Raw genomic sequence first — 72,089 nt, forward strand, 5'->3', positions numbered from 1 at the left:
GTTGGGAGGAAAGTGCATCCCTTGAGGCATCTCCGGGATTTCTTGGTAATGAGCTTCCTCATGCGTCTCTTGGGTTCCATAAGTGGGTTCTCTTGTTTGCTCCATCCTTTTCTTAGTAATGGGCTTGTCCTCCTCAATGAGGATGTCTCCTTCTATGATAACTCCAGCTGAGTAACATAGATGGCAAATAAGATGAGGAAAAGCTAGCCTTGCCAAAGTAGAGGACTTATCGGCTATTTTGTAGAATTCATGGGAGATGACTTCATGAACTTCTACTTCCTCTCTAATCATGATGCTATGAATCATGATGGCCCATCCACAGTAACTTCAGATCGGTTGCTACTGGGAATGATGGAGCGTTGAATGAACTCCAACCATCCTCTAGCCACAGGCTTGAGGTCCAGTCTTCTTAGTTGAATCGGCTTGCCTTTGGAGTCTCTTTTCCATTGAGCTCCTTCCACACATATGTCCATAAGGACTTGGTCCAACCTTTGATTAAAGTTGACACTTCTAGTGTAGGGGCGTGCATCTCCTTGCATCATGGGTAAGTTGAACGCCAACCTCACATTTTTCGGACTAAAATCTAAGTATTTCCCCCGAACCATTGTAAGATAATTCTTTGGGTTTGGGTTCTTACTTTGATCATGGTTCCTAGTGATCCATGCATTGCCATAGAACTCTTGAACCATTAAGATTCCGACTTGTTGGATAGGGTTGGTTAGAACTTCCCAACCTCTTCTTTGGATCTCATGTCGGATCTCTGGGTACTCATTTTTCTTGAGCTTGAAAGGGACCTCGGGGATCACCTTCTTCTTGGCCACAACATCATAGAAGTGGTTTTGATGGGCTTTGGAGATGAATCTTTTCATCTCCCATGACTTGGAGGTGGAAGCTTTTGTCTTCCCTTTCCCTTTTCTAGAGGATTCTCCGGCCTTAGGTGCCATCAATGGTAATGGAAAAACAAAAAGCTTATGCTTTTACCACACCAAACTTAAAATATTGCTCGTCCTCAAGCAAGAGAAGAAAGAAAAGAAGAAGAAGAAGAAGAAGAAGAAGAAGAAGAAGAAGAAAATATGGAGGAGAGGTGTATTCGGCCAAGAAGGAGAAGAGAGGGGGAGAATGGAGGGGTTTATATAGGGAGAGGAGAGGGGGTAGGTTCGGCCATTTAGGATGGGTTTGGGTGGGAAAGAAATTTGAATTTGAAGGTAGGTGGGTTTATGGGAAAGAGTGAAAGGATGTGAGTGGTGAAGGGGGTAATTGGGAAGAGATATTGAGGTGATTGGTGAAGGGTTTTTAGGAAAGTGTGTTATAGGATTGATTAGGAGGTAAGGTGAGAATATGTTAGGTGGGGATCCTGTGGGGTCCACAGATCCTGAGGTGTCAAGGATTTACATCCCTGCACCAATTAGGCATGTAAAATGCCTTAGCATACCATTCTGGCATTTAAACGCGGAAGTGATGCACGTTCTGGGCGTTCAACGCCCATGTGTAGCATGCTTTTGGCATTGAACGCCAGTTCCATGCTTGTTACTAGCGTTCAACGCCAGCTTTCCTCAGGGTATATTCCGGCGTCCAAACGCCAGGATGTTGCTTGTTTCTGGTGTTCAGCGCCAGCTCCATGCTCTGTTCTGGCGTTGAATGCCAGCCAGATGCTCCTTACTGGCGTTTAAACGCCAGTAAGTCCTTCCTCCAGGGTGTGATTTTTCTTCTGCTGTTTTTTATTCTGTTTTTAATTTTAATATTTTTTTTGTGACTCCATATGATCATGAACCTACTAAAACACAAAATAAAAAAAATTAAAAATAAAATTAGATAAATAAAAATTGGGTTGCCTCCCAACAAGCGCTCTTTTTAGTAGTAATTGGATAGAAAATAGTAGGAGGAATGCATCCATTCAAAAATACAACATTCATAATTCATAATTTTAGGTTTTAGTTGTAGTTTTTAGAGAGAGAGACTCTCTCCTCTCTCTTAGGATTTAGGATTTAGGATTTCTATTAAGTTTAGGCTATTTCTTCTTCATTTCAGGTTCAATGTTCCTTTAATTTATTTTCTACTTTATTTATTCTATTACTTTAATTGTTATTTATCTTTTCAATTTGACTTATGAACTTTCCATGTTAGAATTGATTTTCTTATTTAATTCATCTTGAGATATTTCAGATCTAAAGATTGCTTTCTTCTATGTTATTAATGCTTTTAATTTAATTTAGATTTTTCTCCCTTTGCTTTTGTTGAGTAATGGTGACACTTGAGTTGTCAAACTCAGCGGTTGATTGAAGATTGGAAATTGCTGATTGATTTGGATCCCTCTAAAGCTAGTCTTTTTATAGGAGTTGACTAGGACTTGAGGAATCAAGTTGATTAGTCCACTTGACTTTCCTTTATTTAGTAAGGGTTAACTAAGTGGGAGCAAAATCCAATTCTCATCACACCTGATAAGGATAACTAGGATAGGATTTCCAGTTCTCATACGTTGCCAAGAGATTTTCCAATTATTAATTTATTTTTCTCGCCATTTAGAAATACTTGTCCCTTATTTCAAAAACCCAAAAATATACCTTTTTTAATAACCAAAAATAAACACACCTCCCTGCAATTCCTTGAGAGATGACCCGAGGTTTCAATACTTCAGTTATAAATTTTATTGGGTTTTGTTACTTGTGACAACCAAACTTTTGTATGAAAGGATTTTTGTTGGTTTAGAAACTATACTTACAACGCGATTATATTTTTAAATTTCTTTACTGATAGAAATTCATTCGTCAAGATGCTACTTTGTTTCTTAAAATGAGCTCCTTGGAAGGTGGTATAGTTGGCGTTGGAGACACCACTTTCCATGGCATTGGGGATGCCATTTTGATGCTCAAACTTGAGCCCCTAGAACTCGCACCATTTGACTTTTTTATCCTTAGCAAAACTCCATTTTTGATTGATAAACCCCCAATTTTGTGGTTTATCTTGTGTTGCATTTGGTGCATTTTATCAACTTTTCTCATATTTATTCACTGAAATAGCATGGTTTTATAATTCTCCTTAAATTTGTGCTTAAGAGTGAAAACATGCTTTTTAGGCCTTAAAATAGCTAAATTTAATTCACTTTAATTCCATGCGATGCCTTGATATGTTTGTTGAGTGATCTCAGGCTTATAAGGCAAGGATTAGATGGAAGAAGTGAAGAGAAAAGCATGCAAAGTGGAGAATTCATGAAGAAATGAGCATTTGGAGGATTCATGGCCACACGCACGTGTCATCCACGTGTACGCGTGAGAGAGGATTTTGCTAGGCGGTGCGTACGCGTCACCCATGCGCACGCGTGATGTTGGTCACGTGACCTCATTAAAGGCAACACGCTGGGGGCGATTTCTAAGCCATCCAAACCCAAATCCAACTCGTTTCTGAAGCTATTTGATGCAAAATTCAAGAGGGAACAAGGGGAGCAATTAGATAGTATAGAAAACATGCCTTAGGTTAGTTCTAGAGAGAGAAGCTCCCTCTTCTCTCTAGAAATTAGGGTTCTTAGTTTAGCTTTCTCTTAGATTTAGGTTTAATTATTTGTTTTGATTTAGTTTCCTTTACTTTTACTTGTTGATTTACTTCAATCTTCTTAGTTTCTCTTGTGAATTTCTCTTTTGATCTATTTTTATGTTTATGAACTCTTGTTGTATCTTGATTTACTTTAATGGAATTTGATATTTTATGTTCTTTCCTTGCTTGTTTGAGTTATTGTTATTGATTTCTTGTATTGGATAGTTTTAGATTTTATATTTCTTGCAATTTTACCATGCTTTTATTTTATGCCTTCCAAGTGTTTGACAAAATGCTTGGTTGGGTTTTAGAGTAGATTTTGAGCATTCTTGGCTTGGAAAGAGAAATTGGGCAATCTTGAGTCATTAATACCCTATTTAGATTGGTGATCTAAAGTGATTAATTAGTCTTGTATCCATTAACATTACTTATAGATTGGGATTAACTAGGCTTATTTGACTTTCTCCCGTTGTTGGAGATGACGAAATAGGACTAGCTCTTGTTAATTATTGTATGATAATTAATGACTAGGATAGAAAGCCTTGATTCTCAATCTTTGCCATGAATGCCTCTTTTTATTAGTTGTTATATTTAGTTGCTTGATTTAAATTTCTTGTCCTTTAAATTTCTTATTATTTAGATTGTAGTCTTCTTATTGCAAACCACCCCCTTGGAACCTCATAACCAATAATACGCATACATCATTGTAATTTCTTTGAGAGACGACCCGAGATCTAATACTCTCAGTATTTTTTATTGGTTTGCACTTGTGACAAACAAAATTAAACTCTGATTGAGTGTTATTTGTTGGTTTAGAACTATACTTGCAACGAGATTATTTCTCTTATCGAGAAGAAATTTCTAAGTCGACGATTTCGCTCTATCAAGTTTTTGGCGCCGTTGCTGGGGAATTGCAATATGTGCTTGTTATTGGTTATTGTATATATGTTGATAGTGTGAATAAGTTTACTCTTTGTTTGTTTGCTTATTTGAGTCAGTAGTTAGGTTCTTGTTTCTTTATCTCTTAATAGTTTTGTTTTTTTTTCTTTTTTACTATGAATTCTCATCCCTTTGGCTATGAGTTTGGTTCAAACTATGTTGTAGGAAAAGAAAGCTTTAATGGAGGTTTGCATTAAGGATTTGGAAATCAAATATGGGAGGAGCCTCAAGCATATAGACAATCTTCTTGACAACAACCCTCTCCAGTTTCTTATGGGTATAATCCAACTCCTAATGCTTACCAACCTAATGGATGTGGTGACCCTCATTGTGGTTGTCAACCACAACCACCACATGCATATGAGATATGACCCCTTCCCTCAACATAGCTCTCAATAACCTTACTCACCAACCCCATACCACCATTCACCTCCATACGATCCTAACCCATATCCGCCATACCAACAACCATATGATCCATACTTAGAACCACCATTATTTCAATACCAATACTCTCAAGAACCACCAATTTCATATACAGCACCTCAAGACTTTCACCAGTATGAACCACCTTCCAACTATGACACATTTTCTCCAAACAATAAACCCTCTTTTCCACCACCACCTTCATTGAATGAAGTTTTCCAACCCTTCATACAAGAATAAAGAGATCTTTACTCTCATCTCCAAAAGTAAGAAGAGGAGCAGAAGGGGTTAAAAACCATATTGGCTACCATGACTGAAGCCGTTAACCACATGGCCTCCTACCTAAGCTCAGGCAATCAAGGCACTCCCATTGATGAATGTGGAGGATCAACCAAAGAGCATAGTGAGGGAGTGAATTTGGAGCTTCAAGGTGAAGAAGAGGAGTTGAAGCAAGAATTGCAACAAGAAAAGGAAGTTGCGATAATGGAACCAGAAAGAGCGGTTGAAGAATTAAGAGGGGACGATCAAGAATTGGATTCAATCATTGATGAGTTCTTATCCACACTTACAAATCACCTCAATGATCCTATTGAACCTTCTTCCATTGAGCCTGAAAGCGATGTTAAGGAGGGTGCGTAACCTCCAAAGTGTATGGTGAATGATGAAGAATTGGAAGAAGTGGAGCAAGCAATAAATCCGCATCTTGATGATGATTCCATACCAACACATGATCTTTTTGAGTTTGAGGAGTCTTCTCCCATTGAAATTGAGGTTGATATTGAGATAAGTTCCACATTACCTCCAAGTTGTGACATGAAGTATAGAGAAGAGTTAGAAGGGGTTAGTGAGAAATGACTGAATATGAATAATCTTTTTAAGAAGTGAACATGGAAGATGTTTGTCAAGAGTTGGAGGTAACCAAAGAAGAGCACAAGGGAGTGGAAATTACAATGCCATTGGAAGCCTCCCTCACTAAGTAACCATCCATTCTTCTATTCAAGTGGGTAAATCTCTTCTCTAAGCTTTGTAATTTCACTTGAATATGGTTTGCTTGAAACGGATGATGAACTTATAGCTCTTTGTGGAGTGAAAAGCAAGAAAAAATTGGTTAGGGGTTGGCACCACAATTCAAGGTTCACTATGGTTAAGTCATCAGAGTTTAAGTGCAATGGTTGGTGTAGTACTCAATTGAGAGGATCTAGGAGAGTGTGGTACTTCAATGAGAATTCACAAGTCTTGTCACCCAGATTGAACTATCGTAGTCAACAAGAAGACGGGTGCAAAAACAAGGTTTGGGACCTCGGAATTCCTTTCAACAATCAACACTCTTGGAGCCTTGTCACTTGCTTTAATTCGCTTGAAGGCTTTATGCGCCTAGTTTGGGATCTCAGTGGACATTGGATATGCAAGCATTGGTGGGAATTCAAGGAAGAATTCAAGTATAAGCCGCCATAGCAAGGACCCCATCAATGGTCCAACTTAAGGACAATAAATAAAAGTGCTAGGTGGGAGACACCCCACCATGTTAAACTCTTTTCATTTCTCTTGTAGATGTAATCAATGAATAAATTGAGTTGCCATTGTTAGGTAGTTTTCTTCTTTGCACATTCTTGTTTTAGTGTTTTAGTTGTTAGTTTGTTTGATTAAGTTTATGCCTTAAGTTGTCGGTTAGTTGTTTAAATTGCATTTTTGTTTGAATTGCATAGTATAGTATTTGAAAAATTTTGCAAAAAGATAAAGATTTTGTTAATTTTGTATTTTGGTTAGTTTGGAATTATATATAGTATAGGGAGAATTTTAAATTCTATTTTTGTTTTCCAAAAAATAAGGGGCCCATCATAAAGCCCATAAAGCCCCATGCGAGAATCGTGCAAGCGCTATGCTGCCGCTACAGTACTAAAAATAGAAAGTTGTGCGATAAGTGTGTTGAAACTGTGCATTTAGCACAATTTTGCCCTACGCGTACACGTCGCCTTCCTTTCTCTCCCTTCACGCGTGCGTGTCAATGACACATACACGTCACCCTCTATTTTCCCCTTCTCACGCGTACGCGTGCCTGATAGTCGCATTCCATTCTCGCAACCCACGCGTACGCGTGGGTACCCTATTTCACCTACCTTTCTTTTTTTTCTCTTCTTTCTATTTCTTTCCTTCTTCTCTCTTCTCTTCTTTTCTTTCCTTCTTTCAACCATCATCTACCACCACCATTCACCATCGACCATTATCTTCTTTAGTTAGTTTCTTAGTTAGTTAATTGATTAGTTATTTAGCTAGTTTAATTTTCTGTTTAATTTTTTGTTTTAAGTGATAAGTGTTGGATTATTGATTTGATTTACTGTTTATTGCTGCTGATTTTTTATGGGATATTACTTTAACATCGTTGTTGTTAATTTTCATTGTTGCAATCCTTTATTAAGATTATAATTTATTACTTGATTTTGAGTTTTTCATGTTGAACATTTGTGAACACCAAGTATTTGTGAATTGCCTTTCGAGCATTCTGAATATTCTGAATTGCATGTGTGGCCACTATGTGATTTGAATTCTCTACTTTGACTAGGTAATTTCTTAATGTAGGATGTTGTGCATTTACCTTAATGCATTCTGTTTCTTGATCATATGTATCCATATGTTATGCTTATGCCTTAATGACATGTTGACCATTAATTGTTTAACTATGTGCTTTACACATACTTGAAACTAGTCATTTTGGCATAATGCTTCTTTTGTGAAATTGGATTGGAACCTAGGGTTATTTCTTTGACAATCTCAAGTCATATGGACCATGCTTACTATGTGATTGATTCTTTAACTTCTATCTCTCTTTTCCTAAGATATATAGCAACCATGTGTACCACTTATGTCAATTAGGTGATGCAAAATCAAATTCAAAATGTGCCATTGATTGGTGTATAAGTTCTATATATTCTTTGTTGCATTGAATTCTCTTGCACATCAACCAATGCCCATTCAATATCTAATTTACTATTGTTTTATTATTGCTTGAGTACTTTCATACTTCTTTATTGCTTGTTTATTTGTCTTAACTTACAAGTTTTCTTTGAAGTATTTCGAGCACACTAGAATAAGTGGAGTGTATGTTTTCTTTTTTGTAATTGTGACGTAGCTCTTTATGCTAGTGTGTGTGTTCTAACCCGTGTGCAACTCAGAACTCACAAACTTGTTTTCATCCATGTCACATACTATTCACTCACTTCATTTTAGTGATCGTCACCTCATTCCAATGATATATGCTTCCTTACTTATGCATTTACTTGTCTTATTATATCATGTTTCCTATTGCTTAAGATGATTTGTCATAAGCAAAAATGGAAATGGAAGAAAGAACACGCAGCAGCTGGTTAATCCATCAGCTGAACGTGGCAATCCGGAAATTTGTCGTACCCCCTTGCTCATCTTTGAATGCACCAAGGACGGTGCAAACTTTTAAGTATGGGGAGGTCGTCCAACCAATTGGCGTTTCTGGGTGACAAATTTCTAATCACAACACTTTCGCATTTTATTTTTCTTTTATTACTAGGTCTTTTAGGATTTTTAGTTGCATTTTCTTATTTTGTAGATATACATAATAAGCTTAGTCAAAATAATGAAATCTTCTAAGAAATTTATCTATAGGTAATGAGCGGATAATTTATACAATTTTTGGCATTGTTTTTAGGTAATTTTTAGTAGGATCTAGCTACTTCTAGGGATGTTTTCATTAGTTTTTATGCTAAATTCACATTTCTGGACTTTACTATGAGTTTGTGTGTTTTTTTGTGATTTCAGGTAGTTTCTAGCTGAAATTGAGGGACCTGAGTAAAACACTGATAAAAGGCTGACAAAGAACTGCTGATGTTGTTGGATTATGACCTCCCTGCACTCGAAATAGATTTTCTGGAGCTACAGAACTCCAAATGGCGCACTCTTAACGCCGTTGGAAAGTAGACATCCAGAGCGTTCCAGCAATATATAATAGTTCATACTTTATTCGAGATTAAACGATGTAAACTGGCGCTAAACGCCAGTTCCATGCTGCATTCTAGAGTCAAATGCCAAAAACACATCACGAACTAGAGTTGAATGCCAAAAACACGTTACAACTTGGCGTTCAACTCCAAAAGAAGCCTCTGCACGTGTAAAGCTCAAGCTCAGCCCAAGCACACACCAAGTGGGCCCCGGAAGTGGATTTCTGCATCAATTACTTATTTTTGTAAACCCTAGTAGCTAGTCTAGTATAAATAGGACATTTTACTATTGTATCAGACGTCTTTTGACAGTATGTCTTTAGACCATTTGGTCTTTTGATCATTCAGGGGGGCTGGCCATTCGGTCATGCCTGGACCTTCATCACTTATGTATTTTCAACGGTGGAGTTTCTACACACCATAGATTAAGGGTGTGGAGCTCTGCTGTACCTCGAGTTTTAATGCAATTACTACTATTTTCTATTCAATTCAGTTTATTCCTATTCTAAGATATTCGTTGCACTTCACCATGATGAATGTGATGATCCATGACATTCATCATCATTCTCACCTATGAACGCATGATTGACAACCACCTCCGTTCTACCTTAGACCGAGTGCATATCTCTTGGATTCCTTAATCAGAATCTTCGTGGTATAAGCTAGAATTGATGGCGGCATTCATGAGAATTCGAAAAGTCTAAACCTTATCTGTGGTATTCCGAGTAGGATTCAGGGATTGAATGACTGTAACGAGCTTCAAACTCGCGATTGTTAGGCGTGATGACAAACGCAAAAGAATAAATGGATTCTATTCCAACATGATCGAGAACCGACAGATGATTAGCCGTGCTGTGACAGAGCATTTGGACCATTTTCACTGAGAGGATGGGATGTAGCCATTGACAACGGTGATGCCCTACATACATCTTGCCATGGAAAGGAGTAAGAAGGATTGAAGGAAGGCAGTAGGAAAGCAGAGATCCAACAGGGACAAAGCATCTCCATACACTTATCTGAAATTCTAACCAATGATTTACATAAGTATTTCTATCTTTATTTTCTATTTATTTATTATTATTATTCGAAAACTCCATAATCATTTGAATCAGCCTAACTGAGATCTACAAGATGACCATAGCTTACTTCATACCAACAATCTCCGTGGGATCGACGCTTACTCACGTAAGGTTTATTACTTGGACGACCCAGTGTACTTGCTGATTAGTTGTGCGAAGTTGTGAAGAAAGTGCTGAGTTAGTAGATGCGCACACCAAGTTGAATGCCATTGTTAGAGATCACAATTTCGTGCACCAAGATTTTGGCACCGTTGCCGGGGATTGTTCAAGTTTGGACAACTGACGGTTCATCTTGTTGCTAAGATTAGGTAATTTTCTTTTTGTTTTATTTTCAAAAATTTTTCAAAAATCTTTCAAAAAAAAATTTTCCTTTTGTTTTCGAAAATTATTCTAAATTTTTAAGAATGAATTCTAGAGTTTCATGGTAACATGTTGAAGCCTGGCTGGCTGTAGAGCCATATCCAAATTCTTTTGGACTGAGGCTTCCACTTGTCAACATAAAAGGCATGTATATAGAGTTGGATGAAGTATCAGCTATTGCATGCTTGATTTATATCCTAAAGCTGGCTGGCTATTAAGCCATGTCCAACCCTTAGATTGGAGCTTTAGGCTAACATTGAAAGATTCCTGGAATTCTTATTAAAAATTTTGAATTTCTTATTTTCTTTTTCCTATATGTTTTTAGAAAAAAATAAAAGAAAATACAAAAAAAATTAGAAAACCATAAAATCAAAAATATTTTTGTTTCTTGTTTGAGTCTTGAGTCAATTTTTATGTTTGGTGTCAATTGCATGTTTTAAAAGTGTTGCATTTTTCAAAAATATGTTCTTGATGTTCATCATGATCTTCAAAGTGTTCTTGGTGTTCATCTTGACATTCATAGTGTTCTTGCATGCATCATGTGTTTTGATTCATAATTTTCATGTTGTGAGTCATTTTTGTTGTTTTTCCCGCTCATCATTAAAAATTCAAAAATAAAAAAATATATTTTTCTTATTTCTCTCAAAATTTCGAAAATTTGAGATGAATTAGTCAAAAAATTTTAAAACTTAGCTATTTCTTATAAGTCAAGTCAAATTTTCAAATTTAAAAATCTTATATTTTCAAAATCTTTTTCGAAAATCAAAACTTTTTCATTTTCTTATTAATTTTCGAAAATATTTAAAAATATTTTTTCAAAATCTTTTTCTTATCTTTATTTCAAAATTTTGAAAACTTTACTAACAATTAATGTGATTGATTCAAAAATTTGAAGTTTGTTACTTTCTTGTTAAGAAAGGTTCAATCTTTAAATTCTAGAATCATATCTTTTAGTTTCTTGTTAGTCAAGTAATCAAATTTTAATTTTAATTTTAAAAATCAAATCTTTTTCAAAATATTTTTTTCAATCATAGCTTTTTAAAATATCTTTTTTCAAAATTGATTTCAAAATATCTTTTCTAACTTCTTATCTTTTCAAAATTGATTTTCAAAACTTCTTCAAACTACTTAGTTGACTTTTTGTTTGTATTAATTATATCTTATCCTTTTCAAAACCACCTAACTACTTTTATCTCTCTAATTTTCAAAAATTACCTCCCTCTTTTTCAAAATTCTTTTAATTAACTAATTGTTTTAAATTTTAATTTTTAATTTTAATTCTTCTTTTAATTTTCGAAAATCACTAACTCTTTTTCAAAATTTATTTTCGAATTCTCTCCCTCTCATCTTCTTCTATTTATTTATTTATTTACTAACACTTTTCTTCATCTCAAGAATCTGAACCTATCTTCACCCTTGTGTTTGGATTCTTACTTTTTCCTTCTTCTATTCCTTTCTTCTTCTACTAACATAAAGGAATCTCTCTACTGTTGTAAAGAGGATCCCTATTATTATTTTATGTTCCCTTCTTTTTCATATGAGCAGGAGCAAGGACAAGAACATTCTTGTTGAAGCAGATCCTGAACCTGAAAGGACTCTGAAGAGGAAACTAAGAGAAGCTAAATTACAACAATCCAAAGATAACCTTACAGAAATTTTTGAAAAAGAAGAGGAGATGGCAGCCAAAAATAATAATGCAAGGAGGATGCTTGGTGACTATACTACACCTACTTCCAAATTTGATGGAAGAAGCATCTCAATCCCTGCCATTAGAGCAAACAATTTTGAGTTAAAACCTCAATTAGTTGCTCTACTGCAACAGAACTGCAAGTTCCATGGACTTCCATCAGAAGATCCCTACCAGTTTTTAATTGAGTTCTTGCAGATCGGTGAGACTGTTAAGACTAATAGAGTAGATCCTGAAGTCTACAAGCTCATACTTTTCCCCTTTGCTGTAAGAGACAGAGCTAGAATATGGTTGGATTCACAACCTAAAGATAGCCTGGACTCCTGGGATAAGCTGGTCGCGACTTTCTTGGCTAAGTTCTTTCTTCCTCAAAAGCTAAGCAAGCTTAGAGTGGATGTTCAGACTTTCAAACAAAAAGATGGTGAATCCCTCTATGAAGCTTGGGAAAGATACAAGCAGATGACCAAAAGGTGTCCTTCTGAGATGCTTTTAGAGTGGACCATTCTGGATATATTCTATTATGGTCTATCTGAATTCTCCAAGATGTCATTGGACCATTCTGCAGATGGATCCATTCACCTAAAGAAAACGCCTGCAGAAGCTCAAGAACTTATTGACATGGTTGCAAATAACCAGTTCATGTACACTTTTGAAAGAAATTCCGTGAACAATGGGACGCCTCAAAAGAAGGGAGTTCTTGAAATTGATTCTCTGAATGCCATATTGGCTCAGAATAAAATGTTGACTCAGCAAGTCAACATGATTTCTCAAAGTCTGAATGGATGGCAAAATGCATCCAACAGTACTAAAGAGTATCTTCTAAAGAAGAAGCTTATGATCCTGAGAACCCTGCAATAACAGAGGTAAATTATATGGGTGAACCTTATGGAAACACCTATAATTCATCATGGAGAAATCATTCAAATTTCTCACGGAAGGATCAACAAAAGCCTCAACAAGGCTTTAATAATGGTGGAAGAAATAGGCTCAGCAATAGCAAGCCTTATCCATCATCTTCTCAGCAACAGACAGAGAATTCTGAGTAGAGCACCTCTAATTTAGCAAACTTAGTCTCTGATCTGTCTAAGGCCACTTTAAGTTTCATGAGTGAAACAAGGTCCTCCATTAGAAATTTGGAGGCACAAGTGGGCCAGCTGAGTAAGAAAATCACTGAAACTCCTCCTAGTACTCTCCCAAGCAACACTGAAGAGAATCCAAAAAGAAAGTGCAAGGCCATTGACATAATCAACATGGCCGAACCTAGAGAGGAATGAGAGGACGTGAACCAAAAAACTCTATTTTTATCGTTCCATCTCACGAAAATATAAAGTCCAGAATCTGAATGGAACAATCTACAATCTAAAGCTCAATCTTTTTATGGAGAAGGTACCTCAAATTGAGAAACTTTCTTAATCAAGAACTTGCACTTAATATTATGTTTTACAGTTTCTCAATATCCTTACTCATATGCTATTATTCTAAAATTTGTTGAAGCAACTAAAAATATTTTAAACTCTATCTCATAATCTTTCAAAGATAATTGCAGCGGTGAAAGCTATTTATACGTTGGTCAGCTTAGTGAGCAAGCTTGGTGGTAAGACCTCCTTAAAGGTAGTAAATCCATTGGTCAGTTAGGATGGTCCTGTAGCATAGATTTTTGAAAAGATATAATGGCTCATATTTTAAAAATTTTAGTGTTAAGTATGATTTTGGTACTTAAGATATATGCCAAAACCTTTTTTCGTTCCCAATCTTTTTTGCATACAAAATCATCTTTAAAATTTAAAACTAAGTTTTAAAATCATTATTTTTACTTAAATCTTAAAATTTTGGACCAAATTACTCATAATAAAAAAATTATAAAATAAACAGAAAAAAGAAAAATAAGAAGAGGAGAGCATTTCTGCACCTGCGAATGGAGAAAGGAAGAAGAAGAAGGGAGAAGGGAAAAAAAAAGAATTTTGGGGAGAAAAGAAAAATAAGAAGAGGAGAGCATTTCTGCACCTTTGCCTCTGCTTTTGCTATAAAAAATTTAAAACCAAGTTAAACTTTAGGAACGATTTTAAAACCATGTTAAACTTTAGGGACCATTTTATATGCAAAAAAATCTTGGGGACGAAAAAAATTTTAGCCTATACCTTAGGAATCAAAATCATACTTAACCCAAAACTTTAACTAAACTAAACAAAGGGAAGAATAGTTCAATAATAGTAAGCAACAATGATAATGAACTTCAAGTTCATAATCAGAACTACAAGTAGTAAAATTAGAGAAAAAGAAATTGGTTTGTAGCCCCTTATAAGTAAAAACAAAGTTTATAAAAGACAAGCGTTTTGAGAACAAAAAGATAATGAAATACATATGTTAGAAACTAGATTTTTAACATCATTTTTTAGTACGCTCAACGCAGCTTTACAATCAATCCTTATTAAGAAGCTCTTATTAAACAGGCCTTTTTGAAATTGTGAAACATATAAGACAATAGCTAGTATTTCTTTTTTAATAGTGACATAATTTTTCTGGCCCAAATTTCATATTCCAGAATGAGATTTAACTATTTGTTCTTTTGATGAGTTAGGAAGGACTTGTTTGAGTATTTCTCCATTCCTTATTTTTAAGGCATCCGTCTCAACAATTAGACTTACCATAGGGTCTGGTATACTTAGACAAGAGATCTCTTTAACTATAGTTTTAATTTTTCAAACTATCTTGTACATGTCTTCTATCCAAAGAGAAGGTTGTTTTCTTAATCTTTTATATAGAAGTTCATATAAAGTTCTTATTTCTGGTAAAAATTCTACTACATAATTAAGGCATCATAGGAATCTCTGTAGTTATTTTTTTGTCAATATTCTCATCTAAAATTTTTTTTGCAAATTCAACCGATCTTTTAATTGGAATAATTGTTTTTTGAAAAATTTCATACCCAAAAATCTTATTCTTGTTATAAATATTTTCATTTTAAGACAAGACCCTTTTTTTATAATATTGATGAACTTTTTTAAGTGATGAATATGTTGGTTAATTTCTTTAGAGTATATAAATACGTCATTTTTCCTTGACTTATAGATTTAAGTTTTTTCTTTAGCTCATCAATGCCAGCTTCTACGTCTGTTCTTAGTTTAATCACTTTAAGACTTTGAAACTTATATATATGCTTTTCTATGGGTTTAATTTATTCATGTTTATATTCAATTCTTTCTAATTGATTTTTTTATAATATATAGGACCGTATTAGTATTGTTAAACTATTCATGTACCTTTTTAATATCTCTTTTATCTATATTTTCCTATTTCAGTGTCTGTTATATGGAGTGATTTCTAGTTCTAAATTTTGAGTTACTTGTAGTTTTATAGTTTCTTTCATATATATGTTTTATTTTAGTGCAAAGATATCAAATAAAATTGTTAATTTAGTTTAAAGAGATAAAAAATAAAATTTGTTACTACTCAAAATTTTTTTACTATATATCAAATAATGTGTTCATTAGTTTCCACTTTATTGTAAAAATTATCTAGATGATAATATTAATAGTAATCATAGGCTATTATTATTAATGTATTAATTGTATTTTAATGTTTATTATTTACATATTTAAAAATTATCTTTGAAAATTATTTATTTAGTTTCATAATATATGATATTTTTAAATTTGAATAATTTATTAATTAGTTTGTACTTATTATACTTAGGGATGAATGCGGATCAGATCGGATATGACCAAAATTTTGATATGATCTGCACTAAAATCATCGAATTGGATCTAATATCTGCAGTTTTTAAGTTTCGATCCTATCCGATTCGATCCGATCTACACATTTGCGGATCGAATCAGATATCAAATATATCCACAAAACACAAAAATATTTTTAAAAGTTTATTTTTATTAAAAATATCAATAATTTTTTTTCTATTCTTTTAAATATGTTTGCTCTTAAAATAAGATTAAACATATTTTTCTTAAATAATAAATTAAAATAATACAACATATATGATACTTATTGGTTGAAATAAAACATACAAAGAATATTTACTTATTTATTTTTTTATTTTTACGGATACGTGGATATGCAAATATCTACACAAGATCTGCAATCCGATCCTATTAGTGTGCGGTTCGGATCCGATCCGATAGTCTTGTGGATCAGATCCATATCTGCAATTTTCGTATCGGATTTGGATAAATACTGCGGATATACGGATCAGATCCGATCCATGAACACCCCTTATTATACAATATATTCAATAATTTATTGAAAAAATATTAATATAATGAATAAAAAAATAATTTAAAATCGGTATTGTTTAAAGAATAAGGATAAATAAATTCCTAAATAATTTGAATTTAGAAACACCCGCATGGACTGCCTTGTGTCACGAAAGTAGAGGATATAAATTGAAGTGGATCGTTTTTATCTTGAGATGTCGTGTTGTCATTTTGAGAAATGGATACGGGTCGGGTTTAGAAGTGACAAACATGCCGAAACCTGCCATGTCGGTTCGCGTAAACCGCCAAAAATAATGTGCTAGGTTGAAAATTTGTAACCGTCAAACTTAAAAAGCCCGTCTAACTCGCACGGCCTAATCCATGGGTCTTGGAGAGTTTCGATAGGGCGGGACGGACTTCATAGCGAATTAGGCGTTTTTTCGTTCTAATGATATTATTAATGTACAAGAGGATAAAGATGATAATTAAAAGATATTTTAAGTTATATTTTAGATTATGTTTTATATTTGATTGATTATAAACTTAAAGATGTTTAATTATATATTTTTGAATAATATTTATTTTATTTTAGATAATATTAATTTTATTATTTATTTTAAAAAATTTGATTTATGATTATGTTTATTATATATTCATAATTATAAAAATTTTAATATTTATAAATTTAAAAATTATTTTTTTATATTTTTAAAAATTATAAATTTATTACAATAATTTATAAAATTATATATAATTTAATATTTAATAATTTATAAAAAAAAATATTTGACAGACTTAATCCGCTGACCGACTAACTAACCCACTAATCCGCTATTAAATAAGACGAGAGAGGAATTTAAGATCTCTTACTAAGTGGAATGGGGCGGATTGATAATTCACTCTTACTATACTGTATGCCATCATTAATTTGCCGACTAGCGGTTCTCCTCTAGTGTTATTTGTGTTAAGACTTCAGAGAGAATAGGAAGCTGACAACCGTCTTCAGTGGTTAGTGGTGGGTGCTCAAACTCTGCATATTAGTAATTGCACCGTTTGAAATTCTTTGACATGCAGCTGCAGGGGAATGCTGCTGTCAGTCAGCTGAAGTTCACTACCTGACTACCATTATTGCAACAATTTCTACCGTCTTGAAAACAAGCTTTTCCATTTCTTTCTGCTTCATACGTCATGAGTCATGGTGCCCCTCAGTACCACAAGGACAAGGTAACTGCATCCTTTTTTCTTCTTTCTTTCTTTCTTTCTTTCTTTTTTACACCTTAACTTTGTTATCTACCCTCCTTGTGTTGTTCTTCAACATTTCATATTTCACTTTTTTTTTTTTGTTAATTTTCTTCTATAATGTTTCTAAGCCTTAAGAGGGAAGTTAGGGTTTTTTGTTTTTTGCTTTTATTTTTTACTTTTTTATTTTTTGACAAGGGTGTAGCATTGCTATGAAGAGCTAGTGCCTTGGTACTCCTACAACTAAGTGATCCATCCCAAGTCTTAGCAATTAAGTTATAAAGGGTTTGTGCTTTTATCCTCCCTTGTTAGGGTTAGTTGGGAGTTGTGATTTTGGGAAAGGAAGGGAAGAGAAAGACTTTGAATTCTATTATTTTAAACAATTATTTAATTTTATTTTATCTCTTTCCTTCAAAATTCTAATTTGCAAACGATCCTAACTGTGCTGGTAGTTTTGATTTCGGGGAAAGGAAGAAGTGAAAAGGAAAAGTGTATTTAACTTTCTTTTTTCTTTGTTTTTCCACTTTTCTCTTCCAAAACCCTAACCCACATGGATTTTTTATTTTGGAAAAAGGAAGAAAAGGAATTTAAATAATTTTTCCTTCTACCTCCTCCTTTTGTTGTTTTCCTCCAAAATTCTAACACACAAATAAAGAATTTGCAAACAACCTCGATGAGGCGTGTGTGGTTTGCAGAATGTTTTCACAGGCTGCGTATTTGATCTGTTCTGCAGCTCAAATGCCACTTGAGGGAAATAGTTTTTGAAGTTGTTTACTTTTCTGTTTGGTTTCTCAGGAATCATGGTCAAATAAGAAATAGGAGAATGTTTATTTATTTAACTTCCACAAACAGTCAGACATAAACTCGCTCCATTTTAATAGGTAGAATCTCTGTTTTTCTCTGCCTTAAGACTTGTTATCAACTACTGCATAGGTTGACACACTGTTGATTTCAAAATTGCTTTTGTATGCATGTGAGTTAGGCAACAAGAACTAAACCATTACTAGGATGGAGTAGAATGCAACCTCTGGGAATCTAATGAGCTTCTATTGTTGGGATTGGAAACATTATGATGTAATGGAATAGTTCCTCATCAAAATCCATCAAAACCGTCAACTTTTGCACCTTTCAATTTTGAGGATTTGGGATGAAATCATAATTTTATCCAAACAATGGAGTGGAAAAATAACTTCATTGCTTTTGGCTTGATTGCATTCCCTTGATCTACATTCCACTCCACTCTGTTAGCTTCTATCAATCAAACATAAGGGCTAGCTGCATGAAGCAGAAGAAGTCATAGTGCTGTGTTAGGAATCATGTTTTTGTTCAAACCATTTACATTTAAATTTCCTTTGATATCTGCATCCATCTTCCCCCCTTCTTATATTGGTCTATACGTCTAGTTATTAGACTACTATCCATATGATCTTCTTCCCTCTAGCTTCTCATATGCTTTCTTCACATGTCAAAATCATGTAATGTGAGGTATGGCTATGTTGTGATTATAGAAATCACAAAAAGATCAGCTTATTATTGCTGCACTGGGAATAAGGAAATTTATTTTAAAAAAAGGGACAATATGGCTTTGTTGCAATTAAGCAAAGTGCAAAAAGCGATGCCCATAATAGCTGGATTGTGATTAAAGGAATTACAAAAATATTTATTACTATTAGGTTTGATCCAGTTGGTGAAACTTCCAATGTTTCCATGATGGCAGCAATTTACAACCAATAGGATTCTTCTTATATATATTGTTCTGTTTGGTTGCAAATCATACGAATGAAGAGGTAGCGGAGATGCAGATGCGTAAGATTTTTATATAGCTGCCACTCTTTTCTTTTTCCACCCTTTTCTGTCCATGATATTTTCAGGCCAGGTGGTTGAAATTTGTGTAGGATTTTTGGGCCACAAGTCCCCGGTGGTTACTATTTTAGCTGTATAGCTGAATTGTTTTTATCAGAAGAGAACAGAATTGATGATTTGTCCAATGTGGTTAAATAAATTTATATTGTCTAATAACTCAGGGTTAGCTTACTCAGGTCTCATAGGCCATTTTCATGACCTTATCAGTTATCACAATGAGCAAATGATTTTCAGTGAGTTCTTATGATATTAACTTTTAACTATTCAAACGGATTGTATTTTATCTCTTAAGAAATGAGGTCAGATGAACATGATTTGATATTTGGCTTTATTTTCAAGGTTATGCTTTCTACTACAGCTCTTCCCCTCTTTTAATTCAGGTGGTTCGTGATCTGTCTTCTGAAACTAATAATACTCTGGAGAACGGACCTGTTATGCACAACATGATTGCTACAAAAGCTGTAGGTTTTGTGATTTTAGTTTACATTCTGAAACACTGAAGATATATTAATTCTGAAGCTCCTTAGTATCATAATTTGCCATAATTTTTATTTTTTAATTTTTGGTTATATCTATATTTAAAATATTAGCCTGATATAGTAAGAGTTTGGATCTTCGTCTCTGTTTTGGAATCAAGTATAGCATAGTAGTCTGTGTCGACATTATTTGTAAGTGGATATATTGATTTGAACTTATTCATCTTTTAGGACGTAGGGCATTCCACTTCAAGGTGTGGCGGCTCTGAACAATGTAAAGATAATACACAAACTGGTGTTCATGTAAAAGATAAAAAAGCTGTTGGAGAACTTGTATGTTTGCAGTGCTTGCATGGTAGTGAACTCATGTGAGTTTGTGACCCAACTCTGTTTCTCCTTAAGAATTATCATATTCTCCCATTGGTTTCTAGATTGAAATATTCCTTTCCTGCTCTTGTTCGTACGTCATCTCTGCTACACCTTAAGTTCATGAGTATAATAGAACAAGTTGATCAACAGAGACTTTAGGGAACTTAGGAGCATGCATCTTTATCTTAAATGCTGTTTTCATTCTGTGGTTTTTGATATGTGTATCTTATTTCACTTGTTGGGCATCTTCTTCTTTTCCAAAACAAAAAATATAAATCTTTACTTGATGGCAACCTGGTTATGCATGTTCTGAATTCCTTGTAGATGTGAAAACTTATCAATGTGCTGTATGATGGTATTTTCCATGTGTTGCTATCTTCTATCTTGCAATAATGACATTGTTGAATTTCAGCTTTATATATTCCAGTCATGTTGGTATTTTGATAATGTATTACACACATCTGCTCAACATGAAGCATTTGCTAATAAATGGTGTCTGTGTGCTATGCTTAGATTTAATTATGTGAGTAATTACCCAAATCAGTCCCTAAGGATTTTAAAAACGGCATTTTAGTCCCCAAGAAAGATTAATACCCAAATCAATCCCCAAGGTTTTACTCCGGCAGACAAATCAGAAATTAATACACAGATCAATCCCCAATGTTTATTCCATTAGACATAACAGTCCTTCGTCCAAAAAATATAAAATAAAATTATTATTATTATTATTATTATTAATTGCATAATAATATTGTACCATAATTTTTTGTAATTTTTGGATAAAAAAATAATAAATTTATTCATTATATTTTTTGTATGTATTTGTAATATATATATATATATATATATATATATATATATATATATATATATATATATATATATAATAATAATAATAATAATAATAATAATAATAATAATAATAATAATAAAATTTAGAGATTATTCTACAAGAAATTTAAAATTTAAACCATTTGATATTTTTGTATTTAATATAATCAAAAGATGTCTTATTTTAAAAATCATATTTGTATTAAAAGAAAATATTTTAATTTAAATTTCAAAGCATCATTATTCACCTTACTTGTTTCTAACAAAAAAGAGTGTATTAATATTAATATTATTATTATTATTATCATTGTTATTTATTATTATTATTATTTAGTGACTATATATATATATTATAAATACATACATAAAACTCTTATGAATAAATTTATTATTATTTTTATCCAAAAAATACAAAAAATTATGGTACAATATTATTATGCAATTAATAATAATAATAATAGTAATAATAATAATAATAATAATTTTATTTTATATTTTTCGGACGGAGGATTGTTATGTCTAATGGAATAAACATTGGGGATTGATCTGTGTATTAATTTTTCTTGGGGACTAAAATGTCTGTTTTTAAAATCCTTGGGGATTGATCTGGGTCGTTACTCTGCCGGAAAATAAACTGAGGACTGATTTGTTTGTCGGAGTAAAACCTTGGGGATTAATTTGGGTATTAATTATTTTTGGGGACTAAAATGTCCACTTTTAAAATCCTTACGGACTGATTTGGGTAATTACTCTAATTATGTTTTATTGGGGAAATAGGAAAGCTGTTCAAAACTGTAGACATCAGGAAAGACTTTAATCTATCCTTTTCTACAGGCGCAAAAGACTTGTGTGGTAATAAGTTGTCCCACTAGCTTAATTCAACATACATTCATGTATTCATGGGTTTGCCAATTTTTTGAGTGTATCTAAATACGAGTTAATATACTTGTGCATATCCAGGCAATCTTCCTCCGTAGCGTTTTTCAGAGAATGATACTAGACTTGTCTGTTACTTTGACAAATAAAAGGATTTGTTTTAGCTTTCTAATATTTTGCAGTGGAACAGTTATATACTTAGATGATTTAGACAAAATTGGGGTACCAAGATTTGGTTGCATTCCGTGGCTTTTTAGTTTCAATTGTGTATTTAGCTGAAGAAAAATGCTTGTAGTTGCAAGGGTCTCAATATATCCCAACATTTGTAAGAAGCTTGTGATTTTTACATCTTTTCTGTTGTACTCCTGGTGCTTTAAGAGGATTTCTGTTGCTACTGTGCTGTTGCTAACAGACTGGAAATTCTGATACATTTCTGGTCCTGGAATTTTGCTGCTCTGCTCCCCGTCTTTTTTTTTTTCCTTTTTATATTTTGAAATTTAGGATCTTATTTTCTCACTCGATCCAGATGTATCACGTGTCATATTTCTTAAATATTTTCTTCTTTGAAATTAAAGTAAGCCGAGTAAAAGATCTAGAAGAGACTTGAAGCAGCTAGAAGCTAGAAACTGTTACAGCAGTTATAAGAGCTGCCCGCTAGGATAACTTCCCCCTAACAGTCCCTAACTAACTTAAGTTGTTAAAAGACCTTTCTACCCCTTTAGTCTAGAGTGCTGAACACTCTTCCTATCTATGTATAAATACTGATTCACCACTCTAATGTGAACTTAACTCTCATTTTCTGCAATTCTCAGTTTCTCCTTCTTCTCTTTGTTCTCTCCTGTCACTTTCTCTCTACTTAGCACCAGCACCGCTGGTACACTTCCTGACCCTGGGAGAAAAAGTAGCACGCCATTAAATCCCTTCCACTCCCCTTTCTAGTGCTACCATATTTAAATTTGACTTGATCTTTATATGATGGGCTGTATTCTTTTATTGTTACTGCTGTTTGTTGATCTTTTTTGCTATTGAACTATATTTTAGTTGCTGCTTTGGAAAAGGATGTCAAAGGAGGTACCATCCCTCTTGTTTGAATCCTCCTCTCAATTACTACCCTGTGGGCTTTTGGAATTGTGCATGGTGTGTTAAGAAAAAGCTAGATCTTGGTGCGTACTCCATTTCTGAAGGGGTGGAGTCCATCTTGGATTCTAGAGAAGGCATTTCGAAAAACAATGGTATGGTCAATCACAATTTGTGGTGTTTCTTTTCCCCAACGTTTCCTATTATATTTCACTTACCTTTGTTTCAAAATTTCAAATATATTAGATAGTCAGTTTATTCATTGATGATAATGATTAAGTACTTGTTGGTAGTGACGGAAAAGGAGTACTTTGTCAAGTATCTGGGCCTTGCTCATGCTCACAACCGCTGGATTCCAGAAACACAAATGCTTGAAGAGGGGCCAAAAGTTTTGTCAGCATTTAAGAGGAAGCGCCGGGTTGAGTTACTTTATATTTTCTCAGAAACGAATGGCAATGCTCATTTTTTATACTTGCTTTGGAACTATCCTTAATAAATTTCTTGTATGCCACAATGATAGGTTATCAAGTGGAAAAAAGAATGGAGTATACCCCACCGCTTGTTGCTAAAAAGAGCAATTGTGTTACCACAGCAAAATAAAGAACATTTAGATGGGCATGATCACAATTATTCAGTTGGCTGTTTTGAATGGCTTGTAAAGTGGTCTGGTCTTGGATATGATCATATTACATGGGAACTAGATAGTGCTTCCTTTTTGACGTCGTCTGAAGGCATGAAACTCAAAAATGATTATGAAAGTCGTCGTCTTCAAAAGGGGATGGATGGAGACATTAATGAGGTGCTTCTTTTGATCTGGCTAAATATGATGGATCTACTATTATTGCCTACTGTCATCTTTTCAAAAGTTCTATCATGAACTCTATAACAACACTATCTAATGAAATTTGCAATTTTTTTATTTTTACTTTTTTAAATAAAGAGAGAAAACTAAGAAAGATGCAGGACAGTAGGAGAACAGAAATCTCATTTATTTGTTTATGGAAATCTCTGTGTCCTCAAGGTTACGGGTTCAAGCCGTGGAAACAGCCACTGATATAATTATCAGGTTAGGCTGCGTACATTACACCTTTTGGGTGTGGCCCTTCTCCGGACCTTGTGTTAACGTGGGATGCTTGTGCTCTGGGCTATCCTTTTTTTTTTTTTTTTATAAATACGTGCACCTAGAGCTTACATTAAATGCAACATCATAATTTAAATGACTTGTTTAGTGTGGAAGTGGCTTCAGATTGCAGCATTTTTTCCAAATGATGTTTTAGATTTCTGTTGCTTTGTTCTGGTAGAGTTTCTCTTGTCCTCCTATCTTCTTGTAAGAGAGAGAAATATGAGCACTCTTCTGCTTGACAATGATTTCCATAATCCATGGGAGGGATGACAATATGAATCCTATCAAATTTGTAACTTTTTTATTGGGGTTACACTCATGTATGAGATGGATACTTTCAATATATAAAGGCAAAATTAGCTCTTTACAACTTGTATGAAATGTATCTCAAGTCTAAATATGAGCATGATTCCCTAAATGGTTTACTTGGGCCTGTAGGAGAGAAAAGCTTCCTTTGCTGAATTACCTGTACCGCCTTCAGGTAATTCAGTGGCAGTTTCTAGTCAGCATTTGAGTTATGTGAACAAGCTTTGCATGTGTTGGCACAAAGGTCAGAGTGCTGTCATTGTAGATGATAAGATTGACCAGGTAATTTTTAATTCTCCTTATTTGTTGTTTACTTAAATTTCTAAACACCAGGACTTGTAATTAAATTGAACTTGTACTATGAGTACCTCGCTTGAGTAATACAAGTAACAATCACTATCTCCTAATTGGACCTTAGGCAAGCGTTCTCTGTACATATCTTCTCTATAATTCGTATTATCCCAACCTTCTCTCCCTCTGTAATGTATTCATTCCTAATCTTTTCTAGTCCAATGTTTCCACTCATCCATCCAAGCATCCTCATCCTCATAGTATTAAGCTTATATTCATGTTAGCTTTTTACCCTTAGGATTTACAATCTGGTTCTAGGGTGGGCATTTTCATGGGTGAGCTCCTTGTGTAATTTTACACATCAAACTCATCCATGAAAGCTTTTATGCCAGTTTCACCCCTAAACAAGTATACCTCTATTGGTACATTTTACTTGCAAATAAATCTGAATTTTTCTGAATTAGAAGGCCAACCCCACCTATGGGATAAAGCTTTGTTCTTGTTGTTGTTGTTTGCTGAACCCCTACATTTTGACCCCTCATCTTGAATCCTATAATTTCCATCTTGCAATATTAATGGCTTTAGAATGTCTCATTTTTTGCTGAATTATATTTTCAGGAGCGGGTTATGAAGGTGATGTCATTTATATTGTCATTGCATTGTAAGGTGACAAGGCCTTTCCTCATTGTCTCAACTTCTGCTGCTCTTGCTGTGTGGGAAAGAGAGTTCTTACATTTGGCTCCATCTGCAAATCTTGTCATTTACAAGGGAAACAAAGATGTACGGAGAAGCATAAGGACCTTGGAGTTTTATAACGATGACAATGGCATCTTATTTCAAATATTATTATCATCGTCTGATATTATCGTTGAGGTATATACTCTCTTATTGTACAAACTGATACTTTCCAGAAACAATTTCAGTTTTCAATTGTTCTCTGATGAATGCTAATATGATTTGCAGGACTTAAAGGAACTACGATGCATTTTGTGGGAAGCAATAATAGTTGATGAATGCCAGCGACCTAGAATTTTGGAACACCTTGACAATATCAAGATTTTGACAACAAAGTTGAGGCTCCTGGTTGTTAGCGGACAGATCAAGGTATACTACTTGTGTTTGCTATTGATGTTTTTGTCACATTGACAACTTCTGCAATGGATTTTCAGGATGATCGAGCTGATTATGTCAAAATGCTTTCCTTCCTCAACTCTGAAAATCATGTGTTAAATACTACTGAAACAGAGCCATTAGTCTCTGATAGCATTTCCGATTTGAAAAGCAAATTGGATCAATATGTGGCATTTAGAACAAAAACAGGGTCCACTAGGTTTGCAGAGTTTTGGGTTCCTTCCAAGCTTTCCAGTTTGCAACTTGAGCAGTATTGTTCATTGCTGCTTTCTGACAGAACTCTGCTATGCTCAGCCCAAAAGTCTGACAAGGTCAATGCTCTCCGCGGCCTCCTTAACTCAACAAGGAAGGTATACCTGAAGTTAAATAACAAGTTCAAATAGAAGCTGAAAGTTTTCACCTCATGCGAATTTGCTTGTTAGCCATTAATTAAATCCCCCCCCCCCCCCCCTTCTTTCTCTCTTTATGGTATCATTTCTTTGACTTATATAAAATCTATGGCTCCCAATGCATTTCGAATAGAACAGATCAGTGATTCAGTGTGACTGATGTATACAGTGCTGCAACCATCCCTTTCTCTTGGACTCGTCACTATATAATTCCGTCAATAAAGGTCTGTCTGTTGAAGAGCAGTTGAATATTGGGATAAAAGCAAGTGGCAAATTGCAGCTTCTTGAAAAAATCCTTTTGAAAGCAAGAAGCCGTGGTTTAAGAGTGATGATATTATTTCAGGTTATCATTGTTTAAACTCCCTTGACTGTTCCTTATCATTATTGATATTTCTTTTATTTTTGAATTTGTGCGAGTTTATTCATTATTCGTTTTGGAATCGGTAGCAGGAAGTAATATAGTGTATCCGAGGTTCATCCACTGAAGTCTCTTGCTTTATTTTGATTTTTTGCATTGATGTTACTTTACTATAAAGCAAAAATTATGGGATGAGTTAATAATATAAGTGTTGTTTATATACATCCAAAATTACCTGATTTTTGGAATTTTAATTTACTATACTATCTTAGTTTTTAATTTGTCAAGTGTTCTATTTAAAATTTGTGGCATTTCCTCCGTTTTGCTATTCCGTAATTTTTTCCTCATGAATCTTTGGCTTATCTATATGATTATTATAATTGTTAAGGCTCCATGTCCTGTACTGTATTGGACATAAATAACTAGATACTTTTAATTTATGTTTGATGACTGGTCTATGTAACTAAAGGCATTGATTATATGTTTATGGCTTTTAAACCATGTCTCAGTATTTCATGGTTGGTTATATTGAAAAAGTAAAATTATGAGCTACCATAAATATTTCAATTGGTCAATGTGGTTTCATTTAGTTATAAGTTTTCCAAAAATGATTAGTAGGGCTGTCATAAATTTAGCGTCCTTGTTGAGCACAAACTGGATTTTCAAAAAATCATTTAAAAGCAGAATTTTGGATTCGTAAGTATTGCTTTGTCTTGTGTGCGTGCTTGTGATTGGCCATCTTACTACGTTCCTTGCTTTGTTCCCTTGTTTCAATTATGAGAACAAAACCAGTTTCTCTTCATTTAAATTCATTTATCTTCTTTTATTTCTTTTATTGCTGTCAAGTTCATTCCCAAAACTTCAAACATTGTGGTCATTTTATCTTCTTTTCTTTTTTTCCCCCCTCTATTTTTCAAGTTACCTAAGGACTCATTTAAATCTTATCTCTCTTTCTTTTCATATGATTTTAAAACTGCAGTCAACTAGTGATTTGACATCGATTGGAGATATTTTGGATGATGTACTTTGTCGGAGATTTGGCGAACATTGTTATGTACGATATGCTGCTGGGTATGCGCCCAAAGCGAAGCAAAGTGCTCTAGACAAATTTAATGATGGCGAAAGAGCATTTGTCTTCTTGTTGGAAAGTCGTGCTTGCCTCCCTAGTGTTAAGCTTTCCTCTGTTGATGCCATTATATTGTTTGACAGTGACTGGGACCCAGAGAATGATTTAAGAGTCTTACAACGTATGCCTATAAGCTCACAGTTCGAACAGTTAACAGTGTTTAGACTATACTCATCTTTTACTGTTGAAGAAAAGGTTCTAATGCTTGCAAAAGAGGGTAGTAGTATCCAGTTGGTTAACAATAGTACCTCTCATGCCCTGCTCAGATGGGGTGCCACCTATCTTTTCAGTAAGCTTGATGACTTACATGGCAGCAACACTCCAGTCTTTGCTCAAGACATTGCCTCTGATCAGTCACTTCTACATGATGTAATCTGTGAGTTATCAACCGTATTTTCTGGTGGAAGCAGTGACATTGATAATCATGGATTGTCCTTCATAGCGAGAGTATGGCAGAAAGGAGGGGAATATGCAAAGAACATTTTATTGCATGGCGAAAGAGTGATGAAGGAATTGGATGATGGTTTTGATGTTTTTTCTTGGAGTAATCTCCTTCAGGGAAGGAGTCCTAGATGGAAATTGTTGTCTGTTTCATCTCAAAGGATCAGAAAACCTGCCAATCACTTTGATCACAAAGCAAAGGAATCTGAAAGTGAAAATAATGCTGATAATAGAAAGAAGAGGAAAGTGTCTGAGGGTAACGTTGATTCCAAAAGGAAGGAAGTGTCCAAGGATACTACAGTCACAAGGAAGGGGAAAGTGCCAGATCATGCCAATTCCAAATATTTGAAAAAAAGTTTGAAGAACAAGAAGCTAAACACTAGTACTGCTGACTTTCTTTGATTCATTTATCTATTTCTTTATGCACACGAAATCATGAATTTTTCTCCATTTTTTCTTGATTGGGAAGGTGGTTGCTGGAAGGGACATGTTGCTGATGGCTCTTTTTCATGCCTACAGGTAATGTAGATGAGTTCTTGCCAAAGCCAGATTTAGCAGGTCTTTGTGATGTTCTACAACTTCCGGTAAGTTCTTAAATTCATACTGCTGCGTCTGCTTAGATATGTACTTTAAACTCTTTGGCCACCACAAATTTATTTGTTCTTTTGGATATCGGTCCTAAGCCTTGTGGCAATCCTTAAATTTTCTACTCATTTGGGTTTAGTTTGTATAATCTCTACTCAGAAAGGCATTAATCCCTATTTTGCAAGAATCACCAATCCCTGTCGTTTCCCCTTACTAATCTATCGGTTTCTTGGGCTGTGTTTGTTTTTGTGGACATGACAGAACATGACAGTGAGACACAGTTAATAGAATAAAGACACTAAAAATTATCCTTTGTGTATTGTGTTTGGATACAATGTACAAGACTAATATAATGTCCTGTATTATATTTGGATAGACATGAATAAGACTAAAATATTATGCGAAATGACAAATAGTCATGTGATTCCAAATTTTCCACATCAAGTATAAACTAATTTAATAGAGAATGAGTGTGTGGGGAGTACAGGGGATTACAAGAAGAATTGGTCTATAAACTAACAAGGTGAAAATGGTATTGAAGTAACAAAATTAAGAATAAACAAAGTAATGTAAATAGAAGAATGAATTAAGCTTCCATTGAGTAAACCTGAAGCATGACATAGAGAAGAGAATGAACAATAAGAAAGAATGAATTATCAAGCCAGGTAAGAAATTCTGCAAGAAGAAATTCTGCAAGAAGAAGAGAGTACATGGAGAAAAAGAGAGAAAGAAGAACGCAGAGATAGAGAATGGAGAAGAGAGTAATAGTGGAATAACAAAATATCTATGGACAAAAGGAAAAAAAATTTCATAAAAAAATCCGTGTCTACCTTCTGAAATTCCATGTCCATCATTCTCCTATATAAAAGAGTGGACACAAAAGTAAAGAATGGTTCAGGAGATAGTGTCCAGTGTCTATGTCTCTACTTCCAAACACTTTTTAAACATTCACTATCCATGTCTCTGTATCCTATCTTCAAAAACAAACGCAGCCTTGGGGACTAATAGGTGCCTTATGGAGTTAGCTCATAAGCATGTGTGTGAGACGGTCCCTTTATCTTTCCGAAGTCCTTCCAAATTTTTTTTTAAACCCTTCCTACACTCCGTTGCCTCTATCCATATTTCTCTTCCCAACAGTTCCTAAAATCCTCTTTCATCTAAATAGAGTGCTGAATCAGCAGTTATTTACAAAAGGTTACCTATCATTCTCTATCATCTCATATCAACAATTCCAATGAGGGCCCAATTTGAGATTGGCCTGGTACTTAACAAACACCAAGACCAAGCTTGAGTCCAAACATTGGGATTGATATCCCTCCAAAAAGAGTGACAGGACTTTGTGGAAATTATTGGAACCAAAATCTTATATAGAGTTTTTTTTGTATTTATTGTTTATCTAAATGAATGAGATTTAAAGGTCCAAAAAGAAGCTACACGAATAGAGGTGGAATATCTTGATGTCTCTATAGTAAAATATGAGATATAGAAAATTGTGGAAATTACAGAGAAATCAAGCTTATATGTGTCATACTATGAAGTTATGGGAGAGAGCGATAAAATAGAGGTCGAGATAAGAGACTTAGGTTTCAGATAACCAGTTTGGTTTTATGCGTAGATTTACCATGGAAGCTATATATAGAATGATGGAAAGGCTTTAGAATAACAAAAAGGATTTATACATGGTGTTTATTGAATTGGAAACGGTATACTATTGGATATGAAGAGAGGTCTTATGGAAGAATTTGGAGAAGGGAGTAAGGATTGCATATATTCATACAATTAAGGAGGAGTACAAGGAAGTTATAACTAGTGTGAGAACCCAATGTGGGATAACATAGGAATTTTCTATTGGTGTAAGATTATACCAAGAATCATTTCTAAGTCCATTCCCTTTCACATTGGTTTTTAAGGTGTTCAATGAACATATCTAATAACATGTACTATAATGCATGCTTTTTGTTGATAATTTTGTCCTTACGGGAGAATGGTGAGAAGATTTAAACGTAAAGCTAGATCTGTGGAGATAGGCACATGGTAAGTTGTACCAAGACAAGTATATGGAATGTAAGTTCAACATGGGAAGGAGAAACACTAGCACAGAAGTCAAAATTCTGAAAACATCATACACAATAAAGTGGTGCGAGTATCTTGGATATTTGATTCAGTCATTCAGAACAATGGAAACAGAAGAGGATGTAAACCATAGAGTTTAAGTGGATTGGTCAAAATGTTCTATGGATCAGAATGTTTGGGCAACAAATGATGAACACAAGTATAGTGTGACTGAAATGAGGATGATTAGATGGATCAGCGTATGAAGCACGAACATTGACGTAGGCACGGGACGTGATATAACACGGGACATGTGAACACACGAATTTTAAATTTGTGTAAGACATAGGGACACGACATATATATAAAATGTAAAATATTTTTTAGATAAATTATAAGAAAATTTTAACATTTTATTGATTTTAAAATAACTTTATTTTAATAAATAATATATATCATTTCTAAACTTATTTAAAGAGTATAGGTTAAGAATAAGGTTGGACACGTTGACAGATAATGATATTTAGGTATTCCAAGCGTGTCTAGAGAAATGAAGTAGCCTTCATTGTTGAAAAAATGGTGGAATCCTGTCCAAGATGGTTTGGACATGTGGAGAGAAGATCCGTAGAGCATCCAATTAGGAGGGTAGATCAGATATAAGCGTGTCTAGAGAAATGAAGTAGCCTTCATTGTTGAAAAAATGGTGGAATCCTGTCCTAGATGGTTTGGACATGTGAGGAGAAGATCCGTAGAGCATCCAATTAGGAGGGTAGATCAGATATAAGATAAACAGTGGTTAGAGAGAGAAGACCTTAAAATATACAAATATTTTGCATGAAATTTAAGTGAGATTTCTCTGTGAACGATCTCACTACAGACATGATACATTTTTTACCTATGTATCTGAACCCACCAAGTTTTTGTTGGTTTCTAGAAGTCAACGGCATTCCTAAAATATGTCACTTAAAATAAGGCGGGAATTTGATTTTATATTACATTATTATTGGGTCTATAAATCATTCATTATCATGATTACGTTATTTACGTAACAGCTGACATGTTTTAACTATTAAACTTAAATAAATAAATACACAAAATGCAAGAGATTTTTGTAAAGTAAATAGCTTACCCGACCATGTGCTTTCATGTACAGAAAAATGTCAAGGCTCTTGGTGCAAGGCTTCTTGAGCACATATTGGAATATTTCAACGTTAATTGGCGAGACGTTTCTACCATGCAGGCATTTGAATTATCTGTGGTTAGTATTTAGTCTCCTGTTCCATATTAAATAAGTGTCTGTTGAGATTTTGGACACATCATTGTGAATCTTTTAAGAAATAACCACTTTAAAGTTCATGATGGACTAAATTAACCACTCGGTAAGAAGCAACAATCACTCTGAAAATTGTTAGGCATTAAAGTTCAAACTTGGTCTTAAACTTTTATGTTTATCTGTTATTTACTCAGCATTGTTAAAAAATAAAAGCAATGAAATTTACTTTTTCCTTTTTACCTGATCATACATAATGGATGGAAACATAGATGGTCAAAAATCATATTTGATTTCAAGATCGTTGTGTTCATTCTGTTGCAAAACGTGTTTTGCTTGTTTAATATTCTTTACAAGAGAATCTCCATCCTTGAATAGGGCATGATCATGAAATAAGGCTCCTTTTGGCAAGTCTAATGGGAAAAGACATGAAAGTATGAAGTCTAACAAAAATATAATTAGAATAATAAATTCACATATAAAATATCATTTATTTTTAAGTATAATACATTTGAATTCATAGTTAATATTGAATATTAAATAATATCTATTATTTATTATTCATTTATATAATATGCACAAGATTTTGTTTTGATGAAGTAAAGAGTAATTATCAAAACTTTTATATAATTGATAATATTTATTTTTTGCTATAATAAATTATAAAAATAGTTATGATAACCTAATTTTTTATCAATTAGTTATTTAAATCCTTAAATTAAGTATTTAACTGTTTTTTATTTTAAATTTAAATGGTTTAATTAATTTTAATTTGTGATAAATATGTTGATATATCTTGTGTTGAAAATATGTACGAGGATATGATGGATAAAGTCATAAATATAACCAGTTTATTTTAAGTTTAATTACTTCGTTGGTCCCTATGATTTCACAAATGTTTAATTAGGTTTCTTTACTTTTTTTCTCTTTGCAATTGGGTCACTATACCATATCAGATTTTATAATTAAGTCCCTATTGTGACAAAAACGTTGAAATTAATGGAATATTTAGTCAAGTGTTAGGCATATTCATTTTGTTTAACAGAATATTTAATCTAGTGTTAGGCATATTCATTTTGTTTAACGGACTATTTCCTTAACTCCAATGTTTTTGTTAAGGTAAGAACTTAGTTACAAAATCTAATATGGTACTGGACCCAATTGAAAAGAGAGAAAATATACAGACCTAATTAAAAATTCGTTGAAACTATAGAAACCAGGAGAGTAATTAATACTTCATTTTTTTATGCCTGATCTGAAATCCTTAATGAACCCAAGTATCACTGATTTGTAAGAATTATACCATGGGTTGTACATTGAAATGTTTTTTGTTCTTTTTTTATTTTTAAATTTTTTCCGAAGTGTTGGCTTGCGGCTTCGTTATTGAAGCACAATTTTGATCAGCAAGGTTCACTTGCACTTGCGAAAGTGCACTTGAACTTCAATTGCGAGGAAGAGGAAGTAACCTATGTTTACTCTAAACTGCTGAAATTTAAGAAGGAATTTTCAAGTTGTTTACAAAGTGGAATTTGTGTTGAGAAATGTACATCAGACTGCGAAACACCTGGGTTGACAGATTTGGTGGAGGATATGCAAAATGGTTTTCAGGGTCCTCTAGAATCCGACACATATAGACATGATCTTCAAAGGGAATCTCCCACAACTGTGCTAGCTACTCATTATCAGACTTGTGCAGAAAATTTTCAAATCAGACTTACAGATATTGGAAGTTGTCCTCAAAAGTCATCTGGCACTTTCCCTGCCAAAGCAGATGCTATCCCCGTGACATCCAAAGCTTCTTTCTTGGAGCATCAGAGTGAGGTCTTCGATTCAAGTGATGATCCTTGTAATGTCAACCCTGCCACTGGTTCTTTGGAAAATCAAATTAATGGCGATGATTTTGAAGTTTCTCTAATAAATAATAATGAAGTGGTTGAGACAATCACTTGCAGTACTGTTGATGTTCCTGAGGTCAACCAGCATTACAGTGTAGTGAGTGCTGTCCATGGTGAGTCTATTATGGATTTTCCTGAGACTACTTTCCCATATATGGAACCATCAAATACAGATCTACTGCCACTGCCTCAGGAGGATGTTACATCTTTTTTGGAGAATATTTCAATTGGTGAAGTCTTGCCTTTTGATGAAATATTTTTTGAAAATTATAACCTTCATGAGGATGAACCAACATTACAAGTACCAGATGACCCACCTGAATCAGGTAACTTTCCCTTGTATTTAACCTGTGAATACAACAGATGTTTCTCGCATTATTACTAGTCCTAGATATACAAATTGTTATCCATTTAAGGGTGCATTTCTTTTGGCTTTTTTGAAGGAAAAAACAAAAAATTCTCTTTTCACATATTTGTTTAAATTTTATAGAATAATTAATGTTCTAATTAAAAAAAAAAAAAGTGATTTTCATCTTTTTTTCAACTATATAAAAATTGCAAAGTTTTAAAATCACTTTCCTGAATCTGAAACAAATGCACACTTGTCACTGTCATGTCTAAAATACACTGTGTTGCAGTCCCAGACCCATTGCAAATTGAAATGGAGAGAATAAAAAAGGCGACTGAAGAAGCTAACAGGATACGCCAGCAAAAAGTATGTGCAGCACTTAATTACTTTTTTTGCCACTTGAAAATATTCACATTGTTGAGGTCTGATGATATGATTTGACTTTCTTTAAGTATTTTCACATGCTCTGTTTTGTTAAAGACTTGTTTGTTTCAATGGTGTAGTACATTTTGACAAAACTAATATTAAATTGCTTTCTATAAAGGTGCATGAGAAACTTCTATATAATTATTTTCATTTTCGGTTGGGAAAATGGCAAATGTACAAGCTCTAAGAAAAGACAATATATACTTGATGTTAATAGTTATCAATCTCTAGTACTAGTGTACTGGATCTTTTATCATTTTTGGATATTAAACTAGTGTGACACGAGAGCAATTTCATTTTTGTATATTAAACTATTGTGACTTTTCATCATTTTTTTGTTGGAAAAAAATATATATGTATATAAATGAAAATTATGTAACAATTATTATGCTAAATGTAGTTTTGTATGTTCAGAAGAATTGATATTTATGTTTTCATGTTATGTTATTTTAATACAACATTGCAATCTATTTTGTTTGTTAAACATTATTGAATTCCTGTTTGTGTTGATTTGCATTGTATCCATATCTCATATTTATATTCGTGAGTCTTAGGTTTCCAGTATTTCTCTTCGCATTCTTGGGCTGCTGACTGAAGCTTTCTTTTAATTTCGGTTATCCAGTTACACCAGCTTGAGTCAGACCATGGTATGGAGGTTAAAGAATTGGTTGCAAAGTATCAAATGTTGCTTCAGAATATCAGTACTGAAGTAGCATTGCAAAAAAAGGAACTTGACGCATATTATAAAACAGTTCAAAAGAATAAGTTGTTGGCTTCTGTTTTGGATCACAATCACAAGGAATATAAAAGAGAAGCAGTTCTATTCGCAGAACAAGGTAGGCATTGTTCTTGAGCTTCACCTGCAAGTTGATATATCCTGGTTTGTTGTTAAACCGGGCAGGGTCATTTTTTATGCTAAATATACACACATCACAAGACAATGCACAATTTACGTCAATGGTTGTTGGGGGGAGGAAAATAAACATGAACTTGACGAGTTAACACATAATGGCTTGTCTCATCTATTTACCACCTTGGATATTTATGTGCGGTATTGATTTGACGTTACTAATCACAAATCATTTATTGTTAAGAACTAAGAACCCAAAGTTCCAAGTTCTCCTATCTTATTTACATATCAAGTAAGCATCTTGTTTTATGCCTTCTCTTTGCTAATATGGAAGCTTGATTTGTATTAAAACATGCAAGCGGGAAAAATTCATTTAATTAAGTTATCTGCTTCAGTTTATGGTAATAAGTGATCACCAATGTTTAGGAAGTTGTGATAGACTTTGGAAGCACGCCACATTAGAAATTGAAGAAGTTGGTTGGCCTAGGGCCTGTAATAAGCACTTTGGAGTTACGCTTACCAGTGACCACTGGCCTTTTTGTCTTGATCCGAGTTCTTATCATGTCAATATCTGAAATATAGACATTCGCAAGATTATTGTGGACATTGAAGTTTCTGGCTAGAAAAGCCATTTGTTTCATCATGTTCTTGTCTGTTATTTCTTTACTTTCTTTTAAATATTCCTCTTTGCTTTTCTAGGAAGTTCAAAAATGACAAATATAATGGGAATTAAGTACTTTGTATTTAGCATGCCGTGTATTCAGTCAAAAAATTAGTATATAATGCAATTAGCTTTAGTCACCTGTATATTCTTGGGATGAATGTATATCATCATGCCTCCTTCTATTGATATTTTATGTATACAAACCTTGATAAAATTTCCTATTGATTAGGCTTACCCTCTGCAATGGGAACACCTAGCTCCTCAAGTACTCAACAAAGAGAGCACCAACCCCCTCTTATGTCTGATCAAAGACTCGAACAGTGTCTACCGATGATTCCCCCACACTTGTTTACTCCAACGGAAGCGGTTAATACTCTGGAGATTGCTAACACTTCAACAGCCATTCCAGAAATGAGCGCACCTAGAGAATGTATTGATCCCATGATTCAGTCCTATGTAAACTTGAATTACGGCTGTTATTCAATGGCCTCAAACCCCCCTCTTGAAGCCTCTAATTCAGTGCCTATCATGCCAAGTCTAAGTAGTGGAATACCAGAACAGCAATTGCCACTACATTTACATCAATGGCAATATCAGTAATTCATAGAAATACACAGTTAAATGCTGCGGCAGCATGTACAGAGCAAGTTCCTTCCTTTGTAAATTTGGCATCAAATTATTGCCTGCTTCACCTGATGGTTTCTACTTTGTTGTTTCTACCAAAAACTGAGTTAGCCTAGTCATCTGGTGAATTTGTTAATAGTTGTTATCCTTCAAGATAAGGAGGACTTAAGTATGAATTAGGATTGTTTGGGTAGGACGGGACAAGAGGTAAAAGTTGGTTTGAATTCGGATTGTTATCCTTCAAAGATAACTGAGACTACATTTTGCATAGTAGGTAAAAGTTATTAACCAATAGAAGCTTTGGAAAAAAAACATTTCAGACTCCTTAGATGGAGTCTTGTTACATCGTTAGATAGTTCACTTATTGGAGGATAAATAGGAGTTGATTGCACCAGTTGACAAAAGCTTTAAGTTCTCTTCTTAATATTAGGCATGTTAATATAGAAAAGATAAGAAATAGGTGTTTCTTGGAAGATATATTAATTAGTTGAGATATCGCAGCCTAGAGAGAAAGTGTGTGTGATTTAAAAATAGTGGGTCTTACGTTTGAGGAGGGGTATTGGTCTTGTATATGATTGCGGCGTTTGGGGGTTTTAGCTCGTAATAGTTGCTAAAATTTTAAGGTTGACAGGCTGCTTCATTTCGTCTTGTACAGAGTCTTGTATCTTATGAGAGGCTTATATTTGGTTTGGTAAGGTTTTTAATTTTTCATAAGCCTTGTCAAAATTAGTTTTTGAAAGATAATCTTATAAAAGTTGTAGTACTTTTGTTTGGTAAATCAAGCTAAACAGGATTTTCAATTAGTATAATAATCGTTTGATAAAATAATTTTTAAAATTTAAGATGACTATAATCGTGATGAATAAAAGAATTTTGACCATAAATAAAATTTAGTTCAATAATTTAATTAATATTTTGAATGTTTTAATATACAAAATGAATTAGATTTTAAAATTTTGATAAGTACAATTTTAAACAGTATCGTTTTAGGTGGTTTAAAATAGGGGTGTTCAAAACCGATTCGTATCGAATTAAACTAACGAATCGAACTGAAATAATTGAAAATCGAATAAATCGAAAATCGAAAAAATAAAAAAATGTTTTATTGTTTTTTGCGGTTCGGTTCGACTTTTTCTCATTTAAGATGAATTAGAGAAGAATATGCTATGTATTTCAAAATTTAAATCATGGACTGTTTCAGAAGAGACATTTATATCAATGTGTATTCTTTAGAGTGAAAAATCGTAACTCTAATGTATTTGTTCTTTTAATTTAATTTATTGTTTCTGTTATTTATTTATAATAAATTTAATGTATTTTGTTGGATCAAGACTTTGTTAGCTATTGTGTATTTATGCTTGTCGATTTTAATGTTATGACTTTGTGAAATAGTATGATAGTATATTTTTTGAAATGATTAAAAAAATCGAACAAACCGAACCAAACTAAATTGATTTCAATTGGTTTGGTTTGAATGGCCTCGATAAAAAAAATCGAATCAAATTAAACCGCAATTTAATTAAATGATTGGATCGAATGACTTTTCTCTCAAAAATCGAAACAAACCGCACCGCGAACACCCCTACTTTAAAACATACCCTTAACGTTTCGAAGTTACAAGTAGGTGTAAAACGGGCTTGTTCGACCTATTTAGGTTTACTTGTTACAGGTTTAAACGGATGGATCAATTATATATCAAATATATATGGACCTCTAAAATCAAAACTCGATTCCTCTAAGAGAAGTTTTTTAAACACGTCATCCTATTTATTTTTAATTATTTGTCTAAATGGGTAACTTTTAATTAAGAAAATCAAAGAAAATAAACTTTTGAGCTAAAATATCTTTTTTGGATAAAATTTTAGATACTTCTGATAAATTATTGATGCATTTGTATTTTTAGTGGTTTTTTTCTTAGAATTTCATTTATTAAGTTAGTGATTCTTATTTTATGATCAATTGTTTCATGATTTAATGAACAATATTTTGAGTTGCTTTGAATTTTTTAATTATAAGAGATTGTGAAAGAACAAAGATCAAGACAGGCAAGCAAGAGAAGCACTAGGAGTAAGGAAGGAAGTGGTGTTAGATGCCACTCCATCTTGCGTTCAACACATGTGAATAGAGAGCTCCTGGACATCCAAGCTCAGCCTTGCATCCAATGCAACTGATCTTGCGTTCAACGCAGTCAAGCAGAGAGCTCCTGGATATCCAAGCAAAAGCTGCATTCAACGTAACCCAACCAAACCCTACATCCAACGCACCATCCCAGCTGCATCTAACGCACCGTTCCTTGTGTCCAATGCATTCTCCAGAAGCATGTCTAGTGGCTGTAGACGCAGCTTAGACAGAGGCTTCAAGAACTCCAAATAGCACCATGCGTTAAACGCACTCTCCTTTAAGTTTGACGCCACTTCATGGGCCAACTCCTAGGGCATCACAATCCTTCACCAATCTCTCTAACTTCAAGGGCTTGCTTTGCTGACCCAAGATTAAGTTGCAATCCCATAAGTTTTAGTTCTACTGGCCATGAACTCACGTGTTGGTTAAAATGTCAGAACCTGACACATCTGGTAGCTAACCCAGATATGGAATATGACAACAAAGAGCAAGTGAGAATAAACCATAACCCTTGTCTCTTACCCAAATGAGTGTTTACAAATCTCAACCTAGAGCAAGTAGGACAAATCCCAACACTTGCATCTTACCCAGGTGCCTCAAGTCTCATTCCGGAGCAAGTGGGACAAAGCCACCATCCTTGTATCTTACCCAGACCGGTGTTTTCAATTCTCAACCCGGAGCAAGTGGGATTAAACCACAACCCTTGCGTCTTACACGTGTTTCATGTCTCAACCTGGAGCAAGTGGGAGAATCCTCAACCCTTGCGTCTTACCTAGGTACCTCATGTCTTACCGTAACCACGGAACAAGTGGGATAACACCCAGACCTTGCCAATCCGTCCAACCAGGCCATACTCAGTCATTATCAGTGTCTTTTAGTAATTTCATAAGTGATTTAACTCATCATCCCATCTCTTTATCAATTTATCAAACAATCGATTCATTAATCTCAATTCTTTATCAAATAATCAATTCTGTTTTCTCGTGAGTAGGGTAACACTACGGTCCTCACTTTTGGCGGGACAAGGCCACCATCCCCATGCGACAAACCACAATCATTGCATCTTACTTAGGTGTTTCAACTCTCAACCCGGAGCAAGTGGGACAAACCACAATCCTTGCATCTTACCCAGACAATAAATCATTAATAATTAACTTTAATCAATTTCATAAATTATTAGATAGTTTAAACTCCATTCATTATTAATTCCCAGAGTTTAGGTTCATTAACCACAGTATTTTATCAATTTGGAAATCCTTTAACACGTGAGTGGGATAGAACTACCATCCTCACAGCAGGCGAGATAAAACCACCATCCCCACAACCTTGTCATCCGGTTTAACCAAGCATTTACCCGAGAATAATTTAATTTAATTCATCATATATCTTCTTAGTGTATTTGATGAATCCACATTTCATGATATTTATTTGCTCTATTTGGGTGGATTTTATCAACTTTTCTTGCATTTATCTGTTGAAATAGCATAGTTTCATGATTTCTTTTTAAATTGTGAGTGAAAGTAAAAACATACTTTTTAGGCCTTTTAATTGCTAAATTTTATTCACTTTAATTCTATTTGATGCCTTAATGTGTTTGCTAAGTGATTTCATGTTTCAAAGTTAAGTATGGGTTGAAGAAGTGATAAAAGAGCATGCAAAATAGAAGAAACCATGAAAAAATGGAGTTTGGAAGTTTCAGCATCCATGCGTATGCACAGCGATGTGTGCGAACGTACAAGTGTGAGCTCATGGCGCCGCATACTCGTGAGGGTGAATTTTGTTAGGCCACGCATACGCGTGACCCATGCGTACACGTGACGCTTGTCATGTGAGCTCATTAATTGCAATACGGTAGGGGCGAATTTTGGGCCTCCAAAAAATCCAGTCCAACTCATTTCTGAAGCTATTTCAAGCCAAAGTGAAGAAGGATGAAGGGGGGGGGGGGAGCAATCAGGTTTAGGTTTTTACATGTTTTAGCTTAGTTTTCTAGAGAGAGAAGCTCCCCATTCTCTCTAGAATTTAGGGTTTTTCGTTTAGTTTCTCTTTTATTTCAGATTTTAATTCTTGTTTTAATGAAGTTTCATTTATGTTTTCATACTCTTTTGTCTTGATCCTCATAGTTTCTTTTGTCATTTTCTCAATTTTTGCTACTTTTAGTGTATGAACACTTGTTAATTTTGGTTTCATTAATGCAATTTTAATATTTTATCTTTCTTTAATTCTTGTTGAGTTTCTATTATTATTCTCATGCAATTGGTTGTATAGATTTTACTTTTATTGTAATTTATGATATTTTTCTTTTTATGCATGTTAAGTGTTTGATAAAATGTCTCTTATAATTTTTGTATAATTTTTCACACTCTTAGTTAGAAATTAGGTAATTAGGTGAACTTGAGTTATGGATGTCCATCTATATTGTGTTAGGATTGTTAGTTGGTTTGGTTTACATTGACGCTAGTTTTTCAACAAGTTAATTAGTGAGTTAGCTAGAACTTATGGATTGAGATCCATTATGGCCTTTTGACTTATCCTCGATGTTAGGATAAACTAATTGGGATTAATTCTATGCAATTACCGTGTTTGTGGTCCATGACTAGGATAGGAATCATTAATTTCCTAATCCTTGCCAAGAGTCCTTTTTGCCATTTGAATTCCATTTTTGATTTACTTGCTTTGAGTTTTAATTCCCTTGCATGCTTACTTGTTTAATTTCTTGCATTTTAATTTCTTGCCAATTGCAATCATAACCCCCGCTTCCCTTATAGCCAACAATTGAGCATTTCATTGCAATTCGTAAAGACAATGACCCAGTAGTTTAAATACTCTTGGTAATTTTGTGTTGATTGTGGCTTATCTTTAATTTAAACTTTGATTAAGAGTTAATTATTGGTTTAGACTATACTTGCAACGAGATTCTAATTTTGTGAAATTCTATATTAACAATAACTTTCACATCAAATTTTTGGCGCCGTTGCCGGGGATTTGCAATGGTGCTACATTGTTGGCTATTGTTAATATGTGAATATGTGAATAGTTTGTTTTTGTTTGGTTGCTTGTTTTTGCTTGTAAATATGCCTCTTGGTTGTTGGCTTGCTTTAATAAATTTTTGTTTTAAAAGGCATAAGTGAATAGTTAGTAATCTTGTTGAAATTGCATTTTTTACTTGAGTTGCATGTTTAAATTTTCAATTAGTTTCTGGATGGTTGAAATAGTTTTGGTAGATTTTTGTTTGTGCATATTACAAGTGATTTGAATAGTCCAATGATTTTGATTTGGAAAATAAAATTTTAAGTTAATTTTAAAGTTTAATGTGAATAGCTGCATATTTTTATTAATTTCTTATTTATACGCATATTAGAATGTTGGGGACGGATTCGGTGTGCAAAGATCTTTGGCACACCAGTGCGCATCGCACTTATCTTCAGCTGACCGGTGTGCCATCGAATGCTGTCCGTCGGATGTCTCTCGTTTTTTTAATCTAATGGTAGAGATTACCCTTTCTTTTCCCTTCTTTGATTAGTTAATGGATCTCTTGTCTCAGAGGGGCTATTTTACAAATTTATTTTGTTGCTGGTTAGTTTTGTTATATCTGAAAACTATTTAGATTTATGTAGAATTAGTTAACAATTTTTAAGATGGAATTATTTGAAGTTAATGACTCTGCGTTACGTTTAATCTAAAACGATGGGGTTGGGCTGGAAATGAAGAAGTTTCATCGTTGACGTCGTTTGACGCATACCAGAATCGCACGGACGTTTAGGTTTTCGTCACTGACCATCAATGGAGTTGCAGGAAGTTCCCCCACCCCACCCCCTCGCGGAATCACACTGCAAAGCTGCCTGCTCTTTGAAGTGCGGCCTCCGTCGCGACTCGTTGGTTCGGAGGATGAAGATATGCATAGTGTCCTCGCCGGAGCTGGATTTGATCACCGTCTGATAACAATGAGTGATGTTTCGGCTAGATGTGTGACTTTGCCGGAGACGACCAACAAGGAAGGATCGAATCTGCGTGGGGATGGTGGGCGAGAGGATGACGAAGGAGACCCCGATTGTGTTACGAGTCGGGCGGGTTAGGTTAGAACCCAGTTGGTTGAACTTGGGTCAATCTTGATGGGCCTCTAGAGTAAATTTTTTTTCTTATTGAGATACACATTTTTTCTGAAACCAATGATGGGCTCAAGTGTTGGGCTATTAAAAATGTTGTTAAATAAGGAAGAGGAATACCATTGACAAAAAAAAAAAAGAAGAGGAACATCAAAATAGTTATTGCATGTATAATAAGTTGTTGAACCATTTAACAGCAATATTAATTTTCTGAATGATATAATAATTAAAATACTATGCAAAACAAACTTAGCGGGTTAATGTAAGGTTTTGCCAGAAAAATGATGCTGGTGCATAAAATTATAGAAACGTTGATGCACATATTTTTCAGTTGATCACGGGTTGTATTCATACAATATAGTTGGTTGAGGTTTAATACCTGTCCTTTAATGAGAAATGAGGTTTTTTAAGGAGATTCTATTATTTGATTTCACTAATTGGTTTATTATAGCCTCATACTGAGGGACGTACTTTGAAACTTGTTTAAACCAGTCCCTTCGTATTCTTTGTTGATCCAAGCATTTTAGTTGGAAACATGTTTATCCTTTATAAAGGAACGGAATTTGGCATGACATTACGATATGGTAAATGAAAATAATTCTGAATGTTTATTCCAGTAGTGTAAAACTGATTTGCAAGGATAACTCGATAGACAGGTCTTTCATAACGCACCCGTAAATAGTTGCTGAAATGTTCTGGGATCATGATTTGGAAACGTTAAATGCTAACGGCGGAAGATAATTCCCTAATTTTGTTTAAACCGCTCAAATGATTTGTTTTATTTGGCTGATTTATAGGCAGAGGGGCTGAGTTATGAGTAACTCCAAATAATTCACGATAAGCAGAGAACGAACCGACGAAAGTAGATATAATAATCGTTACCGAGTTTTAATTATCATTTCGTAAGATCAAAGGAAACAAACAAGGGGACCAAATAGATCATTCAGGGCTTCAGGCCTCGACAAAAAACCAAAATAACATAAACACATCACCCATGTGCACCAGGTCAAATACCTCCGTCACTGTCTTCAATCTGCACCGGTTGAACGCCTGCCTGGCGAGACAAAGATTTCTCCTTGACCTCCAAAACATCGACGACCCTTTGTGCCAGGTCACGCCATTTTGAGCTTTCCGCCATCATTTCATTTGCTTTGTCATACATTCGGCGAACGGTCGCTTCACAATGTTGCTGCTCCATGCGCAACAACTTCTCCTCCCGGCGCCGTGCCTTCTCCTCTTCCTCCAGTTGATCCTCCATTTTCTTTAACTTGACCATTAAATTCAACCTCTCGGACCTGACCTCGAATAGTTCATCTGAGATTTTTTCAAGCCTAGCCTCCCAAATTTCCTCCCTCCTAACAAGTTCAGCCTCAATAAGGTCACAATCCGCGGACTTCTCATCTGTACGGACGATGTCGATCAGATTGGACATCGACTGTTCTGTGAGGTCGACGGGACTAACGGTGTGGTCGGTGACGGTCTCCTTCGACATTTTCTCGGAAGTACACAACGGAGAGAGCAGTGGAAGGTGGCAGAAATAAGGAGGGGGATAAGGATAGACGGAGAGGTGAGAGAAGGAGTTACGGTAGAGTAGAACTGTGAAAGAAGCGTTAGGAGGGATAGGGTTTGTCATTAACAGGCACATATACATATATAGTCTAAAGTGGGAAGCTGCTTCGAATACTTTTTTTCGTAGAAAATGAGTAATACTTTGTTTTTTTTTTGGGAAAATAAACGATTTATATTTAAGGAAAAAGAAGAGATAACAAATTTAATATAGTTTTAAATTTAAATTTAATCTTAAAATTATTTTTCAGTGCTCAGCTTTTAAAATTACGTTTACGATGTCTTTGATTCCCGTGCCAAACCCAAAAACGAAGCATCGGTTACAGTGGGCGTAAATGAAGGCGTATGTGGCACGGTACCTGACTTATCTGGTGAGCCGTTTTACAGTATATAAGTTCCCTCCCCAGCTTTCCTTTATCGCGTCTGGTGCTCGTGATTCATACTCTCCTGTAACCTTTCCCTCTCCCCCCACCGTCCAAAAAATTTAAATCAAATAGGATGAAATTGGCTGCAACCTCCGACAAAGGCAGTAGGGAAAAGAAGGCCGGATATGGGAGAAGGAAAGTGAAAGGGGTGCCCCCCCGCGGCTGTCCGCTGACTCTTCTGCCTCGCGAAATATGGGAGAGAATTACAGCAAGGGTTGCGTCGACCTCGATTAAGGATATGTTTAACATGCAGGCGACTTGCAAGGTGTTTTTGGACGCAGCCTGCTCATCTGCGGTGTACAAGGTGGCCTCCATGGTGGAGCTACCCATCGTGTTCGGTTATGACTTAGAGGACTGTCCTGAGGATGAGTTCCTTTATAGAAGCACGCGTAGAGGAAATATGGCCGTTATATTCCGTGTAGGGATTAGAGAATTCTGCTGGATGGGCCAATCTGTCACTGGGGTCGACACCCTGCTTGAGGCCGCCGATGCGGGCGACGTCCAAGCCCGCTACATGAGTGCGATGCAGCTACTGACACCAGGTGTTCGGGATGAGGCAGATGATGAGCGGATATTTTATACGCTTTTTGGGGGTAATTTCATGTAGTTTTTGGTATGTTTTAGTTAGTTTTTAGTATATTTTTAGTAGTTTTTAGGCAAAATTCATATTTCTGGACTTTACTATGAGTTTGTGTGTTTTTTTGTGATTTTAGGTATTTTCTGGCTGAAATTGAGGGAGCTGAGCAAAAATCTGATTCAGGCTGAAAAAGGACTACTGATGCTGTTGGATTCTGACCTCCCTACACTCGGAATAGATTTTTTGGAGCTACAGAAGTCCAATTGGCGCGATCGCAATTGGGTTGGAAAGTAGACATCCAGGGCTTTCCAGCAATATATAATAGTTCATACTTTTCTCGAAGATAAATGACGTAAAGTGGCATTTAACACCAGTTCTATGTTCCATTCTGGCGTTAAATGCTAGAAACAGGTTACAAGTTGGAGTTAAACGCCCAAAACAGGTTACAACCTGGCGTTTAACTCCGGAAACAGCCCAGGCACGTGAAAAGTTCAAGTCTCAGCCCCAGTACACACCAAGTCGGCCCCAGAAGTTGATTTCTGCACTATCTATCTCAGTTTACTCATTTTCTGTAAACCTAGGTTACTATTTTAGTATTTAAACAACTTTTAGAGATTTATTTTGCATCTCATGACATTTTAGATCTGAACTTTGTACTCTTTGATGGCATGAGTCTCTAAACTCCATTATTGGGGGTGAGGAGCTCTGCTGTGTCTCGATGGATTAATGCAATTATTTCCGTTTTCTATTCAAACACGCTTGTTTCTATCTAAGATATTCATTCGCACTTCAATATGATGAATGTGATGATCCATGACACTCATCACCATTCTCAATCTATGAATGCATTCCTGACAACCACCTCCGTTCTACCTTAGATTAAATGAGTATCTCTTGGATTCCTTAATCAGAGTCTTCGTGGTATAAGCTAGAATCCATTGGCAGCATTCTTGAGAATCCAGAAAGTCTAAACCTTGTCTGTGGTATTCCAAGTAGGATTCAGGGATTGAATGACTGTGACAAGCTTCAAACTCACAAGGGTTGGGCGTAGTAACAGACGCAAAAGGATCAATGAATCCTATTCCAGCTTGAGTGAGAACCGACAGATGATTAGCCGTGCGGTGACAGCGCACCTGGACCATTTTCACTGAGAGGACGAATGGTAGCCATTGACAACGGTGATCCACCAACACACAGCTTGCCATAGGAGGAACCTTGCGTGCATGAAGAAGAAGACAGAGGGAAAGCAGAGATTCAGAAGACAGAGCATCTCCAAAACTCCAACATATTCTCCATTACTGCGTAACAAGAACTATTTAATCAATGCTTTTTATTTACTACCAATTAAAATTGAGATTTATTATTATCTTGACTAAGAGTTACAAGATAACCATAGCTTGCTTCAAGCTGATAATCTCCGTGAGATTCGACCCTTACTCACGTAAGGTATTACTTGGATGACCCAGTGCACTTGCTGGTTAGTGGTACGAGTTGTGAAAAGTGTGATTTACAATTTCGTGCACCAAGTTTTTGGCGGTGTTGCCGGGGATTGTTTGAGTTTGAACAACTGACGGTGAATCTTGTTGCTTAGATTAGGAAAATTTTGTCTTTTGGGTCAGAGTCTTTTATTTTCTTTTCAAAAATTTTTCAAAAAAATATTATTTGTCCTTATTAATTTTTAGTTTTTCTGTGAGTTTAGTCTCATGTTTTAAGTTTGGTATCGATTGCATGCTTTTCTTTGTCTTTCAATTTTCGAATTGCATGTTTTTATTTTCCTTTAAAAATGCCTTATTAAAACACGTTAAATTTATAGCTCAGTTGGCTAGAGCGTGGGCTTGTGTTCTTAGCAATTGGGTATCTTCCTTTTAAAATTTTTTCAAAAATAAGTTTTTTTTGATTAAATCTTGTGCCAAACTTTAAGTTTGGTGTTCTCTTGTTAATTTTTCTTTAGTTTTCAAAAATTTTATTTTGGTTTTCTAAAAATTTTAAGTTTGGTGTTCTTTCTTTTGTTCTTATTGTTCTTGTGAGGCTTCAAGATGTTCTTGAGTCTTCTTTGTGTTTTGATCTTAAAATTTTTAAGTTTGGTATGCCTTGGTGTTTTCCCTCCAAAATGTTCGAAAACAAGGAGCATTGGATTTAAAAATTTTAAGTCTTGTGTCTTTTGTTTGTTTTTATCTTTCATAATAAAATTTAAAAACAAAAAATATCTTTTCTAACTATTTTTAAGCAATTATTTCGAATTTTTTTCATAAAAATTCATATTTCAATTTCAAAATTTTTCAAATCTTATCCTTTTAAGATTTAAAAAAAATCACATCTTTTTCAAAAATCTCCTAACCACTTTCTCTCTCCTCACTTTTTCGAAAATCTTCATAAAACATTTTCAAATTTTTATTTTAGTTTTTATTTTATTTTATTTTATTTTATTATTTCAAAATTTTTTTAGTAAAATAAATAAAATAAATCCACATCATCTCCCTTTCTCCATCATGGACCTAAGTGGAAATAAACAGTCTAGAAGGACTCTGGGGTCATATGCTAACCCCACTACTGCTTCATATGGGAGTAGTATCTGTATACCCTCCATCAGAGTCAGTAGTTTTGAGTTGAATCCTCAGTTCATTACCATGGTGCAGCAAAATTGCCAGTATTTCGGTCTTCCACAGGAAGAACCTACAGAGTTTCTGGCACAGTTTTTACAAATTGCTGACACAGTACATGATAAGAAAGTAGATCAAGATGTCTACAGATTATTTCTGTTTTAATTTGCTGTAAAAGACCAAGCTAAGAGGTGGTTAAATAACCAACATAAGGCTAGCATAAGGACATGGAAACAGCTGTCAGAAAAATTCCTGAATCAATACTTACCTCCAAAACGGATGACACAGCTAAGGCTGAATATCCAAGGCTTTAAACAAGGAGATAATGAATCTCTTTATGATGCCTAGGAGAGATGCAGAGAGATGCTAAGAAAATGCCCCTCTGAAATGTTTTCAGAGTGGGTGCAGTTAGACATCTTCTATTATGGGCTTACATAATTTGTCTTTGACAAAGAGTGTTTGAAGGCCTTTGAGACTCTGAAAGCTAAGTTGGTCACAGCACCAATTATTTCTGCACCAAACTGGGCATGACCATTCGAACTAATGTGTGATGCCAGTAACCATGCCATTGGTGCAGTATTGGGACAAAGGCACGATAAACTTCTGCACATCATCTATTATGGCAGCCGTATTCTAAATGATGCACAGAGGAACTACACAACCACAGAAAAGGAATTGCTTGCAGTGGTTTATGGCATTGAAAAATTCAGATCTTATTTAGTAGGATCAAAAGTGATTGTGTACACTGACCATGCTGCTCTTAAATATCTACTCACAAAGCAGGATTTAAAACCCAGGCTTATAAGATGATTGTTGCTTCTGCAAGAGTTTGATATAGAAATAAGAGACAGAAAAGGGACAGAAAATCAAGTAGGTGATCACCTGTCCCGGATAGAACCAGTAGCAGGAGCGTCCCTCCCTCCTACTGAGATCTCTGAAACCTTTCCGGATGAGCAATTGTTTGCTATTCAGGAAGCTCCGTGGTTTGCAGACATTGCAGACTATATTAAAAGCTCAGTAATAGTCCAGCTAAAGACAGTAAAGAAGCGCTTGCTGGGAGGCAACCCAGTCATGAGTTCATTTTTTTTGTAATTTTAATTCTAAATTAGATAATACATTTCAGTGAATGATACAGAGAAATAAAGGTTCAGGACATAAAGCAGAGGAATCACAGAGAAAAGGACATCACTAGCGCAAAAACGCCAGTAAGGAAGGTTTCTGGCGTTTAACACCAGAAAGAAGCAGCAAGTGGGCGTTAAACGCCCAAAACAAGCAAGGACTGGGTGTTAAACTCCCAAAGGAAGCATCTCCTGGGCGTTTAACGCCAGGATTGTGAGGAGGAGAATTTTCGAAATTGCCTCTCCTTCTATTCCTCTCCTTTCCTTTCTTTTGCTTGAGGACAAGTAAACCTCTAAGTTTGGTGTGTTTTTTCGTGATTAATGAGCTAAAACTCATCAAGATCATGGCACCTAAGGGAAAACAAACCACTTCAAGAGGCAAGAAAGAGAATATTCCAAAACTACTTTGGAATCAAGAGAAGTTCTTAACCAAAGAACATGCAGACCATTACCACGAAAAAATGGGTCTGAGATCAGTGATCCCGGAAGTTAAATTCGATCAGAAAGAAGACAAATATCTGGAGATACAGGAGCTGAAGCACCAGAAGATGTCTCTTGAAGGACCAGACACCCTACAGGTTGAAGGAGCATCCATCATCTCCAAACTAAAGGTTGTTGAGTCCTAATCTTAACCTTAAATCTGTGATAACTTTTATTTTTAGGAACCTATCTAATTAGTAAGAATTAGTATCTTTATTTTGATTTTATCTCCAATTAAACTATAATTCATTTTCTCATCATCATCAAACATGAATAAAATAGTAGATTTTTAGAATAAGGAGGCAATATTTTTTCGAGTTTTTAATAAGGAAAATTCTAATTATTTATATGTGGTGGCAATACTTTTTGTCTTCTGAATGAATGCCTGAATAGTCATAATTTTGATAGTAGAGTTTATGAATGTTAAATCTGTTGGCTCTTGAAGGAATGATGAACAGGATAAATGTTATTGATGATCTGAAAAATCATGAAATTGATTCTTGAAGAAAAAAAAAGCAGTGAAAAAAAGGAGTGGCGAAAAAAAAAGCAGAAAAAGCCAATAGCCCTTTAAACCAAAAGGCAAGGGTAAAAAGGATGCAAGGCTTTGAGCATCAATGGATAGGAGGGACCAAGGAAATAAATCCAGGCCTAAGCGGCTTAATCAAGCTGTCCCTAACCATGTGCTTGTGGCATGCAGGTCTAAGTGAAAAGCTTGAGACTGAGTGGTTAAAGTTGTGATCCAAAGCAAAAGAGTGTGCTTAAGAACTCTGGACACCTCTAATTGGGGACTTTAGCAAAGCTAAGTCACAATCTGAAAAGGTTCACCCAGTTATGTGTCTGTGGCATTTATGTATCCGGTGGTAATACTGGAAAACAAAGTGCTTAGGGCCACGGCCAAGACTCATAAAGTAGCTGTGTTCAAGAATCAACATACTAAACTAGGAGAATCAATAATACTATCTGAATTTTGAGTTCCTATGGATACCAATCATTCTGAATTTCAAAGGATAAAGTGAGATGCCAAAACTGTTCGGAAGTAAAGAGTTACTAGTCCCGCTCATCTAATTAGAATCTGAGCTTCACTTAAAACTCTGAAATATTATTGCTTCTTGATTTCTTTTTATCCTATTTTATTTATCTAGTTGCTTGGGGATAAGCAACAGTTTAAGTTTGGTGTTGTGATGAGCGGATATTTTATACGCTTTTTGGGGGTAATTTCATGTAGTTTTTAGTATGTTTTAGTTAGTTTTTAGTATATTTTTAGGCAAAATTCATATTTATGGACATTACTATGATTTTGTGTGTTTTTCTGTGATTTCAGGTATTTTCTGGCTGAAATTGAGGGAGCTGAGTGATGACAAGTCATCATATACCCATTTTTCAAGCTAATTTCACTTGTTTTGTTAGTTTTTATACACTTTCTTGCATCCTAAGTAAGTGATTTGGAATGAAAATGCATGAGTTCTTTAAATCAAGCAACCACCATGAAATTAATGTTAATCTATGAGGTTTAAGCTAATTTTAATTGAATTTTAAGCCTCTTGAATTTAGTGATACTTTGAGTGGTTGTTTTGGTTTATTGTAGGTGAAGAAAAGAAAAAAAAAAAGAAGAAAACGTGGCCTAAAGAAAGCGTGACTCAAGGAGAAGGAAGCGTGGTTAAAGGAATGAGAAGTGTGCCGCATGGAAGGGAGGAAGCAAACATTGCCCTCCACAAGGGCACACTGCCCTCTAGGAGGGCAACATAAGGAAACAAGCTTGAGAAGCAATTCTGCCCTGCCCTCCTCAAGGGCAATGTCGGGCTCACAAGGGCAGAATCATGATGAAGCAAAGTGAGGATGAAGCAAATTTTGGCTAAGTTAAAATCTGGGCGCTCACAGCATGACCATGCCTACTTCAAAGGGCTATAACTTGAGCTACAGACGTCCGATTGATGTGCTTCCAGTTGCGTTGGAAAGCTGACATTCAGAGCTTTCCAACGATATATAGAAATCCATATTTGGCGTCCAATTGAGGCAGGAACGAAAGGCATCTTTAAGGGTCAAAAATAAGCAAAAATAAACCAAGGAAAAGGAGTAGCGTGTGCATCCACCAAGTTTCGAACTTGGAACTTCATCTTTTGGAAACTCTGCCCTGCCCGCGCCAAGGGCAGGGTAGCATCTTGTGTGTGGCAGCATCATGCGCGCACCAATTTTGATTCTGGCGCACAATTCTTTCCTTGGCAGCACCAACGCGCGCACCATGGTCGATCCTGGCGCACCAAACCTTTCCTGCCCTGCCCTTGGCACGGGCAGGGCAGCATCTTTGCGCACCAACAAGCATCCCAAGCATCTTTGCCACACCAAGCTCGCCCAAGGCCGTACCAAGTCTCACGCCAAGCATCAATTTTCTGCCCTGCCCTCCACAAGGGCAGGGCAGCCTCCTGGAAGCAATTTTCCTTCATGGGCTGAAATTGAATTAAAAACCCAATTTAATTCATTTCTTCACCAAATCAAAAGCCCATCCAAATCCCAAAATGCAAGAATAGAAATTGTATAAATAGGAGCTATTTTTATGTAATTGGGGGGCGGAAGACTTTATTTTTGAATTTTCCTTTCTACTTGCATTTTTAAACTTTGGGATTTCTTAGAGAATTAGGAAGGAGAATTGATCTCTCTTCTTCCTAGTTCTTGCTTGAGCACTCTTCACTTTTCTTGCTTTGGATCTTGGGTGAAGAATTGAAGAACTTCTGTTTCAATCTCACCTTGAGATCTCTTCTTTAATTTTCTGCATAATTGAATTCTATTTTCTGCTCATTTCTTCTTTTTCTGATTTCTGCACTTTGCTTTCCTTTACTTCTTCTGCAATTGTTCTTGTTGGATCAAGGAAGGATTTGAGATCTAGACTTGTTATCTAGTCTCCTCCAATCCTGAGATCTTCAATCAATTTTAATTTGCCGCAACTTAAGCATTACTTTTCTGTTTTAAATTCTTCAAGGCATTTTACTCTTTCGCTTAATATCTACTGCAATTCAATTCATCTTTAGTTCTTCTGTTTGTTGCAATTTACTTTCTCTTGTTTAACTTCTTTAATTTCTAGCACCCACTCCCCTTTACATTTAATGCAATTTACATTTCTTGTCATTTAAGATTCTTGCAATTTTACTTTCTTGTTCTTTAAGTTTCCTGCAATTTTACTTTCTGCACTTTAATTTTCCTTGCTATTTAATTTCTGTTGGTTACACTTCATCCAAATTCACTTAAATGTTAGCTTGACTAAACTAATCACCCACTAAAATTGCTTGATCCATCAATCCCTGTGGGATCGACCTCACTCTAAGTGAGTTATTACTACTTGATGCGACCCGGTACACTTGCCGGTTAGATCTATGTGTTTGGAAAATTCGTTTTCCACAAAAACACCATCAAGTTTTTGGCGCCGTTGCCGGGGATTGATTAGATCGACAATGATTAAGTGGGTGAGAAGTCTAGATCAAGCATTTTTTTGTTTTTATTCTCTGTTTTAACTTGAAACCAAGGTGTTTGTGTTTTTGCCTCACTAAGAAATTCTGTCTCTGTGACATGAATTTCAATTTTCAATGGTGTTGTGTTTTGCAAAATACAAATGGAGTTCAACTCATCTTGCAGTCAAACAAAATTTTTCAGGATATCACCCACCATCACCAACCTCTAATGGTGGTTGGGGATATCACCAAGAATTAACAGATTCTGAGCACTTCAATCCATGGAGAATTGCTTCAGAGACACAAGATGAGCAAGAGAATCATATGGGACACTTCCCAGAGACACAATATGATCCAGATTTTGATGAGTCTAACAACTACTCATATTGTGACTGGGAAAGTCAAAATCAAAGAAATCTTAGCAATCCATACTCTGATGAGTTCAACAATTCTTCAAATTGTGATTCAGAGGATCTCCTTCAAAAGTCCAGAGAATTTTTTGAAAGACAAGAACAATCCTGGAAATGGCAAGAAGCTCTCTTCAAAAAATTAAATGGAGATTTAGAGAACATAGGGAGCGTAGAACCACTGAGCAAGGAAAATGAAGGCCAATTGATGGATGTGAAGGAGAAAGTGGAAGAGCAAGATAAGGAGGCCACTGCATCAAGTGAACTTTCAATGAAGAATGAGGTGGTTGAAAATGAAACTGCCCTTGAGATGACAAGAGCACATGACAACTCACAACTCTCACAAACTTCCTTGGACCAAAACGCCTCAACACTTGAATCCATGATTGAAAGGTATGAAGAGGAGATGAAGAAAGCTTGGGAAGATCAACAAACCTCCTCCATGAAAGAGCTACTAAAGCAAATGTTGAGTGTAAAAGAGGAAGGGGAAGAACAAGCTAGTGAGGAGGACAATCAAGAACTTCCAAACTCAAGGGAAACAGAGAGGCTCATGAAGGACAAGCTCATTGAACCACCAATTCAAAAGGCTCTGGATGAAGATCAAACTCCAAAAATCACACAGCAACCATGTCTTAACAACAAAGAAGTGAAGGCAACTAACAAGAGCACCAATTCTGTCCCTAAGTCAGCAAGCAAGCTCAACCAAGCCAATTTCAAAAGAAAGCTTGCTGAGAGGAAACCAAGAAAGGGGACAAAAGCTGAAACTTCTCCCCCCATGAAGTCATTCCTCTTAACTATTTGGAAGAAGAGGAAGAAAGTAAAGAACAACATGTCAAGCTAATGACACTAAAAGAGCACTTGTTGGGAGGTAACCCAACCGTAGGTATAATTTCTCTTCTCCGCTTTGTTTTCTTTCTTTACTTTGTTTAAATTCAATAAATTGGCATATGGTTACATTCTAAGTTTGGTGTTGCCATGCAACACATTTTCAATCTTTTTGGATGATTGCATCAAATCAAAAATGAAAGTGACGCACCAAGATTCTAAGTTTGGTGTGCCATTTATTTTTTCTATGCAATTCATTCAAGCAACACCACTTGTTTACATAACCATAATGCCACTGCAGTGTTATTTTTTTAGTTAGACAATTTTAGTTTTCTTGATTGTTTTAGTCATTTCCTTGTTTTTAATGCTTTCTTTTATTAACTGTGTTTGTTAATACATCACCCAAACATCCTTACTCATGATAGATTCTTCACTTGGTGATTGTATTCAACAAATAACAGTTTCTTTTGTTTAGTTTTAGTTCAAATAAATTGATATATGGTTGCATTCTAAGTTTGGTGTTGCTATGCAACAAAATTTGGTTCCAATGCTTACTAGATACTTGCATTAATTTCAAGTGAAAGTGTCACACTAAGTTTGGTGTGCCACTTATTTTTTTATGCAATGTATCATGCACACCCTCTTATGTTTGCAATCAAAATGTCATTGTCTCTTGTGCCTTGATTGTTATCTTTCATTTTGCTTGCTTAAAACACATATGCTACTAACATTTCATTGTGTAAGACATTCATGATCCATCTTAGCCCCATAGCCATTGTTCTAATTGTTGCTTGAGGATAAGCAAGCACTCTAAGTTGGCAAGGGAAAGGGAAGAATTGGAGAAAAAGGACAATAATAATGAAGATGAACTACAAGGGTGTAAAGTTCCTTTTCCTCTCCTTTGTTTCCAGCACCTTAAATTGCATGATTGTCTTTATATTCTTTGTATGCATGTGTGGTATGAATAAGCATAGCTTGAATTTGTTTTGAAATATGTTGTTGTAACATTATGACTACCAACTTGAGTTTTGTGAATTCAAAAGCAAAAAAGCATCATGATCATAAACAAACAAGGAATTAAAGAAGAATTTAGCATGTGCATACAAGTATTGGAAAGCTAGTATGTTTGATTGTTGCTCAATTGCATTGGATTTTATTTAATTGAAGTTTTTCATCTAGTACATTTTTGTGAAATCTTTTGAAATCATGAAAACCTTGAAGAAGCAAATACAATTAAAGCAAGAAAAGAAAAAGGAAAAGAATGAGAAAGTTGAAGGCTCTGAGTACCAATGGCAATTTATTTGCTAAGTGCTTGTGGTGTTTATGTATCAAGCCAAATGCTTGAAAACAAAACACTTAGAAGTCAAGGCTAGGCTCAAATGCAAAAGCACTCCCTCAAAGCTCAAGGCTCTGAGCATCAATGATTAGAGAGTCAAGAAAAGAAAAGAAAATATGAGCTTAATGAAGTCCTCTAATTAAATGCTTGTGGTGCTTATGTATCAAGTGGTAATACTTGAAAACAAAGCATTTAGAAGTCGTAGCTTTGTTATTAACTCATGGGGCAAAGCACCCAAAAGGAGAAAAAAAAAAGAGAAAAAAAAAAAATCAAAAGCTTGTTTCAAGGAAGAATTATAAGAAAAAGATTTCATAAATTAAGCTAGATAGAAGCATCAATCATTTACATCTCTTTTGTAATTGTAGCATGCATAGAAAACTAGCTTGCCATGAACGTTGAGTCGCTATTCTTCTTACCTTGGATTGTCAATCTTTATTGCATGATTCTTTTCTTGCTTGGGGACAAGCAAGGTTTAAGTTTGGTGTTGTGATGACAAGTCATCATATACCCATTTTTCAAGCTAATTTCACTTGTTTTGTTAGTTTTTATACACTTTCTTGCATCCTAAGTAAGTGATTTGGAATGAAAATGCATGAGTTCTTTAAATCAAGCAACCACCATGAAATTAATGTTAATCTATGAGGTTTAAGCTAATTTTAATTGAATTTTAATTGATTTATAAGCCTCTTGAATTTAGTGATACTTTGAGTGGTTGTTTTGGTTTATTGTAGGTGAAGAAAAGAAAAAAAAAAGAAGAAAACGTGGCCTAAAGAAAGCGTGACTCAAGGAGAAGGAAGCGTGGTTAAAGGAATGAGAAGTGTGCCGCATGGAAGGGAGGAAGCAAACATTGCCCTCCACAAGGGCACACTGCCCTCTAGGAGGGCAACATAAGGAAACAAGCTTGAGAAGCAATTCTGCCCTGCCCTCCTCAAGGGCAAAGTCGGGCTCACAAGGGCAGAATCATGATGAAGCAAAGTGAGGATGAAGCAAATTTTGGCTAAGTTAAAATCTGGGCGCTCACAGCATGACCATGCCTACTTCAAAGGGCTATAACTTGAGCTACAGACGTCCGATTGATGTGCTTCCAGTTGCGTTGGAAAGCTGACATTCAGAGCTTTCCAACGATATATAGAAATCCATATTTGGCGTCCAACTGAGGCAGGAACGAAAGGCATCTTTAAGGGTCAAAAATAAGCAAAAATAAACCAAGGAAAAGGAGTAGCGTGTGCATCCACCAAGTTTCGAACTTGGAACTTCATCTTTTGGAAACTCTGCCCTGCCCGCGCCAAGGGCAGGGCAGCATCTTGTGTGTGGCAGCATCATGCGCGCACCAATTTTGATTCTGGCGCACAATTCTTTCCTTGGCAGCACCAATGCGCGCACCATGGCCGATCCTGGCGCACCAAACCTTTCCTGCCCTGCCCTTGGCACGGGCAGGGCAGCATCTTTGCGCACCAACAAGCGTCCCAAGCATCTTTGCCGTACCAAGCTCGCCCAAGGCCGCACCAAGTCTCGCGCCAAGCATCAATTTTCTGCCCTGCCCTCCACAAGGGCAGGGCAGCCTCCTGGAAGCAATTTTCCTTCATGGGCTGAAATTGAATTAAAAACCCAATTTAATTCATTTCTTCACCAAATCAAAAGCCCATCCAAATCCCAAAATGCAAGAATAGAAAGTGTATAAATAGGAGCTATTTTTATGTAATTGGGGGGCGGAAGACTTTATTTTTGAATTTTCCTTTCTACTTGCATTTTTAAACTTTGGGATTTCTTAGAGAATTAGGAAGGAGAATTGATCTCTCTTCTTCCTAGTTCTTGCTTGAGCACTCTTCACTTTTCTTGCTTTGGATCTTGGGTGAAGAATTGAAGAACTTCTGTTTCAATCTCACCTTGAGATCTCTTCTTTAATTTTCTGCATAATTGAATTCTATTTTCTGCTCATTTCTTCTTTTTCTGATTTCTGCACTTTGCTTTCCTTTACTTCTTCTGCAATTGTTCTTGTTGGATCAAGGAAGGATTTGAGATCTAGACTTGTTATCTAGTCTCCTCCAATCCTGAGATCTTCAATCAATTTTAATTTGCCGCAACTTAAGCATTACTTTTCTGTTTTAAATTCTTCAAGGCATTTTACTCTTTCGCTTAATATCTACTGCAATTCAATTCATCTTTAGTTCTTCTGTTTGTTGCAATTTACTTTCTCTTGTTTAACTTCTTTAATTTCTAGCACCCACTCCCCTTTACATTTAATGCAATTTACATTTCTTGTCATTTAAGATTCTTGCAATTTTACTTTCTTGTTCTTTAAGTCTCCTGCAATTTTACTTTCTGCACTTTAATTTTCCTTGCTATTTAATTTCTGTTGGTTACACTTCATCCAAATTCACTTAAATGTTAGCTTGACTAAACTAATCACCCACTAAAATTGCTTGATCCATCAATCCCTGTGGGATCGACCTCACTCTAAGTAAGTTATTACTACTTGATGCGACCCGGTACACTTGCCGGTTAGATCTATGTGTTTGGAAAATTCGTTTTCCACAAAAACACCATCACTGAGCAAAAATCTGATTCAGGCTGAAAAAGGACTACTGATGTTGTTGGATTCTGACGTCCCTGCACTCAGAATGGATTTTTTGGAGCTAGATGAGTCCAATTGGCGCAATCTCAATTGGGTTTGAAAGTAGACATCTAGGGCTTTCCAGCAATATATAATAGTCTATACTTTGCTCGAGGATAAATGACGTAAACTGGCGTTTAACCCCAGTTCCATGTTCCATTCTGGCGTTAAACGCCAGAAACAAGTTACAAGTTGGAGTTAAACGCCTAAAACAGGTTACAACTTGGTGTTTAACTCCAGAAACAGCCCAGGAACATGAAAAGCTCAAGTCTAAGCCCCAGCACACACCAAGTGGGCCCCAGAAGTGGATTTCTGCACTATTTATCTCAGTTTACTCATTTTCTATAAACCTAGGTTACTAGTTTAGTATTTAAACAATTTTTAGAGATTTATTTTGCATCTCATGACATTTTAGATCTGAACTTTGTACTCTTTGACGGCATGAGTCTCTAATCTCCATTGTTGGGGGTGAGGAGCACTGCTGTGTCTTGATAGATTAATGCAATTATTTCTGTTTTCTATTCAAACACGCTTGTTTCTATCTAAGATATTCATTCGCGCTTCAATATGATGAATGTGATGATCCGTGACACTCATCACCATTCTCAATTTATGAACGCGTGCCTGACAACCACCTCCGTTCTACCTTAGATTAAATGAGTATCTCTTGGATTCCTTAATCAGAGTCTTCGTGGTATAAGCTAGAATCCATTGGCAGCATTCTTGAGAATCCGGAAAGTTTAAACCTTATCTGTGGTATTCCAAGTATGATTCAGGGATTGAATGATTGTGACGAGCTTCAAACTCACAAGGGTTGGGCGTAGTGACAGATGCAAAAGGATCAATGGATCCTACTCCAGCATGAGTGAGAATCGACAGATGATTAGCCGTGCGGTGACAGCGCACCTGGACCATTTTCACTGAGAGGACGGATGGTAGCCATTGACAACAGTGATCCACCAACACACAGCTTGCCATATGAGGAACCTTGTGTGCGTGAAGAAGAAGACAGGGGGAAAGTAGAGATTCAAAACACAAAGCATCTCCAAAACTCTAACATATTCTCCATTACTGCATAACAAGTACTATTTAATCCATGCTTTTTATTTACTACCAATTAAAAATGAGATTTATTATTATCCTGACTAAGAGTTACAAGATAACCATAGCTTGCTTCAAGCTGACAATCTTTGTGGGATTTGACCCTTACTCATGTAAGGTATTACTTGGACGACCCAGTGCACTTGCTGGTTAGTGGTACGAGTTGTGAAAAGTGTGATTTACAATTTTGTGCACCAGCAGACACTGGCAGGGGGTTGAAATGTATGAGAATGTACTGGCTGCTGGAAAAATCGAATCGTGCAGAGAACTCTTCAGGCAGTTGTTTGTAAATCCGCTGATTGGGGTGCACCCGTCGGATCCAGGAAAGCCCATCGTCTGCCGGTCAAGCGTTTGCCCGACCCGCGGGACCATGTGTGCCACCAACGATTCGTCGAGTGTGTCGTGCGTCCACTGCCTTGCCGAGTTTGAGGTGTTGCATTTCTTTATTCTGTTTACTTTCAGATGAAGCTTCGTTGTAACCAAAGTTGAATGTATTTCATTGCTAATGATTCGTGCGGTTGAGTTTAGTGGCTTTGTAAATTCCTGCTTTCGTATGTTTACTTTCACGCGGACCCTATGGTCAGGACTCAGGAGTAGGGGTGCAGGGACTCTAGGTTCACGAATAGTGGTGTACTTGCACCAACAAAGAACAAATAAATAACATTTATCTTATTCACCACTCTTAAGGCTCCATTAAATTACTTCATTCTTGAGAATATTAGCCCCACCTAGAAAATGGGCATCCAGTTAAATACGAAAGATGCTTCTTTCATCAATATAATTATTATTATACTATCTGAACGCATCGATAAACGAAAACATCTAGGGAAACGTATGCGGTACTGAACCACAACCCACTAACCCCCTCCCCCCCATGGCAGTATATGAAAAGGCAAAAAGCCACAAGATCAGTTACAAACTCATCTATCCTCTTCATAATCTCCAATAATCCCTCGACGAAGTTCTTGCAAATGACCGAAATTTTCGAGAAGGACACTAAGAAAGTGGACATATCCGTTCAGCACGAATGCCCGCTGAATCTCCTTCCTCGCAAAATTTGGTCGATTATTGCCACCATGGTTGCATCGAATTCGATTCAGGATCTGTTCAACATGCAGGCGACGTGTAAGGTTTTCCTCGGTGCGGCGAGATCAGACACTGTATACAAGCATGCGACGATGTCTTATGAATCGTTAGCGCGCTTTTTACTTAACCTCGACGGGCCTGAAAGGAGATTCCTTGATCGCTGTGTGGAAGTGGGAAATGTGGATGCTATAGTCCGACAAGGGTTCGCGGAATATCTCCGGTTTGGTCACAGTGACAAAGGCATTGAACTGCTTCCTAGGGCCTCAACGGAGGGCAGCGTCGAAGCAGGTTACCTATTTTCCATGTTGCTAATGTTTGATCACGAAGACGAGGATGACATGGTTAGGGGCGTTCAAATGATTTAGGGTTTTCGTATTTCTAGGCAGCTCGAGAGCTACACCAATTTCTTGATGGACGTTTGCAAAGATACTACGGTGATCTTAAATGAATTGTTTGCACGCATCTGAACGACCGTGACTGTTTACCACTCAGGCCAATCCTCCCCAGACTGTACTGTTGAGCGATTTGTCCAGTGCGTCGTGTGTGCAATGCTGGCCGAATACGAGGTGCCGAAGTTCTTGGGGACTTATTATGTTTAAGTAGTTTTCTAAACCCCGATGATGGAGGTGTTTAAGGAGTTTTTATTGTGTAATTGCAGTAAATGTATGTTTTATTATATAACATGAGAGAGAACTAATTTGAATTTTGTTTCGATCAATGGCTTCGCATTCTTTGTTCGTCCAAGCAATCTATTTTGAAAGATGTATTTCCTATAATTTCATATAATAATAGGATATAAAAAAACGACACTATGTCTGCATTCCTTTGTTTTATTATGTAGTGTCTAGAAAACGTACGAGGCACTGAATCATTTAAACAAATAAAAGATATCATAACAGCACAAAACGTATCGTTGGTGGTCGTGTGTCGTCTTTATACTTTCCAAAATCCCTGGCCTATGTTGCTTGCAAATGGCTGGAGGTTCCATGAAGAACGGAAGGAAAAGGAAGGTAGCCAAGAAGGTCGGAGATAAAGAGACCGTCTCCGTTGAGTACGAATGTCCGCTGAATCTTCTTCCTCGCGATATATGGTTCAAGATTGCCATGAGGGTTGCGTTGTATTCGATTAAGGATTTGTTCAACATGCAGGTGAGTTGCAAGGTGTTTCTGGGTGCAGCGAGGTTCGACGCTATTTACAAGGAGGCGTCGATGATGGAGTTGCCGATTGCGTCCTTTTTAGACAATTATGGCCTACCTAAACACAGGTTCATAGAACGATGCGCTGAGGCAGGAAATCCGGGTACCAAACTCCGGGCGGGGATGACTTAATTCAGTTTGTTTGGTGACTGCGTTGGTGTAACTAGGGATGAGCTGGAAGGCTGTTACATGTGTGCGATGTTGCTACTGTCTATTGCCAATGAAGACGAAGAGCTCATGCGAAAGGGACTTAAATTTTTTGAGATTGTATGTGCTTCTGGGGTGCTCGGAAGGTGCAGAGGTGTCTTCAGTCACTTATTTGCGGGTCCGGGGTTGGAACTTAAGCCGTTGTATACTAGACTACCCGAGGTTTGTCGGTCCACCAGTTGCCGCACCAGATGCACCATAGGTGATGTGGAAGATTTGTCCCGGGTCTCGTGTGTGCAGTGTTTGGCCGATTACGAGGTTCGGGTGTTCCTGGAGTTGTTTGCATTCGAATAAAAATTGTCTATCTTGGGGTTTGTGTTTCCGAAGTTTGTTAAGTTTAAGCATGGTTATCCTCATACTAAATTAGATATATTTTTATTCTGTTTCTGTCTTCGTGCGTGGGTAGATCTTAGTTAGTTTGACTTGGTTAAGCTTGATGGTGTAAATTGGTTTAGAGGTTTTCCCTCACCTGGATGCTCAGAAGTGGAAGTGGATAGGTAGAGGTGTACTGTCACGCGAACCCCACGTTCAGGAGTAAGCGTGTACTTCAAGTCGAATTAGGTTCAGAAGCAGGTGTGCAGGGATACCAGGGTCAGGAGTAGGGGTGAACTACACCAACTTAGATAGAAAGAAAAAAGTTTTGTTCTGTCAAATCAACATTTTAAATTGAATGCAATTAACCGCAAATAAAAAATTTATCATTTAATTCGATAATTTAATTTGATGTGATCATTCACGGTTTTTAATCGGTTTAAGATTCCATAATCTACACAATACGACATGTATTTAATTATTTTATCTGATGCTTTCCAATATTAACTATTATCGATGAGCTCCATTAAAATTGCAAACAACAAAAACGTCATTCACATTTCCCATTTCCAATTTCCCATTTCTCATTTCCCATTTTCGGATATCGAGGCAAACTGGAAAATGAAAACGAGACTGCCCACCACTGTTTCGCAGAAGGAAGCCACTTCTAATTGTACGTATAAATAATTTTGGGTCTAAGTACATATATTAAATGTACTAATTATCCGGTATTATCCATAATGTTGGGCAACAAAACGATTGACGCGCTAAGCTGTAATAATTAACTAATGTCAGTGTATAATATATTATGTAAATTTTTCTGGCCGATACTAATGTTGCGTGTTATACCGTTAGTGTCCTTTTTATTTTACCTTGATCGGCCGGAGAAGAGTTTCATCGATCACTGCGTTGAAGCAGAAAATACGGATCCTATACTCCGACAGGGGTTGACGGAGTATTTCTGGATTGCCCACCGTGGCATTGGGATGGAACTGCTGTCTAGGGCCTGGACAGAGGGAAGCGTCGAAGCAGGTTACCTGTCTGCCATGTTGCTACCGTGTGATCACGAGAACGAAGAAAAATGCAAAGGGGTGTTGAAATGTTAGAGTCTATCCATACTTCCAAGGAGACGTCGAAAGGTGCAGGGAGTTCTTCGCGGACATTTTCTGGGAGTGATCGGTTGACGAGGTCAGGGTTTTCCTGGAGATTTAGATTTTAGTGAAAGTGGTTTTTTATTAACTCTCGTCAATCTGCCCCCCGAATGAACTGTTGTGGGGTTAGCTTTATGCAATCTGCCAAAATAGTATCTAGCAACTGGCGACTTGTTAAGAATCTATTTCTTAGTTGAAAAAAATGGCAGTTTGATCCAATAAATTAACATAATTAACTCACATTGTTGTTCACGCATTACTACATAGCTTCATCCGAAAATAGAAAGAAAAAAAACTCAAATGCTGCGGAAATTAGATATAATTAAGAAAACCGAGTTTTACGTAGGGATTACAGAACATCAAAAGAACAGCTAAAGAAACACAGCAAATAAAGATTTGGAAGATAGATGCCGTAGGTCATATAGCCCCGACATCGTCTCCATTCTGCTCGGCGGTTTCCTGATAGTTAGAGCCGTGTGCCGTTGCCGGAGCTTGACCATACAATTGGCGGACCAATAACCCTAGCTTGATCTCCACAGCCTCGAGCCTGCCTTTCATTTCACGCCACGGTGCCATCTGTTGCTGTTCCCTTTGATGAAGATCGGCAATTTCTGCTTTCAACACGTTTGCTTTGTCTTCGAGTTCGCGAATGGTGGTTTGATGCTGTTCCATCTCCGTGTGCAACTTCCTTTCCAACCGGCGGCCTTGATCCAGTTGATGCTTCTTTATACTCGCTCTGACTTTCGTGGTGATTGCCTCTATTCCTTGCTTCGTCTTGTGTCCTATGAAGACTATCCTCAAAAATCTCATCCTCCGTTGGAGGGTGTCGATAAGATCTGCGGTCGGAGGTTCCTTGAGGTCGCCGAGACTAATGGCGTGGTCGTTGAGAGATTCGTGCGACGTTTTCTCGGATGAAGACTGGGAGGTCTTCTAGACGACGAAGGCCCTTAAAGCAATGATTTTTCTCCCGGCAGAGAGGTTAGAGATAAAGGTAAGGATTATAGGAACTGACGAATGGTTATGACTTGTGACGGACTTGTGCATTGATATACATTAATCAAAATCAAAATTTAAGTTATGAATAAATAAACTAATACATTTTAATGTGGTTAATTAATGTACGTATGCTATTCCTTGAAAATGAAGATAATAATGGACCTGGTGGTTTTATCAATAAACGAAGAAAAAGCTTGGGGAAATGTGTGCTGCATCGCTTATGCAAATTCGCAATAAATGCAAATCTTGGTAATGTGACGTTAGAGTAGATAAGAAGGGCTAAAGGTCTAGGACTGCTATGAATAAGGTGGTAGATGGGACTTACGTTGATTTTATAAAAAAATGATTACTTGGCTAGGCAATGGAGAGTCACCGAATGTGAGGTCAGTAACGGAAAACAATTGTATTTTCCACAAGTAAATTTTTAATACGAAACAGAAAACAAATAAATAAAAATGATGGCAAAACGAGTCAAACAGTGCCAAAACGAGTCAAACAGTTGCAAAAATCATTACATAATACATATATTAGATAGGATAACCAAAAAAATATTGAGAACCTAATCCTATCCTATCAGTCAAAGAGGTGGACAAACAGGATCAACTCATAATCTGCTCGACAATGCATGCACGGAATATGAGCAGCACCTCCATCACCGTCGTTTACGTCCCACCCTCTTCCATAGCGTTGATGGCGGTAAATAGCACCCATGTTTCCACGGCTTGGACATGCATGCGAAGAATAGACTAAATTTTCTGCGTTTAGCATTGGCAGGCAACGCAGGTGTGTCCACGTCTCCTGGATAACGCCGCGGAACACCAATTTGCAGATTGTTAGGGCACCGGCCGCCTCAAGCCCACGAAAAGCTTGTAAGCCCTTGTTTTTTGACTCGAAGTCATCACGTAGCTTTAGCATCATCGACACTGTGTACTGGGCTTCCGAATGGCCCTAGGCTGTGACAACATGCATGGTTTCCATCCCTGCAAAACGACACCCAACGAGGAAAAAGTCAGACACAGCAGATCGAAATAGAACTTCCAGGTGCCCGCTCTGCCTGCATCTTGCTAAGAAGTTTCTTCTCGGCTGGTGCATGGGACTCACACTCCACCATCGTTGGTCCCAACTTGGAATATTGGTGCATCGGTAAACAAAATCCTTCTCCCCTGCATTGCGTTCAGCGGTGCACGACATCCTGAGACTACACAAGTCCCTGACGAACTGTGCTGTGGTCCTTCCGGCAATTAAGGTCCAAACATCGTGGGGAAGGTTGGCCGGGCCTGTCAGACGATACATCTCCTCTCTTTGTATTGAACGCCTGAGACGATAGATGAATGGGCGGTTATGTGTAAGTAGTGGACAACACAAAGGCTCCAAGCAGTTATCTCAATGGCTGTTGTTTACGGTGTCTTTATAGTCACCCGGTGCCGTGTGCGATGGTATCCCATCGGTTGTGTACCGTGCCTCTACACCTACTCAGCCACACTCACGTTGATTAGGGAGCGTGCCGATTCAGTTTCCCATCGGCTCACACACGGCTTCCTTAGCAAACACGTCCCTTGTATTCAGATTTTTTTTATTTTGATTTTTTTTTCAACTTTTCGGTCAATAACTTCCTTTATCACTTCTGTTTTTTCCATTTCGTCGCTTGGGGATTCCCAATTTCTTTTTTTGCTCTTTATGTTTTGTAGTATCCGAATTTAATGCTACTATTTAAATTTATTCTTTTAATCATATTAATTTACATTGTTTAGACATTGTTCAAAAATCTTATTGGTTACCTATACTTTTCCTATATCTATATATAATAAGTATCAGTTTAACCAAAGAATAGTTCATCTGTTAATAGACTAGATAATCGCTGGATAATATAAATCGCTGACAAATATTTACATCATGGATATATAAAGAACAAAGCATTCATTACACGATATGTCAATACTAAACCTAATATTATACGTCAATACTAAACCGAAATATTATACATCAATACTAAACCTAATATGCATGACAATCCTAAACCTTAGGTATGTGAACGTATCATTCCACCTCGTAGTCGGCGCGACAGCGAATGCACCGGATATGGTTGACGCCTCCGACACCAGGGACGGAGTCCCGCTCTGCCGCCCTTTGGCTATAGTCATAGAGAAGACCAATGTGGCCTCAGGTCAAGCATCTGGTCGAGTCACAGACCGTATGTTCTTCGAAAATAGAAGGATGTGGGAAGGAGGGAAGAAAATTTTCGAAAATTCATTTAAAAGATTTTGAAAACATTTTGAAAATTTGATTGATAATTTTCGAAAATTAAAAGTGAAAAAGAAATCAAGTGATTTTTGAAAAAGATTTTGAAATTAGAAATTAAAAAGATTTGATTGAAAACTATTTTGAAAAGGATGTGGTTAAAAAGATTTGATTGAAAAGTTATGGTTTTAAAAAGATGTGATTGAGAAGATATGATTTGAAAACAATTTTAAAAGATATGATTTGAAAACAATTTGAAAAGATATGATTTTAAAAATTAATGACTTGCCTAACAAGAAAAGATATGATTCAGACATTAAACCTTTCTCAACAGAAAAGGTAACAATCTTGAAATTTTGAATCAAATCATTAATTGTTAGTAAGTATCTTTGAAAAAGGAAAGAAATTAATTTTGAAAACATTTGATTGAAAAGATATGATTTGAAAAAGATTTGATTTTGGAAAACTTTGAAAACTTGAAAAAAAATTGATTTTGAAAACAGAATCTTCCCCCTAGCACCATCCTGGCGTTAAACGCCCAGAATGGTATACATTCTGGCGTTTAACGCCCAAAATGCTACCTTTTTGGGCGTTAAACGCCCAACCAGGTACCCTGGCTGGCGTTTAAACGCCAGTCTGCCTTTTTCACTGGGCATTTTTGAATGCTCAGCTTTTTCTGTATAATTCCTCTGCAGTATGTTCTGAATCTTCAATTCTTTGTATCATTGACTTGAAAAGACACAAATTAAAAATATTTTTGGATTTTTAATAATCAAAATGCAAAAGGAATCAATTAACAATGCATGCAAGACACCAAACTTAGCAGTTTGTATACTACTGACACTAACAATATGAGAATGCATATGAGACACACAAAATGCTTCAAGTCAATAGAATTCAAAGATTAGAACACAAAAATCATCAAGAATTACTTGAGGATCCTTAAGACACATGAATGAATGCATGCAATTGACACCAAACTTAAGATGAGACACTAGACTTAAGCATGAAACATCAAATATTTTTGGTTTTTTATGATTTTACAAATTTTTTTGTGTTTTTCGAAAATTAAGTGGGAAAAGGTATCAAAATCCTTGATGAGAATTCCAGGAATCAGTGCAATGCTAGTCTAAGACTCCGGTCCAGGAATTAGACATGGCGTCACAGCCAGCCAAGCTCTCAAAGAAAGCTTCGGTCCAAAACACTAGACATGACCAAAGGTCAGCCAAATCTTAGCAGATCACTGCTCCAAGAGCAAAATTGATGAGAATCAACAAGCTCTTGTGGTGATAAGTTGAAACCTCGGTCCAATCAGATTAGACATGGCTTCTCAGCCAGCCAGATTTCAACAAATCATCATGAAACTCTAGAATTCATCTTCAAGAATTTCAAAAAAAATAAATACCTAATCTAAGCAACAAGATGAACCGTCAGTTGTCCAAACTAGAACAATCCCAGGCATTGTTACCAAAAGCTTGCTCAAAACTTGAACAATCCCCGGCAACGGCGCCAAAAACTTGGTGCGCGAACTTGTGAACAATACTTTTCACAACTCTCATAATCCCTGGTCATGAACTCCAAAAACTTGGTGGTTCAATTCCATGGCATTACACAACTTCGCACAACTAACCAGCAAGTGCACTGGGTCGTCCAAGTAATACCTTACGTGAGTAAGGGTCGATCCCACGGAGATTGTTAGCATTGAAGCAAGCTATGGTCATCTTGTAAATCTTAGTCAGGCAAACTCAAATGTATATGATGATGAACGAAAATAACAAAGAAGATAAAGATAGTGATACTTATGTATATCATTGGTGTAAGAGCTTCAGACAAGTGTATGAAGATGCCTTCCCTTCCGTCTCTCTGCTTTCCTAATGCCTTCATCCAATCCTTTCTTACTCCTTTCCATGGCAAGCTCGTGTAGGGTTTCACTGTTGTCAGCAGCTACCTCCCATCCGCGCAGTGAAAGCTAATGCACGCACTCTGTCACAGTGCTGCCAATCACCGGTTTGGTTCCCTCCCCTACCGGAATAGAATCACTCTTTTGCGTCTGTCACTAACGCCCAGTAGGTTACAGGTTTGAAGCACGTCACAGTCATTCAATCATTGAATCCTACTCAGAATACCACAGACAAGGTTAGACCTTCCGAATTCTCTTGAATGCTGCCATCAGGTCCTGCCTATACCACGAAGACTCTGACCTCACGGAATGGTTGGCTCGTTTGTCAGGCGAGCACTCGGTTGTCAGGCGATCAACCATGCATCGTGCAATCAGGAATCCAAGAGATATTCACTAAGCCTCAGATGCTTGTAGAACAAGAATGGTTGTCAGTCACCTTGTTCATGGGTGAGAATGGTGATGGGCGTCAATCATCACCTTCATCATGTTGAAGAACAAGTGATATCTTGGACAAAGAACAAGCGGAATTGAATGGAAGAACAATAGTAATTGCATTAATACTCGAGGTACAGCAGAGCTCCACACCTTAATCTATGGTGTGTAGAAACTCCACCGTTGAAAATACATAAGAACAAGGTCTAGGCATGGCCGAATGGCCAGCCTCCCAAAGGTCTAAGATAGCATAAAACAAAGATAGCTACCCAAAAATCCTCCCTATACAATAGTAAAAGGTCCTACTTATAGAAAACTAGTACATAGATGAGTAAATGACATAAAAATCCACTTCCGGGCCCACTTGGTGTGTGCTTGGGCTGAGCAATGAAGCAATTTCGTGTAGAGACTCTCCTTGGAGTTAAACGCCAGCTTTAGTGCCAGTTTGGGCGTTTAACTCCCAATTAGGTGCCAGTTCCGGCGTTTAACGCTGGAATTTCTTGAGGTGACTTTGAACGCCGGTTTGGGCCATCAAATCTTGGGCAAAGTATGGACTATTATATATTGCTGGAAAGCCCAGGATGTCTACTTTCCAACGCCATTAAGAGCGCGCCAATTGGGCTTCTGTAGCTCCAGAAAATTCACTTCGAGTGCAGGGAGGTCAGAATCCAACAGCATCTGCAGTCCTTTTGAGTCTCTGGATCAGATTTTTGCTCAGGTCCCTCAATTTCAGCCAGAAAATACCTGAAATCACAGAAAAACACACAAACTCATAGTAAAGTCCAGAAAAGTGAATTTTAACTAAAAACTAATAAAAATATACTAAAAACTAACTAGATTATACTAAAAATATACTAAAAACAATGCCAAAAAGTATACAAATTATCCGCTCATCACAACACCAAACTTAAATTGTTGCTTGTCCCCAAGCAACTTAAGATCAAATAAGATAAAAGAAGAGAATATGCAATGAACTCCAAAAACATCTATGAAGATCAGTATTAATTAGATGAGCGGGGCTTTTATCTTTTTGCTTCTGAATAGTTTTGGCATCTCACTCTATCCCTTGTAATTCAGAATGATTGGCTTCTTTAGGAACTCAGAATCCAGATAGTGTTAATGATTCTCCTAGTAAAGTATGATGATTCTTGAACATAGCTATTTCTTGAGTCTTGGCCGTGGCCCAAAGCACTCTGCCTTCCAGTATTACCACCGGATACATACATGCCACAGACACATAATTGGGTGAACCTTTTCAGATTGTGACTCAGCTTTGCTAAAGTCCCCAATTAGAGGTGTCCAGGGTTCTTAAGCACACTCTTATTGCCTTGGATCACAACTTTATTTCTTTCTTTTTCTTTCTTTTTTTTTTTCGATTTTTTTTTTCGTTTGCTTTTTCTCTCTTTTTTTCTGCTTTTTCTTGCTTCAAGAATCATTTTTAATGATTTTTCAGATCCTCAGTAACATGTCTCCTTTTTCATCATTCTTTCAAGAGCCAACATTCATGAACCACAAATTCAAAAGACATATGCACTGTTCAAGCATACATTCAGAGAACAAAAGTGTTGCCACCACATCAAAATAATTAAACTATTATAAAATTCAGAATTCATGCAATTCTTTCCTTTTCAATTAAGCACGTTTCTATTCAAGAAAGGTGATGGATTCATAGGACATTCATAACTTTTAAGGCATAGACACTAAGACACTAATGATCACAAGACACAAACATGGATAACCATAAGCATAAAAATCGAAAAACAAAAGAATAAAGAACAAGGAAATCAAGGAACGGGTCCACCTTAGTGATGGCGGCTCTTTCTTGCTCTTGAAGATCCAATGGAGTGCTTGAGCTCCTCAATGTCTCTTCCTTGTCTTTGTTGCTCCTCCCTCATGATTCTTTGGTCTTCTCTAATTTCATGGAGGAGAATGGAGTGTTCTTGATGCTCCACCCTTAGTTGTCCCATGTTGGAACTCAATTCTCCTAGGGAGGTGTTTACTTGCTCCCAATAGTTTTGTGGAGGAAAGTGCATCCCTTGAGGCATCTCAGGGATCTCATGATGAGAGGGGTCTCTTGTGTGCTCCATCCTTTTCTTGGTAATGGGCTTATCCTCATCAATGGTGATGTCTCCTTCTATGTCAACTCCAACTGAATAACAGAGGTGACAAATGAGATGAGGAAAGGCTAACCTTGCCAAGGTGGAGGTCTTGTCTGCCACCTTATAGAGTTCTTGGGCTATAACCTCATGAACTTCTATTTCTTCTCCAATCATGATGCTATGGATCATGATGGCCCGGTCTATGGTAACTTCGGACCGGTTGCTAGTGGGAATGATTGAGCGTTGTATGAACTCTAACCATCCTCTAGCCACGGGCTTGAGGTCATGCCTTCTCAATTGAACCGGCTTTCCTCTTGAATCTTGCTTCCATTGTGCGCCCTCTTCACATATGGTTGTGAGGACTTGGTCCAACCTTTGATCAAAGTTGACCCTTCTAGTGTAAGGGTGCTCATCTCCTTGCATCATAGGCAAGTTGAACGCCACCCTCACACTCTCCGGACTAAAATCCAAGTATTTCCCCCGAACCATAGTGAGATAATTCTTTGGATTCGGGTTCACACTTTGGTCATGGTTCTTGGTGATCCAGGCATTGGCATAGAACTCTTGAACCATCAAGATTCCGACTTGTTGAATGGGGTTGGTAAGTACTTCCCAACCTCTTCTTTGGATCTCATGGCGGATCTCCGGATATTCACCCTTTTTGAGTGAAAAGGGGACTTCGGGGATCACCTTCTTCAAGGCCACAACTTCATAGAAGTGGACTTGATGCACCCTTGAGAGGAATCTATCCATCTCCCATGACTCGGAGGTGGAAGCTTTTGCCTTCCCTTTCCTCTTTTTAGAGGTTTCTCCGGCCTTGGATGCCATAAATGGTTATGAAAAAGCAACGCTTTTACCACACCAAACTTAAAATGTTTGCTCGTCCTCGAGCAAAAGAAGAAAGAAGAGAGTAGAAGAAGAAGAAATGAGGAAGAGGGGGAGGGTGGTGTGTT

The 72,089-nt window shown here is 36.2% G+C and overlaps 3 protein-coding genes and 1 non-coding gene across 9 annotated transcripts; 2 read left to right on the forward strand and 2 right to left on the reverse strand.

Annotated features, from left to right (window-relative positions):
- Positions 1-12,368: 12,368 nt before the first annotated feature.
- Positions 12,369-12,476, reverse strand: LOC130938498 (small nucleolar RNA R71). The gene has a single exon (XR_009069661.1). It is a non-coding gene; the product is annotated as a small nucleolar RNA R71 (small nucleolar RNA).
- A 4,579-nt stretch (positions 12,477-17,055) lies between these two features.
- LOC130936683 (uncharacterized) lies at positions 17,056-37,460 on the forward strand. 6 transcript variants are annotated; one of them, XM_057866814.1, is made up of 19 exons: positions 17,056-17,419; positions 19,678-19,758; positions 20,005-20,141; positions 22,891-23,081; positions 23,220-23,344; positions 23,447-23,725; positions 24,488-24,637; positions 25,265-25,312; positions 25,415-25,519; positions 25,610-25,750; positions 25,816-26,127; positions 26,336-26,509; positions 27,504-28,473; positions 28,611-28,675; positions 31,882-31,986; positions 33,361-34,219; positions 34,532-34,608; positions 35,291-35,504; positions 36,412-37,460. In XM_057866814.1, the coding sequence occupies exons 1-19, from the start codon at positions 17,384-17,386 to the stop codon at positions 36,780-36,782; spliced, it is 4,440 nt and encodes a 1,479-aa protein (XP_057722797.1). In that variant the 5' UTR covers positions 17,056-17,383; the 3' UTR covers positions 36,783-37,460. The 6 variants fall into 6 exon arrangements, with proteins under 6 accessions (XP_057722797.1, XP_057722795.1, XP_057722793.1 ...); XM_057866812.1 differs by adding an exon at positions 18,230-18,315 and having other exon boundaries at positions 25,265-25,519; positions 36,412-37,459; XM_057866810.1 differs by having other exon boundaries at positions 17,056-17,210; positions 17,270-17,419; positions 25,265-25,519; positions 36,412-37,459.
- Positions 37,461-60,403: 22,943 nt separating this feature from the next.
- On the forward strand, positions 60,404-60,970 carry LOC130934238 (putative F-box protein At1g67623). The gene has a single exon (XM_057863826.1). The coding sequence runs from the start codon at positions 60,404-60,406 to the stop codon at positions 60,968-60,970; it is 567 nt and encodes a 188-aa protein (XP_057719809.1).
- Positions 60,971-65,040: 4,070 nt separating this feature from the next.
- On the reverse strand, positions 65,041-65,385 carry LOC130934239 (uncharacterized). Its single transcript, XM_057863827.1, has one exon. It carries the CDS (start codon positions 65,383-65,385, stop codon positions 65,041-65,043), a length of 345 nt encoding a protein of 114 aa, XP_057719810.1.
- Between the last annotated feature and the right edge of the window lie 6,704 nt (positions 65,386-72,089).

The sequence above is a fragment of the Arachis stenosperma genome, chromosome 6 (genome assembly GCF_014773155.1).
Source record: "Arachis stenosperma cultivar V10309 chromosome 6, arast.V10309.gnm1.PFL2, whole genome shotgun sequence".
In the NCBI taxonomy this organism is placed as follows: domain Eukaryota; kingdom Viridiplantae; phylum Streptophyta; class Magnoliopsida; order Fabales; family Fabaceae; genus Arachis; species Arachis stenosperma.

Excerpts from the sequence above, each read along its gene's own strand:
- LOC130936683 (XM_057866810.1), top strand. The coding sequence starts at position 17,384 with ATGAGTCATGGTGCCCCTCAGTACCACAAGGACAAG. Across the intron at positions 28,676-31,881 it reads GTGATGTTCTACAACTTCCG|AAAAATGTCAAGGCTCTTGG; the intron begins GTAAGTTCTTAA and ends TTTCATGTACAG. Across the intron at positions 34,609-35,290 it reads ACAGGATACGCCAGCAAAAA|TTACACCAGCTTGAGTCAGA; the intron begins GTATGTGCAGCA and ends TCGGTTATCCAG.
- LOC130934239 (XM_057863827.1), bottom strand. The coding sequence starts at position 65,385 with ATGATGCTAAAGCTACGTGATGACTTCGAGTCAAAAAACAAGGGCTTA.
- LOC130934238 (XM_057863826.1), top strand. The coding sequence starts at position 60,404 with ATGAAAAGGCAAAAAGCCACAAGATCAGTTACAAACTCATCTATCCTC.